This window comes from Chenopodium quinoa, unplaced genomic scaffold, assembly GCF_001683475.1.
Source record: "Chenopodium quinoa cultivar QQ74 unplaced genomic scaffold, ASM168347v1, whole genome shotgun sequence".
Classification (NCBI taxonomy): Eukaryota; Viridiplantae; Streptophyta; class Magnoliopsida; order Caryophyllales; family Amaranthaceae; genus Chenopodium; species Chenopodium quinoa.
The window spans coordinates 980,092-1,052,180 of record NW_018742980.1 but is presented as its reverse complement, the minus strand read 5'-3'; the positions used below and the strand labels follow the sequence as shown (position 1 = coordinate 1,052,180).

The 72,089-nt window shown below is 37.0% G+C and overlaps 3 protein-coding genes, 1 long non-coding RNA gene and 1 pseudogene across 4 annotated transcripts; all 5 read right to left on the bottom strand.

Moving 5' to 3' along the window:
• Positions 1-2,673: 2,673 nt before the first annotated feature.
• Positions 2,674-6,563, bottom strand: LOC110729358 (methylsterol monooxygenase 1-1-like). The gene is made up of 5 exons (XM_021909089.1): positions 6,107-6,563; positions 3,796-4,118; positions 3,508-3,655; positions 3,271-3,300; positions 2,674-3,024 (listed from the first exon to the last, which is right to left on the bottom strand). Exons 1-5 carry the CDS (start codon positions 6,434-6,436, stop codon positions 2,974-2,976), a joined length of 882 nt encoding a protein of 293 aa, XP_021764781.1. The 5' UTR covers positions 6,437-6,563; the 3' UTR covers positions 2,674-2,973.
• Positions 6,564-40,490: 33,927 nt separating this feature from the next.
• On the bottom strand, positions 40,491-43,486 carry LOC110729310 (methylsterol monooxygenase 1-1-like). Its single transcript, XM_021909039.1, has 5 exons — positions 42,710-43,486; positions 41,492-41,817; positions 41,179-41,326; positions 41,032-41,064; positions 40,491-40,747 (listed from the first exon to the last, which is right to left on the bottom strand). Exons 1-5 carry the CDS (start codon positions 43,037-43,039, stop codon positions 40,697-40,699), a joined length of 888 nt encoding a protein of 295 aa, XP_021764731.1. The 5' UTR covers positions 43,040-43,486; the 3' UTR covers positions 40,491-40,696.
• A 1,597-nt stretch (positions 43,487-45,083) lies between these two features.
• On the bottom strand, positions 45,084-50,294 carry LOC110729357. The gene is made up of 4 exons (XM_021909088.1): positions 49,717-50,294; positions 46,131-46,198; positions 45,750-45,929; positions 45,084-45,638 (listed from the first exon to the last, which is right to left on the bottom strand). The coding sequence occupies exons 1-4, from the start codon at positions 50,243-50,245 to the stop codon at positions 45,474-45,476; spliced, it is 942 nt and encodes a 313-aa protein (XP_021764780.1). The 5' UTR covers positions 50,246-50,294; the 3' UTR covers positions 45,084-45,473.
• A 7,617-nt stretch (positions 50,295-57,911) lies between these two features.
• Positions 57,912-60,806, bottom strand: LOC110729355. Its single transcript, XR_002512891.1, has 3 exons — positions 60,735-60,806; positions 59,580-59,742; positions 57,912-59,207 (listed from the first exon to the last, which is right to left on the bottom strand). It is a non-coding gene; the product is annotated as an uncharacterized LOC110729355 (long non-coding RNA).
• A 9,681-nt stretch (positions 60,807-70,487) lies between these two features.
• The window catches only part of LOC110729419, a 23,684-nt pseudogene continuing 22,082 nt past the window's right edge, over positions 70,488-72,089 (bottom strand).

Below are 72,089 nucleotides of genomic sequence, written 5' to 3'. Positions count from 1 at the left end.
CCTTCAAGTCGAGGTTTTACTTCTAATTAGACCCTGGAAGATTTTCTCGTAAATATCAATGTGCATTTTCAAGTTCCTATTAGATTTGTTTTAATTTTCGCAAAAAACAAGCACTTAGAAACTTATCACAATCCACCCCCTCTTTTAGCATTTCATCTCAACTAACATTAGAAGTGAAAAATACTTGTACAATTGTCAATTTAAATAGTTTTATTATTACCTAACAAAAGTAACAAGATTCATTTGTTTTCCCTGTTTCGTGGTGGTGGTGTCGACAACAAATTAATTTTGGTAGAGATGTGCCCAATAAGGCAATAACTAACCTACCATATTAATTGTTTTTAGTCTAGTACAAGCTAAATCAAGTAAGGTTTTTTAGTCTAGTACAAGCTAAATCAAGTTAATTTTTTAGTCTAGTACAAGCTAAATCAAGTGAAGTTAATTATTTTTGGTCCCTTTAATCCTTTATTGTTGTCCTCCTTAGTCAATTGCATCCACTGTTGTACAACAGTCCTTTCTTAATGACAAAAATGACAATCATTGCCGACTTGCCGTAATACATTTAATTTCTTTTTATTTATTTTTTTTTCATTTTTTTTATTGATAAAATCATTAAAATTTTAGGGCTATGCCCTACCCGGTGACTTGTCTATTTAAATTTATATGTCCTTCATTAATATAAGGATGATAAATTCATATTTATGATTACCGCTCACATAATTTTATGGTAGTCATACTTAAATGACTACCATTATACTAAATTTTGTTATTGGCTGATTTTTTTTTTTTGAATATCAAAATTAATTATAAATGTTTTTTTATATTTTAAAATTTTATTTTTTATTTTTTTATAATTAATTTATGAATTATTTTTAAATTTTAGTAATAATAAAAATTGAATTTTGAATATTAATTAGAAAGATTATAAAAAAAATTCAAAAATTATTTCAAGATTAATAAATGAATTTTAAAAATTATATAAATGATTAATAATTAATTTTAATATCAAAAAATCAAAATTAATCAATAAAAATTAATATAATGGTAATCACCCCATCGCCGCCAATTAATAACTAAAATAAAATTCCATACCATTTTCACAAATAAAACATAACCGTCGATAATTAGACTTGAAAATTACTATGAAATGCAGTTTAGACTTTACTACAGTAGTACAATAAAATCTAGACTACTAAGCTTAGACGCTAATGCTAGAGGATGAATTAATCTGCATGTTTATAACAAATGGGGAGAACTATTGAGATACATCCATCAATTTTACAAGAACACAAGGTAAAGGAACCCAGAAGCCCACAAGCCAGAGCTCATACCAAGGTTCCATATTAAAATCAATTGACAATAGAAGAAGTATGCCGATTGAACTATAAACCGAAAGCTATTTGCATTCTTTTTCAATGTGAGACAAAACACAACTCACACCTGTACTTAACAATTACAATTTTGACGAATTCCCTCTTGTTCAAATGTTGATGGAAGGTAATGTGGCTGATGTCAACCTTCAACGGGCAATTGCAGAGATAAAAGAGGCTTAGCAAAAGATACAACTAGTGTACGTAGCATTCACAAGCTAAGGTGACAGACAACGTATACATCCAACACATTTACTTGCTACTTAATTAAAGCAACTTCTACCTCTTTATCTTTTTCTATCATATATTACGGATTATTACTCCCTTCGTTTTTTTATAGGCTAGAGATGAGATTGTGCGGAATTTTAGGAGCTTTAATATAATAAGAAGTTATTGGGATAGATAAGGTTATTATTTTATTGAAAAGTAAAGTGTTGTGAGAAGGAGTGGGGACCATTGAAGAAGTGAGAAATGATAAAGTAAGAAAGAGTGGAGACATTAGTGGGTAAAGAAATATTATTAAATTGTAAGAGATTTTCAAAATTGGAACTCTAGCTTATAAAAAAAGCGGACGAAAATAGTAACTCTAGCTTATAATGAAAGGAGTATAATTTATCAAATAAATACTTCGTACTATTATTTGTTGGTGCTGGCCGATGTAGAGGTGAGCATTCCGTAAATCCAATATTAAAACCAAAACTAACTAAGAACAGGCGGTCGGTTTTGGAATTGGAATTAGATCCGGTGGTTTTAGTTCTAGGTAATAATATTAAGAATTGTATAGCAGATGGTTCCGGTTCTCTAATATTTCAAAAGCTAAACCGAATGACTCTTCTGGCTTAATTGTTTAGAAAGTGAATGAACCCCTATTTGAGACTTCTTATGCTTTATCCCCATGACTTTCACACTTTGTTTTGACGGAAGGAAATAGAGGGAAAGTAAGAGAAAGGAAATGAAGGTATGTATTATCTTTTATTTGGATAACAAATGTGGAAGGAAAAAAAATTTTGGGAGAGAAATGGAGGGATTATATTATAAGAAATTAATCTCTCTAACAATATTGAGATCTGGAAGGAAAACTCATTATTTTCTTCCCTTCCCTCCCCTTGCCCTCCCTCCCTCCCTCCCTTTCCCTTCCTTCCCTTTTCTCTATCCAAACACATCGTTAAGGTGATTACGTTGACTCACTGACTCCTTAAATTAAAGACAAAAATTGAAAATGACTAGCGTCCATCATGGAATTATTACTGAGCCAATCAACCAAATTTAAGTGCTACTGTTAACATGCATCATATCGTAGAAATGTAGAATGTATGGAAACATGGAATAGATCTTGCCATTTACTAGCTTAAGGGATCTAATAAGGTAGCTTAAGGATACTCGAAAAATGGCATCGAACATCATAGACTGATTTATTAAGTTTTTATTAACCCCATATAAGGATGCAATAATATTACAAATAAAAAAATAAAAATTTGTACGAAACTACATCATGTAAAGAAGGGGCAACATTCGACCAGCAGCTAAGCTTTATTTGCTTATAATAACAACGAATGGACATCTTCCTTGAGGTCGATCGATACAATGAGCGCCAAGGATATCCCTAATCGATTTTGAGTCCTTGTTGGCCATTGCTGCTCGAATTTTCTTTCAACTGCATAAAAACAATGTACCAAAATTATAATGCATTCAATGGCATAACTAGGTTGATGAAGTTCAATAAAGTAAGTAATCTGTGTAAATAAACCTATCACACTTAACATTATATCTAAACTACTTTAAAAGACTAATCTCGTTTTGATAACGCTTGGGTGGGGGTGGCTACATGGATGATGGATTCAAGTGACAAATTGCACCAGGGTGTAGAATGGAAAATGTACTCATAAGGTGTACGGAGTACCTTTGCAACCTTCTTTTGGTAACGATAGCCCTGATAAGACATCATATCAAATGTATAGGCATCAGTACGTGTATGTATAATATATCATAGTTCAACTAACAAGAAAATTAATCAATGTAAAATTGATCATAGATGACTAATATAAGGTCATATTTATTTGTAAATTGTAAATCGTAAATCATAAACTGAGAACAAATAAGGTCATAATTAACTAACAATAAAACAAAATGTAATCACCTTATCAGTCCCATAGATGTAATCACAGTAAGTGAAGACCGAAGCAAAATTACTATGGCTTTGTCCTCCGACGTAGTGATGGTAATCATGGTACTCCGCGCCACCATAGAACGGAATGTACTTTGTTGGTGTCCATGGAAAGTCATATCTACATGACAAACCATAAAAGTTTTTAGAAACAATCTCACATAGAACTCCAATATCCAACAATATTGAAACATAAATATATATTCAAAACATAATAAAATAAGTCATATGGTGGTAATATAAGCGTCCGTAGTCCTGTACCCGCTGTGAGTTTCAATAGCCTCTATGTGTCTCAAGACCATCCACAACAAGAACGTAGTGATATGACCTGGAACCATGGCTGGACCAAGAAACGCTGGAAATCCAAGGATCAAGATTTCAGACCAATGTGAATAGGGTGCTGCGAAACCAATAGGGGCGGTATACTCATGGTGCACCTTATGAATGTTCTCATACCCCCATTTCGAATGCAAAAGTCTATGAAGCCAGTAATTTGTGTAGTCCTCAACTACCAAATATACTGTTAATTGCATCAATATTTCCCATTTTGATGGCAATTGTAATCCTGTCCTTATCCCAATGAACTGCCACACGTTTCATCAGCCAATTCAATACAAATAAAGCAAGGTTAGAGTAATCATTACAAGGAAAAGATTGAAATAATCATCATAATATAATAGCGATCAAAAGTACTACCTCAGTTTCATATTAGTTGTAACTTTGGAATATTTTATATTTCACAAATAATACTTCAAAAATAATAACTCAAAGTTGTAACTAATATGAAACGGAGGTACTATATAGATAATTAGAGCATTCGGCATCATGTGAAATTTTGTTACATTTAGATTGAAATGAATAGAATTATTTAATTTTCTTCCTTTAAAACATTTTTTAAAAAACCACCCTCCTTTTTTCTTGAATAATTTCAACCTTTGCTTTTCCTACAGTATGGTACTACGGATGTCAATGGGGCGGGGCGGGGCGGATGTTGGCCTTCTCATCCCCATCCCCATCTAAAATTTTCATCCCCATCCCCATCCCCGCGGCGGGTCTAAAATTCATCCCCATCCCCGCCCCGGCCGGTACAATTCCATAACCATCCCCGCCCCAACCCCAACTTGGATATCCACCCCCACCTAATCCCCACCTAAGACCCGCCTAATCCCCGTCTCCCAAATACGCAATCCTTCATAATTAATAAAGATTGCAAAAGAAAAAAATTATTGTTAATATTACACATTTTTTTGCTTATAATATAAGTGTAGTACAAAGTATTATATTTACTATTTTATTTTATATATTTTCTTTTATAAAATAGTATAAAAGAATAATTTTGTTTTTAAAAATATATGGATGTGGAGATGGGACGGGTACGAAGTGGGGTAGGCAGTGGCGGACCCAGGAATTTCCGACTGATGAGTCACAATCGATAACCAAATATGTAAAAAAAAAAAAATTGACAACATGACAAGCTTAGCTCTCTAATAATTGACAAGATTAAAATCTGTACAAGCATTAGGGTGTATTCACAATTTGACAGACATAATTGACTATATCATTAGGGTGGGTCGACTATATCATAAACAATCGTCCGAATCGCCAATCAAATCAGCACATATGCAAAACCCCATATAAATCTACCAAAGTCAATGGTGTATTGACAATTTGACAGACATAATTAACATCAATAAACACCCTAAATAAACACTGATTACAATTCACATGGTCAAAAAGGTTCAAATTTCATCAAAAACCCAACAACATTAACAAAAGGTTCAAAGTTTACCAAACAAACAACAACAAAATCAACCAAAGAAAATAATTTTTTTTTTTTTTAAAAAAAAAACTTAGAAATTTTTTTTGGGCCCTGGTGAGTCATTTGACTCACCATGCACAAGGGCAGGTTCGCCAATGGGGGTAGGTGGGGATGGAGTGGGTACAACCTAAAATCCACCCCCGCCCCATCACCCATGGGCCATGGCGGGTATGGTTTTTATCTCCTTCCCTGCCCCATCACTCGTCAAATCAAGAGCAATCCCCGCCCCGTTGGGGCAGGAATGGGGCGGGTCTCCTATTCCTATGTACACAGTATACTGACATATTGAGCAATCGAAAAACTACAAAAACTTGATACGTTATACGAGTAATATATTATGTGCATTGACATAAATAAAATACTGACTAATTTGTCTACTAGAATAAAGTAAAAAAATAAGAATATATGGATCACATGGAAAAAGTATAGTCAGAGTACAATAGTACAATGTAAAGAAAGATAGTCGGACTTAAAGTGAACTCGTATTTGGAGTATTTTCATGCCAGGTAAACTTTTATCAGCTCAACTCGACTTCCACCACATCCTTCATCTACAACATTGCGAGCTTAATTATACTTTATTTGTTTGCGCATGCTCTTTTTTTTCTTTAGTTTTGATTGAAAAGTTGATAATTTAGCTAAAATATAACATGGATTTGTTTTTTGTAGTAAACAGCTAATTCAAGACTAACAATTGGTGGCCATATATAATTGAATAGCACAAAAGATAAAAACAAGAGAAATAAAAATGGACCTTGTAAGCAGGGTAGGAGACCAGTTGAAGCGGACCAACAACGAGGAAAAATAACTTGATCACGGCCTTATAGCAAGACATTATTTCAGCGAATGACAACCTGACTTTAGGCTGGATTTTGTACCGCGCAATCTTGGCCGCGCCAAGAAGCTCAACAACGACGAGTGGTAGAGGGATTAGAGTAAAAACGACGTAGAGGAAGATAATGTTATGGCAGTACAAAATGAAATCTGATTTATTAGCTGAGTAGTTAAACCAAAGAGTTTCTGCATAGGTGAGTGTTCCGTTTAAGGCGGTTTCCGCCTCGTTGATCGTCTTGTAAGGCAACATTGTGGAACTTCCCGGCCAGCCGAAGTGCTAAAAATCACTGGTGTGTTGGAGCTTGCGTTGTTAATTTTTCTTTCGGTTTTAATTTCTTTGATTATTGTATTTTTTGTTTGTTTGTACAAGGAAACACGTACTAGCCACAAAGAAATTATCCTTTTAATGATAGGTTGAAAGTTTTATAACTTACTTGTTTAACTAAAAAAAAAGGGAATGATGCTAGGAAGTGCAAACGAACAAATTATACTTTCTCCGTTTTATTAATATTGTAACAATTGACTTTTTACACTATTCATTACTCTTGTTTGACCATATAATATGATTTATACGTTAAGCAAAATATAGTCATGTGGGATCTTGTTGGATTCGTCTCTTTCACAATATCAACTTTTTATAATTTTTACTCTTACACAATTATACATATTTAGCATATAAAATGTGCTTCTCTTCCTTGTTACAATATTAATAGAACGGAGGAAGTAACAATTTAACGATCCACAAAATTTTTAAGACATTAATTCTTTTACTAAGAAATTTCTCCTCTGTCATATAATATAAAATATTCTATATAATATAGTTTTGGCCTATTTCTATTTTTTGTGGTCAAATTTTGAAATTTTTTGACTAATAATTCACATAAAAATATCACAAATTTTTGTATGTGGCTAGCCACACCGTGTGGTCCAATTACTCGTTCAGGGGTTACTCGAGTTACTCGGTCAGGGGTTACTTAAGGGGTTACTCGGTCTAGGGTTACTTGAGGGGTTCGGTCGGGTGTTACTCGATCAGAGGTTACTTGAGGGGTTACTCGGTCAAGGGTTATTTGAGGGGTTACTCGCTCAGGGGTTACTCGATCAAGAGTCACTTGAGGGGTTCGGTCAGGGGTTACTCGAGGGGTTACTTGGTTAGGAGTAACTCGAGTAACCCCGGCCACACGGTGTGGCCAGGCACACAGAAAAATCTCCCTATAAATATATTAAAAAAAATATGGTCATATAAGATATTGTTAGATTCGCCTTAAAATGTGTAATTTTATAATATCAATTAAACTTTTTACAATTTTTGTTAAAATGTAATTAAAGATATTGATGATTATAGGTACATCTTAAAGACAGTGTAAACAAAAATAAAAAATATTATAGTGTGCAATGGAGGGAGTAGTTTTAATACACTGAAATGGAATTTAAGAATAGGGAGGAGCATATCCAATGGTTGTAGTTAGGGACTTGCTTGCAATTTAGAAAATTTCCTAGCTACTAGCTTGACCATTGGAGCTAAAAATGAATTGAAATTTGTTTGGTCAAGTATAAGCTAATTTGCTTGAGAAAAAACATGCTAAGAAGAGAAATTGATATATTAGCAAAATAAAATTTAAGAAGCTAATTTAATGAGGAAATTAAGGCTTATTTAAATCACAACCTTAGCTAGTTGCTAATCATTGGTGCACAAACTAGCTACAAAAGAGATTGGCTTAAAATCTTATGTGGCATAACAAGTTAATTTACTAATTAGCTTACCATTGAAGTTAAGAAGAGAAAAGGAGGTAAAGTGTTTCCGGTGCTTTCTCTTCTTCAATATAGACCTAAACTTCCTGTAAAATTAAAAACAATATGGAACTAAACTTTTCTAAAACTATTAGACTTGGTTGAAGCTACTTGGAACTTATTCTCGTAGGAACAAATTGAAGCTTTGGGAACTTATTGTATCGACCTAATTGGAACCCATTATAATTCTTTTAATCTAAGGGCCGGGTATTCATAATGTAGTTCGATTTGTCACCCAAATTAAATCAAATTAAATTACAAAAGTGTAAGTTTGAATATTTAAACGCACTGCAAAATATGGTTTGCTGTGATGCAGTTTAATCACAGTTTTTATATAATGCAAAGAACAACAATATTAAAAATTTATACAATATATTATGATAATTATAATTTAATGATTAATTTTATTTAACGAAATTATGGTAAATATGAGCAAACTCACTTATAATGCAAATTCTGCTCATTTGAATCATATAGGCAAAATCGGTTTTGAGAATGAATTTTGCTTATTTTTGTGTTAATAATTTGTTGGAAGTTAAGACATTTGGGTTTTTTTCCGGACGTACGTGTGAGGGAATGAGCAAAATCTAGTTATTAGAAAAAGAAAAAGAAAAAGAAAAAGAAAAATAAAAACGGAGAGATAAGGAGAGAGAAAGTGAAATAATTTAATAAGAATTTTGATTATAAAATAATATTAACTCCTAGAAATGAATTAATTTGAATTCATCATTCACTTAATTCTTCAAAATAAACAAATTTGATTTAATTATATAAGAGTTTAGAGGATCAAAGGAGGAGGATAGAGAAAGTGAAGGCGAGGGACGAACAATTGAAGATGACTTTAAAATAAACACAGTATTACGAAATTATTTAAAAGTAAAATCTTATTACCAAACTTATTTTCTTACGAAATTGTTGTTTTTGTACAATTGAGAGAAAAAAATATTTGTAGAATAATTGTAGAAGAGGTTTAAAAGTTCTGCTCGTTTTTATAAATGAACAAAAATTATTTGTCCATTTAATGTAAATGAGCATATACAAAACTCTGTATATGGTTTGTATCTAGCAAAGCACAATTGGTTGTGGAATCAAGATTACCGTTTTTATAAATCTAAATTATAAATATGAATTATAATATGTGATTTGAACCACAAGTCCACAACTGTACGTATTAAAATGTGGTTTGCAAAATTGCAGTGCGGTAGGTTTTAGTGGTTAGACAAGTCCATTTGACAACGTTGTGAATATGAAGTAGATCAATATTACAGTAGTCCATTTACCATTCTAGAAGTAATACCGTGCCCTATTTGACATTGAAAGTAATACCGTGGCCCATTGGACATCAGATTAATATTTGATCCATAATTGTTCCTTTTTTTTTCCATTTTTTTTTATTTTTTATTTTTTATTTATTTATTTATTTATTTATTTATTTATTTTGTTTTTAGAGGAAAGTATTATTGTATCCAATAGTTACCAATTTTATTTATTTATTTATATTTTTTTTAAGGAGTTTTTGACATGAGCTTAAGCACACACATATTTGTGGATGTACGGTAGATCAATGGTTAGACAATAAAGATTTCTAGAGTTGTTCACCATCTGAGTAGGGGGTTGAGAGGAGGTATAAAGACTAAAGAAAATGAAGTAGGACAACGTTTTGTCAATGACTTATTGATCCTAGTGAAAGGGAGCATTAGGAGAGTAAATATGTTGATTGTATGCTCCCTTTTGTTCTTTAATGTTTGTCCCAATTTTCTTTATAAAACATAAATGTCAATATTTATAATTTTATGATCCTATTTTACTTTTAAATAAACACAGTACTACATAGACTTGGCAAATGGGTCATCCAGGTCGGGTATGGGTTGGGTCAATTTCGGGTCGGGTAAGGTCAATTCGGGTTTTGGGTATGACTCTAGTTTATGGTAAAAAATACCCCTTCACGTGGACCAATCCTATATTGACACGTGGCCCAATGAAAGTGTGACACGTGTCCCGATAGGAAAGCGACACGTGGCAAAGCGTAAGAGCACCTGAATGAGAGAAAGCCTCCATACATTAGGAGCCCGATTCCCTAAAACTGTGCATGAAAACGGCGCCCTTTAGGACACGTGACCTACTCTGATCTGATTGCGCCGCCAATCAGCGCCCACCATTCTAGGTCATATCATTGATGATGGGAGGGGTGGATTGAGACATATCATTTATTGCATAGTAATTGCTCCAACTTCTCTCTACTTTCTCTCTCTAAATATTCTCGTTTTTCGATCACTAACTTGATCGTCGGAGGCGAATATTCTGTTTTATGGATAATTCATTGTTTTGCAGGTGCCTGCAGTCGTCTGGTTATATTCACGACCTGTATCACGAGGGATTCCAAAAACCCACGAAACATTTGGCACCGTATGTGGGGATATACGTCTAAATGGCTAAAGATGGTCAGACACCCGGTCCTGATCAGGACGGACATGTAGAGAATATTGAGGTTACTATGAACAACAATGTTCCTCTGATCGCCTCGCTCCATGAGGTCGAGGATCCTCCTGTGACGACCGGCTCTTTGCAGGCTTCTTTGGTAAAGCTCCGAAAGGAGTTTAAGGGTAGGATACCCTCTTCCTCTAGGCAGCCGCCCAGTAAAGAAGGAGAGGGTACCAAAAAGAAGCCCCATGTCAAGGCGGCCAATACCGAAGATCGGGAGCTACCCCGTTCAGGAGGCAGCCGAGGTCCCCAAGGGTGCCTCGGGCGAACTGGTTGAAGGTCCTTGAGAAATAGAAGTCAGCTGGGGGCAGACCAGGCAGCCTCTGTGGCAGCCAAATGAGTCGTCTTAGCGCTTCAAGGATGCTACAGAATATCTACGGCACAAACGGTATGAGCGAGCCCAGTCCTACTACTCGGACACAGCTTCCACCCCCACAATGCCGGATGAAATGTCAAACCATACCCTCTCCAAGCATACGAGCTCGGCTAGGATCAACAAAAGTCAAGCTTATTGTACTTGAACTCCAATTCCTTTATCTCAACCAGCTCAGTTTCAAATGCCCTATGATAGCTTACCCTCTCAACCAACTTACCCTTTCAACCAGACGTAAGACCAGGTAGCTTACCTGGCTGGACCGGCCGCTTAACCTCAGCCTATTGAATAGCAAATGCGCTTGTTGACTCTCGGTGACAAGCCGCCTCCGTTTTCTCAAGAAATTCTCAACTCTCCCTATCCAGCTAAAGTGAAAAGTGTACTTGTGGGTGCCTATGACGGTACGGGCAATCCTAAAGAGCATATCTCCTCGTACAGAAATCTAATGTACTTGCAAACTGTGGATGATTCCACTTGGTGCAAATGCTTCCTGGCCACCCTCAAGGGTGTGGCTCAAGACTAGTTCAACAGTTTGCCGGCCGGATGCATCAATTGTTTCACAACTCTCAACTTGTTGTTTGTTGGAAACTTCTCCTACAATATACCACCCCGGAAGACTAGTCTTAACTTTTCGACCATCGTCCAAGGGAAGAAAGAGGGGTTGTGTTCGTATGTTCAAAGGTTTAACATGGAAGAGCATAAATTCAGAATTTGCCGGATGAAATGGCCTACTCGAAATTTCTTCGAGGATAAGGCATAATGGTTTCAAGTTTGAATTGATCAGAAATAAGATTCGGATATACGCAAGAGTTCTGCGGGAGGCCGAATCAAATATAAAGGCACCTGATTTCTATTCACTTACAAAAGCAGAGGTGCCGACCAAGGGCGCTGGGAAGAAACCATCTTCTCAGCAAGACTCAGCTGGCAAAGAGAAGGAAGGAAATAAAAAATGAAAAGTAGGCTGGGTGGTCGACTGCCAATAGAACAAGACCAAGAAAGCCAAGACGTACGAGCCACAATATGAGTACAACAAAGACAGTTATTCAATCTTGATGGAAATCAAGGATAAGTTCAACTTCGAGAAGCCTCAGCCTTTGAGAGAGTCGGTCCAATACAGAAACAAGAACAAGTATTGTCATTACCACAAGGATGTGGGGAATGATACGAACGAATGCAATAACCTGAAAAGGTTGTTGGACAAACTGGCCGAGAAAGGCATGCTCAACTCGTACGTACTAAATTCTATGTTCACCTACTCTCGGAAGGACAACAAATCCAAGAAAAAGAAGGAGAGAAAAAGATGATGAAGATGGGAATAGCACAGACTCAGGGTTTATGGCCATCATTTCAGGTAGCTTCGCTGCAGGCGGCCCCACCATGAAAGGAATTAAGCAAGATGCTAGGCAATTGGGGAAAATGATGAATGCGGAAGAGGTCAATTAAAGTGGAGCCTTTCCTAGAGGTGCCTGTCTGCAAGGCGGACAAAGGCAAAATTAAAGCCCCCGACAACGATCCTATGATGTTCATACTAAAGGTTGCCAACCTGAAGGTTGGACGAGTGCTGATAGATATTAGCAGCTCGTCCGACATAATCACCTTAGCTTGTTTGAAGAATCTGAAGTTTCCAGAAGATGCTTTGAATGATATCTCTCACCCGTCGGTTGGGTTTGGAGGGAGCATTATCCATCCCATTGGACAGATAGACCTTACCCGTCCAATTTGGGCAAAAGAGAGAGGGAAAGGACATGGTCGTCTGCTTCCTAGTTTTTAAAGAGCTCACTTGCTATAATGTCATCATCGACCGTTCGACCTTGAACTCAGCAAAGGCTGTAATTGTCCCTGAGTTAATGTTGATGAAGTTTAAGCGGTCGGACGTGAAAAATAGGCTCCATTCAGGGAAACCAAGTAATGGAAAAAGAATGTAATAAGATGTCCATGAACCCTACTTCACTTGGACATAGCAAAGCGTCCAAGCAAAACTTGAATGGAGGGTCACTCCAAGCACAAGTCGGCAAAAAGCACAAGTCAATCAAGAAAGAGCTGGCATAGCAGTTAATGACCATCGGTCGACCGAAAGAGTTTTGGTCGCAGGCGGCCGGCAATCATACGGACATAGTGCTGGACTCGGACCAGCCTAATCGGACAGTCAAGGTTGGCATTATGGCCATAGACTTGCTTGGAGATGACCTGGTAAATTTGTTAAGAGAATTCAGAGATGTGTTTGCATACGAAGTTCATGAAATGCCGGGTATAAGCCCAGACTTGGTTGTGCATAACCTGGCAGTGAATCCAGCCGTGAAGCCTGTCCGGCAGAAAAAGAGGAACCATGGTGCAGAAAGGAATCAAGTGGCCGCAACCGAAGTAAAGAAGTTGCTAGACGCGGGTTTCATTCGGCAATGTTATTATCCTGATTGGGTGGCCAATGTAGTTTTGGTCAAGCAACCGAATGGAAGTTGGCGGATGTATGTTGACTACACTGACCTCAAAAAGGCATGTCCCAAAGATTGCTTTCCCTTGCCTAAAATTGACCGTCTGGTTAATTCAACGACCGGGCATGCCTTGATGAGTTTCATGGACGCCTATTCTAGATTTCACCAAATCCCTTTGTGGGAAGAAGATCAAGAGAAAAAACATTTGTGACTAAGCAAGGGTTGGACTGTTACAAAGTCATGCCATTCGGCCTGAAGAATACCCCTGCCATGTTTTAGCTACTTGTTAATATAGTCTTCAGAGATCAGATCGGCTGGAACATGGAGGCTTATATTGATGATATGATTGTTAAATAAGAGAAGCCGACCGATCATTTAAGTGACGTCTGAGAAACATTTACCGTACTCAGGCGGCATAAGATGATGTTAAATCCAAAGAAGTGTGTCTTTGGTGTTGAGTCCGGCAAATTTCTCGGATTCTTGATTAATGGCATTGAAGCTAACCCTGAGAAGATCCAAGCGGTCTTAGACATGAAATTTCCCAGAACCATAAAAGAAGTTTAGAGATTGTCGGTTGCCTAGCCGCCCTTAGACTACTTCTGTCAAGATTAGAGGATAAGTGTCGCTATTTTTTCCAAACAATCAATAAAAAAGCAATGTTTGAGTGGACTGAAGAGGCTTAGGATGCCTTTACCCAGCTGAAGAATCATTTCTATACCCTTTCTCGGCTTCTCAATCCGCTCAAAGATGAGAAGCTACACATGTATCTTGCAAAATCTAATCAATCCTTAAGTCTCATCCTGCTTGCTAAAAAGGACGACCATCTGATCCCTGTATATTTCATCAACCATGTGTTGCACAATGCCGAGCTTAGGTCTCCGCCCATTGAGAAGTTCGGCTTGACATTATTCATGGCATCAAAAAAGTAAGGCTATACTTTCTTGCTCATTCAATTGTGGTCTACACGGACCAACAGTTTAAGAAGTTGTTCACAACATTGGAGGCCAATGGTCGAATGCTTAAATGGGATTTAAAATTGAGAGGGTTTGATATTTCATTCGAACCTAGGAAAGCAATCAAGGGTCAAGCCTTTGCGGATTTTTGGCCGAAATGACACGACCGGACCAGCAGCCGGCTGGGATCAGATATGGAAAGTGTTTATTGATGGAAGTGCAACAGCGACTGGCTGTGATGCTGGTATTATTTGTCTATCTCCGGAGGGAGATAAGTTTGAGTTCGCCTTGAGATTTTAGTTTAAAGCCTCCAACTACGAGACCGAGTATGAAGCCCTCCTGGTCGGCCTTAAAATGTGTAAGGCGGTCAGGGAAACAAAAATTGAAGCTAGTTTGGATTCTCAGCTGATAATCAGCCAGGTGATTGGTGACTACGAGGCTAGAGAGCCGACAATGATGAAGTATCTTTAGATGGTGAAGGAAAAGGCCAAGGGCCTAGAGCATTTCACGCTACAACAAGTCCCTCGGCCTAAGAATAATCAGGCAGACGCCCTTGATGAGTGTCATTTATGGCACTTATATGGTAGCATTTTAGGACATTTTTCTTCTATTTTATAGATTTTCCCTTTAAATCATGCCTCGTTATCGTTCATCTATGCTTTAGTTTCTTCGTTTCCCTTATTTTGTGCTTTCTTGTGATTTAAAAGTATTCTCGTATTTTCTACTCTACTCGCTTTACTTTCTTTTATTTTAGGTCTTGTTCAGGGCTTGGGATTTATTTTGGAAGATTCTCCAAGTCTTTTGGATGCTCGGGATAAGACCTCATATCATTTGGTTGCCTAAAGTTCAAGCTAAGAAGCAAGCTCCTACTCATGGCATTAACGCTCTCGTGCTGCATCACTCTCATCACATGTCTTGGTCATGAACACACAAAAATGAAGATTTGAAGGCTGCCCTCCTCGTGAGCATCACATAAGAGCGTTAGTGAGGAGCATGCTTATGAGCGCAAGAGGCCAAGTGCTCGTGCATGCTAGGTCGATTATAGGGTGCGTGAGCGCAGCAGGGAGCCAAGAGGGGCACACACCCTATGGTGCGTGCGTGCACACCCACTTGTGCGCATGCACCACAGGTTGGCCGAGCTCCATTGGCTAGCCTCCTATAAATACCTTAGTTCTTTCTATTTTTGGGGCATGACATTTTTTCTAGTACATTTTGACATTTTCCAAATTTAGTAGAGAGAGAAACACTTGGATACTTGATTTGTACTTCAAATTACTTCAATCAAGCTTGAATTTCCCCTTAATCAATGATAATTATTGAGATTTCTTTCCTTTAATTCTTCTCTTTTGGTTTGATTTTAGTATTAATCTTGATAATTGTTCGATTGGCTTAATCACTTGAATTTTTCTTTGATTAGTTGAATGTGATGATGATTATGATTAGCTTCTTTTGTTTCTTCAATTCATGATGATTAGTGAGTAGATTTCTTAGCTAGGGTGTTGGGGAAGCATGTTTGATTGATAGTTTGATGCTAATTTGGGGATTTTGATCAATAGATTGTTGTAATATAATTAAATTAATTGATGAAGTTGTGCATGTGTTTAGCATAATAGGATTGATCAACCTAAAGTTCTAAACTTGATTGCATTGATGATCTTGATGACATGACCACTTGATTTGTGATTGTTAATTTTGAACTTGTTTGAGTCGTGATTCTACTAATTTGTCATCCACAGTGGAAACCTAGCTTGACAATTAGTCTAGATAGCCTTTTGAACTCGTTGAATGCAATTGTCATTAGTCTTTGCAATGCATATTGCTTCGATTCACCCCCAATTTGGCACTACTATCGTGATTGCATGTGGAACCTAATCCCTAGCATCTTTATTATTGATTTTTCCTCTATTATTTGCTTTGTTTGATTAGTTTACTTGATCACACACTCATACACTCCCTTTAAGGTAGCTTAACACATAGACTATAGTAATAGACCCTCCATTCCTCGTGGATCGATCCTTGACTTGCCCCTTTACTATTGTTTAGGTTAGTCGAGTGTTACAAATTTGTTGATAAGGTTTTGAACATATAACGACATGTTTAAATCTTCTATCAGCCTGTCCAAGCTAGCCTCATCGGCATCATGTGATACTCCGAGATCTGTGTTCTGGGAATTTAAGGAGAAGCTGAGCATTGATGCCGAGTCCATTCAAACCATAGACCAAAGCTCCACATGGATGGATGGAACTATTTCATATCTCAAAGATGGAATTCTTCCGGATGATCCGAAGGAGAGTTGGGTGCAGTGATAAAGAAAAAGGCGACATGGTTTGAGATGAAAGTAGAGGACTTGTTCAAAAAATCATTGGTAAAACCATACTTGAAGTGTGTTACGCCCTAGCGGGGGCATGAAGTTCTAGATGACCTCCATCAAGGGCATTGCGAATCGCACATTGGCGGACAAGACATAGCAGAAAAGGTGACCCACTTGGGGTATTACTAGCCGAACATGAATTCGGACGCCATGGAAATGGTGAAAAAATGTGACAAGTGCCAGAGATTTGCAACCCTTATACATAGTCCGACAAATAGTTTGTAAGCCATAAGTAGTCCACTCCCTTTTGCCAAATGGGGCATGGGCATCTTAGGGCCGTATACTCCTGCATCAAGGCAGCGGCGATATGTGTTAGTAGCAGCTGACTACTTCACAAAATAGGTAGAGGCCGAGGCCGACGCGAGGCCGTCCGAGGAATTATGTGGAAAGATGTATCCGCCTTCATCTGGAAGAACATACTCATACGCTTTGGTGTTCCACAATAAATGGTGTTCGATAATGGGCCACAATTCGAGACCGACCATTTTAGAGATTGGCTTAGTGACTAGGGCATAGCACACTGCTTTGCTTCGATCGGCCGGCCGGCCAAAAGCCAATGACCTTGTTGAAGCCTATAACAAGTTGCATCAAGCAGAAGCTTGAGAAAGCAGGTGGCCTATGGGCTGATAAGTTGGTTAACGTTCTATGGTCCATTCGAACAACGGTCAAAGGTTTAACAAGGGAGACCCATTCTTTCTAGTCTATGGTGCTGAGGCCGTGCTCCCAATTGAAATGTACGAGCCCACTCTGCGGGTGATGTTATATGATGAATCGTACAATTGGGAGGCCATGAAGACTGCCCTAGACTTCTTTCTGGAAGCTAAGGGCAATGCGGCACTTAGACACGAAATATATCATCTAAGAATGACAAGGGCATATAATCGAAAGGTGTCAAAGCGGCCACTTAAGATGGGAGATTTTGTTTTGAGAAAAATGAAAGCAGTGGGCCGAGCTAAAGAAGATGACAAGTTAACCCCTAATTGGCAAGGGCCCTATCAAATCAAATAAGAAGTACAAGGTGATACTTACCGTCTCAAAGCCTTAGATGGTTATCCTATTCCTCGTACGTGGAATACAGACAATCTCAAAAAATATTATGTGTAAAGTTTTTGTATTTAGCCAAAAAGTTGTAGATACAACTAGGTCTAACGATCGAGCTATGTAATTAAATCTGACGACCAAACAATGTAATTTTGACAAAATTAATGAAAAAGTCAAACATTGTTATTGAAATTTTTTGCTTATATGTTACGTCCGTCTAAAAAATTATGAGAAGAAATGCCGCCCAAAATGATGTTGCTAGCAATATAGCAACTTGGCCTCTAAATGGGGAAAGGCTAAAAAGCCGGGAGAAAATCCTAACAGGATATTCCCTAGCTAGGCAACTCGACCGCAACAGACGTCTTGCAACCCAATCCATCCGGCCTAACAACTGGACGGACGGACAAAAATAGGTGAACCGAAAGTTGTCTAAGGCATTTTCAGTCCAAAGGAAAGGGCATACCTAAGCTATTAAGCCATATAAATACTTAGAAATTATCAGGTTGAGATCATATTTGAAATTTCACGAGTACGTTTAAAAGATAGTATCAAAGAACGACTCGACACGGATTAAATGTAAAGCCAATTAAACGACCGCATATAGAAATTCATTCGGCATTTGCCCAGTCAGTGGGAAATCATTGTTATGATTTGATTAACTTACTAGCCGTCATACCCAAGGTATAAAATCTTCTAAGTTAATTAAACAAACCTCTTTAACTATGGACTAGACAAAATGCCGAATAAAGGGGCATACCCCCAGCACATGAACATTCGTACGCAAAAACGCATAATAAAGGCGCCATGAAAAATAACAAAAATATGCTAAGTATGAATGAAGAAAAAAAGAGAAAACTTAAAGTCGCTCAAACATGCGTCAAACTTAAAAAATTTGTATTACAAAACTGCTCAAACAGGCGGCAAAGATGGAAATTGTTCAAAGTAAATAATAAAAGGCTTGAAGCATAAACAACTGCACTGGAAGACACCAAGCCCCTCATTCAGCCGGCCCCTTGTTGTTATTGCCCTTTGTAAACATCTACTTTTGGTCCCCTATCCCAGCCGGAAGTGTTATGACGATAAATAATTCCATCTTTGTGCTGGATTGGAGTGAAGAATGCTTATGGACTATTGATTAAGGCCTAAACACATAAACCAACTAGCTTGACCCAAAATGAAATGAACCAAAACTTGTTAATACTAAGCCTGAACGGCAATTAGGCCTAATCTCGAAGATTAAACCTAATTTTGACGAATTTAGAAGTGCCTAGGTTAAAATCTAGAGCTGCCGCAGGAAAAACCGCGTGCACTCAAGGAGTCGCGCTGGCCTGGTGCGCTCAATGACAAGGTTGCGTGTGACACCCAGCCTAACCACCAGTGATGCGCTTGCGGAAGATTCGGAATTTCATAAAAATATTGAATCGAATCTTACCATAAAGTCACGCGCAAGACCATAGGTTGCGCTGCCTAAAGCAGTGCGGCAACCACTTGCACGCGGCAACCGCACGCAACCTGTTGAGTTGCGTGTGCCACCTGCTGTGGTAGAATGTCCGAAACCCTAAACTCACCCATTCCCTATAAATAGAGGTTCAATACGAGCTTTGAACACACAGAAATTAACTTCAAAAGTCAGCAGAAACTTTGTGAACTTATGCAATAATCATCCCTCTAGTCCTAAACACTCATCCTTTAATTATTTGTTCTTTCGGTGGAGGTTCCTAAACAAGAAGGAGTTCATAAGTGTTCTAAACGAAGATCTAGAATGGAAAAGTGGTAAATTCCCGAGCACTTAGATAAATCACCTTTCTTTTCTTGCTTAAACACCTTTTAATCAATTAATTAGTGTTGTTTGATCACCTTAAATAAACTTTAATTAATTAATTTCACGTAGTATTCTTGCGTTAATCAAGACTAGAATTTGAATAAATAATTGATTGTTTTACCACTTAAGTCAAGGCGAATCTTGTTTTATTTATTGTTATTTTAACGAATTTGAATTAAATAAGAATAACGACATTCGTTGCGATGTAGAATTTATGTGATTAATGTTTGTAAGAAAATCAACTAACTTAGTTTTAGGTATCACGTTGCATATATTGTTTGGTGATAAAATTGTGAAAAAGGAAGAGCTAGTAGAGGCCGCACTTGGGCTAGAATAGCGATTCCTCCCTAAAAGGAACGTTATTTTGATACCCTCGCTCCCGAACTCATTTCTGGTACAAGTAGACCAATTTAGGCGTATGGTAAACCTATGATTCATGCTAAATATCCCTTGAACTCTACTTGGGAGAAAGACATGAACGAGGTTTATGAGTTTTCCTAAAACCCATTGGCAATTCCTTATTAGTTTCTTACAAAAAAGCGTAATGATAGAATCAATTCTAATTCAAGGTCCCCCAAATAGTAAGGAATTCAAATCCCAACATCCTCAAAAGTGTAAAGTCTTAGGCTTTTAAAGGGCCATGGGCATAGAGGAAGTAGGATCCCCAACAACGGGCTACCCTCCTCACAGTGGCGACTCCACTGGGGACTTAGAGGTAACAAGATTAGCTTTTGGTTATGGTTCAAGGTTTCCAACTTAGGTTACCTATGAGTTGTGACGAAGGCTAACTGTCTAGTTAGAGAGCGAGACTTTAACGCATAATATCTTCCTTTTTCTCAAAAGTAAAAACCAAATAAGTAACATTGCATCATGCATAATCATAGCACACTTTAACCATTGGGGATTGGCTCATTGACTAGGGGTCGCTAACACTAGGCTTCTATCCCGAAATCAATATCAATCATCTCACCCATATCGCAAAAAACTGTTGGGAGAATCATGACATGGGTTAACACGTTGAGTGATTGATTTGTGCATCGTTCTTAAGATATGGTACCTTTGGACACCCAAGCCTTGACCATAGAATGACATTGTATACTTTGACAGTTCCTTTTATGTGCTTATGTGACTACATGAATATGTGCTTATATGTTTCGTGTCTAATCTAATTTATTCCAACTTGTTACCAGGAGATATTAAAAAATTCGAAAAAATGTGGTTCGACAAAAAATAAAAAATAAAAATTCAAAATGTCAAACCTGCCAGGTGGCGTGTCCAGAAGTTGTGTGCAGCTCTTCCACGTAACTCTGGTTCTTGCGCGCGCCCATTGTTCAATGTTAATTTTGACTCATTACGAGCAATGTTATACAGAGAGAATGATATTACCGCTTCAAGGTTAATCGTTAAGTAGGTGCTAATAATATCTTTTTGGCTAACAAGGTTGTCTAACTTAGTTGCCTTTACTTTGTTCGTCTTTTCTTTGAAAAAAAATCCAAAAACATGTGTTCTATCGTTCTTTTATTTTTGCGTTTAGAAAAAAAAAGCGTTATCTTTTATTTTCACCCAAAAAAAAAAAGAAGAAGAAAACGCATGTGGCAGGCGCTACTCTAGAAGTTTCACTCTCCACCTTAGTGCAAGACGGAAAATTGCGTGCGATGCTATTTTCGATTATGATGATTTGTTAACGTACATTTTAATTGAACTAATGACATTAATTCTTATAAAGTTCGTCATTAGGAGTTCGCATCCTTTAATAGGACGTCATCAATATTCCCATTCTTAAACGTGCCTATTTTCGTGGCCGTCATCTTTTAGTTGTAGCTAACTACCTTAATTTAAGAGTATAATTTATTAACCTCTTCTATGGTTTAAAAAGAAAATCCCGAGAACCTTATTTGGGATGATTGCCTCATTAAAAAAAAAAAGAAAAAAAAAGAGCGAAACAAAAATTCAAGAAACCGTTCTAATAAAAAAGAGTTTGACACAAAAAGAAAAAAAGAAAATTATTATTATTCTCAGCAAAAAAAAAAAAAAAAAAAAAAAAAAAAAGAGAGAGAGAGAGAGAGAATAATGAATGATAAATCCGAGAAAATGATTTAATTATTTCTTGGGTTTTACGTTTAGAGGCAACCATTCTATTTAAACCAATATTAATTATCCTTTAAAGATGAGCATTATGAGAATCTTAAAAAAAATGAATAAATAAAGATCTCTACTGTAATCTAAATGATCAACAAATACCACATTATAGTATATTGATCATTTTAAGGAGCGTATCCAGGTTGATTAATATTTCTAAAAATTTGATGAACACATCAATCTAACTTCCCCTTTCTTTCTCTTCTACCTTTTTCGAAAACAATTCACTTAAAGTAAAATCCTTAGATGATTACCTTGTTAAAGTCAACACAAATCATGACAGTCCATTAATGATTGCTCGTGAATTTTTTGACATTCTTCATTAACAAACTTGCTTAAAGTGAATTCATATTAGAAGGATCAAAAAACAAACATTTTTTACTTTTGTTCATTGTTTGAATGCTTGGCAGAAAAGGCTTTAAGTGAACGTGCTCAATTTCTCGTGATACACATTACTAGATCATATTCCACATGCGCATCCTAGTCCAATCATGGGTGACAAAGCAGCATTTGGAGAAACTTAGAGAGGAACTCCAAAACGTAAAGGCCCTACGAGAAGAAGAAGCCCAAATGAAAGCTCATAGAAAAGTAGAAAAGGCTAAAATAAAAGCTGAGAAAGAAAAAGAAAAAATTCTGCAAGAAAAATCAAGAGCCGAAAGACTAGAGGCCTTGGATAAACTTGTCCTTCGAGCTAGCTCAGGGACTAAGTTCTTCAATTATTAGCTTGCACCACAACCTAGTGGCAAGACTCTCCAAGAAAATTTCTTGACTACGGATTTACCAACCTTTAAGGTTACGGACAATCCTAGGACTCACTTAATGAGCTTTCTTGGAATGATGGCATTGAAGTGGTCAAGCATAGCTTATATGCATGTACTTTCCCTCTTTCATTGGATCCAACTGCTAGATCATGGTTTTATAACCTCGATGCAAAACAAACTTCCACTTGGGAGGACGTTGTAAAGGCGTTTCTAGCCCAATATGGAGATAACATCGAGCTCACTACTACTTTGCGTGATCTTGAGTTACTCAAGCAAGGGGAAGAAGAAGGCTTCATTGACTTATTTTCTAGGTGGCGATCAAAGGTTGCTCTTTTTTCACAAAGACCTCCGGATCATGAACTTGTCCCAAAGTTTATAGACAATATGTTCCACCATACAAGTGTCATTTACAATACCTTGGTTTAGACACATTTTGTAAAGTCTATACTGTGGGAACATTAATTGAAAGGGACTTGTTAAATGAAACCATGAATCATATAGATGGACTAGATTTTTTAGAGAGGATCTCACCTATGTTGGAAACGGACAAAGCTCGAAGACACAATCCCAAGAAGTTGTCAACAATTCAAGATGTAGCACCCTAGGTCTTGTTTTGTTTCTTTCCTTTTGTTTTCTCTATGATAGACTAAGAGATTCCTGCTGTCGAATCTATTTATTATGTACTCTCATTAATTATTGAATAAAAATTATATTTTCAAGTACGTCTATCTATTTCTCTTTTCAATCACTTTGTTGTTATTAGCTCGAATTAAATGAAATACACATACAAACAGACAATATCAAAAAAGTCATACATGCTCAACACTTTAACAATCTTGATGAGCTTTGGCTTACAAGATTTATCGAATGAAAAGAGGCCCATCTTTTGGCCTACTGAGAAGGGATATGATGATTACACCAACACAAGAGGCAACTTTAAACTCCATGAAGATGATCCCATGTTTTTAACCTTAAAATATATCCATCTTTTTGGTAGCCCTTTTGAGCTTCATCAATTGAGCCTTACTTATTCAACCTACATTATTCAAAACCTTGGGATGAGAATTGTGCAAAGAGATACAAATGAAAAATTGGGGGAACGAAACATAAGCGGGGGACACAAAGTTAGTCTAAACCCAAAAAAGAAAGAACCAATGCAAAAGAAAGAAAAATCGTTCTAAACCCAAAACCAAACTTGTCAAAAAAAAGAAAAAAAAAAGAGGACAAGGAAGAAGGCACCTAATGTAGAAATTGTTGTACAAAGTAGGAAGGTTTAATTTGAGTAACATCAAAAAGAAGGGATTAAGGTAATATACTTGAGCCTGTCCATTCTTCGTAACCCCAAGCCTAGCCACGTTACAACCATGGAAAGGCCCTCCTTGTGGTAGACCATAACCATGTACCACGAAAGTCATCATTCTACAGAAATATGACCCACCTTAGGCCTTTGCACATATGGACCTACTATTGAGTAGTTATGCCCATACAAAAAGTGCATAAAGTGTTGAGCAATGAGTATAAAATCAAATAATTTGGATGATTTTATAGCCATTGGCTTGATTACATCATTTTTATAGAGCAATCGAATCAAATTAAATTCGATGTTTTCCATATCTTTTGCGAAAAAAAATAAGGTGACTACCAGTTCCAAAAAAAATCATCTTATTTTCTTTTATTAATAGGGTTATTTATTACCAAGGTGATTCAAGTTCTATATACGTTGCCTAGAAAAAAGACGAGTGAACACATTAATTGATTTGATATATTGACAGGCTCGATGTCAACATTAGATGTCTCCTACACTTCTTGAGCATTAACCATCTCATTTAGAGCAACTTATATGGCCGCCAGCGTAGGATATATTCATCCTCTCTAAGCGAGGAACATTGATTGAACATGATCGCTATATGAAAAAATAATCGTTATCGCTATTACACGTATACCTCACTGCCAAGTCATCACAATGATTCAACTATTAAGTCAATAATCCTTGCTTTTCGAAAACATGTCTAATTCTTTTTCTTTATTCTTCTATGGGAAAGTTGGATTCCCCTTCCTTTTTTATGCAAATCCGTCTTTTTGTTCATTTCTTTTTTGGGGGGTAAGTCGGGATAATCCCTCCCATTGGCAACTAAAAACTCCAAAAATGATAAAAATTTTGCTCTTTGCCTCAATGGGGGCTCAATAAACCCAGGACATCCCCACTTCTCTCTATTTACAGATTTGAACACACTAATTATGTTACAAAATCAATGTCATGCAAAGCTTATTACGAACCATCTTAATAACTTTAAATGACAAAGGGAAGAACATTACTTCCTACTTGATCAAACAATTCATGATAAACATATGCAAAATCCCACAAATTGGAAATACAAATTTTGGGGCTTCAAATAAACATGAGAAACATCCCCTAGTATATGTATACATGAATTCCAAAAGCCACCTAAGTCTATACTTGGGAACTGCAAAAATATAGTTCAATTCTAACTTATGTTTTGTATTATGACCATATTTTGGAAAGTGATTCTAATGATTTTATAAATTATTCTAACACTACATCAAACCTAAGTTTGATAAGTATTCATTTTCAAACCATGGTGCCTGTTTAATTGGAAAGAACTTCACTTTCAATTAACAAAAATATGACAATGATAACAAACACTAAAAAAGGAGAGATAACAAGATTAGACATACAAGAGTTTGCTCACATTTTCATATCATTTTTGAAATTAGTTGCAAATTACAACTTACTTTCATCAATTTTGGACAAAAAAGTCACACTCAATTACAAGCTAGACTTTTCTTTCCATATTGGGTCTTGTTTCGAAAATAACATGTTTATGTTTTTTACGTACTAGAAATAGTAACTTTACTTTATTGGACCCTCTCAAAATTTTAAATTCTAGTTCCAAATAATGTGTTTCCTACTCTCTCAAAAAATAGTTTTCAAACTTCCCTTTCTGAATTTTTGTTTCATTTTCTCATAATAAATAAATTTTTAGATTTTCCATAACCTTTTGGACAATAAATGCGTATCCATAAATATTTCTAAAAGGAATTAACTAAGATTCGACTTCTTCTTATCTCAAACTTTTTCTCGCCTAGTCATCGTGCGAATATTGTCTTAAGGATGGTTAACAAACCACCTACAAGATCAAAATCAAAGATTGATAAGAACAAAGAAAATATATATTTGAGACATTGTTCTAAGTTAACTCTGAGAACAATCTTACCTCAATGATCTCTACAACATTTGGAGTTTAGGTAAAATTTACTAAACCTTAACAACAATTGTTTTTGGTTTATAAACAAGCAAAGAACTAACTTGCTTTCTTAAACAGGACTTTAGCTAAAATGCGTAAGTCATGTTACAATCCTAAATGTTCCCAAGACACAAAACATGGGATACATAGGCCCATCGTGATAGCCTAAACAATTACCCTAATTTTAGGGCTCCAACACTTGAAGAATAGCAAAAATGCGCATAATCCAACACATGGGGGCTCCAATATCCACAATAAACAAAATGAGATATTCATGGAATTCGAGCTACTTTCGAGAATCGCCTAAACTGTAACTAGTTTACGTAGATCTCGAGCCTCATAATTTTCAAATGCATCACAATGATGCAATAATCATTATGTTCATTTGAAAACTAAGTATGAAACTGAACTTGGCCATAGAACAAGCTACAAACATGAACATATCACATATATGAGCCATTTTCAAGTTCAACTTCGATAACTAATCTTAGTGCATAATTGTTATTTCAATACTTCAATTTACTCTAGAGATTATAGAGTATGACTAGTATAGAGTGAAAGAAACAAAATCATGAGTATCAAAATAGAATTCAAACGCATACAACATGGCTGCTCATACGAAATTTCAATACTCAATCGTTCATCATGAAAATTGTATCAAGACGCTTCAATAACACACTACTAGAAAACAGTCAATCAACGACGGAAAAAATCCGTCGGAAAACCCTGAAATTCCGTCGGAAATCATTGTCGGAAGACCTTTTGTAGGTATTTTGCGATATTCCGTCGGAAATTCCGTTGGAATAGACCGTTCCGACGGAAATTCCGAAGGATTTTGTTCTGTCGGCGCTTTTGTTGACTTTCAGTGTAAATCCGTCGCAAGTTTCAGTCGGTGGGGGAAATGTTCCGACGGAATTTCCTGTCGGAGGCGGGATATTCCGACGGAAAAATCCGTCTGAAAAATTAAAAAAAAAAAAAAACAGCCCCCACCCCACCTGCCTAGACCACCCCCACCCCCGCCCACACCCAGCGCCACCAGACTACCCCCTTATCCACCACACCAACACTGCCTACCCCACCCCCTGCCCCCTTGAATACCCCCCTACCTACCCACACCAACGCTGCCCCCTACCCCCCTGCCCCTAACCCATACCACCAACCCACACCACCCCACAACCACCTTAAACCACCCCCCCCAAAACCCGAAACCACCAGATCTACCACCTTAAACCACCAACCACCCACCATTACACCCCCAAAAATTAAAAAAAAAAACAAAGAAAAAAGTCAGAAAAACCGAACCACCCACCATCACACCCACAAACTGAACCACCCCACCACCAGCCACCACCACCCCACGAAACCAAAACCCTAACCCTCCTGGAAAAACGAAAAAAAAATTACTGAATTCGAAAAAAAAAAAACAAAAATTACAAACACAAAAACATACCTTAAAACTTGAATTGAGTTCAAGTTTGGTTTATTAAGGCCAAATTTGACCATGAAAAGTCTAGGTCTACACTTTTCATGGTCAAATTTGACCACAAAAACCATTAAATCTTAGGGGAAGGAGAAGGGGCGAGGAAGGAGAAAGGGGAAGGAGAAAAGGGGCGAGGAAGGAGAAAGGGGAAGGAGGAAGGGGCGAGGGGAAGGAGAAAAGGGGCGAGGAAGGAGAAGGAGGAAGAGGAGATCAGAGAAGAAGAGGAAGAGAAGAGGAAGGAGGAGAGAGAAAGGGAGAAGATGAAGGTTCCGAATTTCTGGAATTTGGGTATTAGGGTTGAAAATTTTCTGGAATTTTTTTTTTATATAGTAGGACATTCCGACGAATTTTTTCGTCAGAAATTTCCGACGGATTTAAATTCCCTAGGAAAACTAACTTTCCGACGGAATATTCCGTCGGAAGCCTATTGTTTCGAGGGAATTAACTTCCGTCGCAAGAATTCCGATGGATTTTCCGTCGCAACGAACTATTTCTGACATAATGTTCCGACACATCCTAATTCCGTTGGAAAGTTCGGAATTTCCGACGGAATTTACGTCCGCCGGAACGATTCCCTCGGAAAACGGCCTATTTCTAGTAGTGAATATAAGACAAGAAATTTCATGAGTTAAGACGTAAATAAAAGATTTCTAAGTTCAAAATTAAGGGGTCTTTGTTTTAAATTCTCTATTGCTGCACGAATGAAAAAATTGAAAACAATGAAATTTTGCAAAGAGGATAATATCTAGTTTCTCAAGCTTCAATCAGTAACAACATTTGAGCTCAAAGGAAAGAATTCAAAAGTAGCGAGAATAGAGGAAAAAGTTTAACAATATTTCATTTTCCCTCTTACTTGTTCTAATAAATGACCAATATTACTAGACTTAGCAAATTGCGTTTGTTAAAACTATGAATGGTCGATAACGATTTAAAAACACTCGTTTAATCGTTTCAAAGATCCTAGTTGTTATCATAATAAGACTAAACACGGGATTTCTAGACCCATTTTGAGCAACATGAAAGGGTCCAATTCTTAAAAACAAACAAGTTATCGAAGCCACCCAATATTGGAGGCTACAACGCTCGGAAATATAAAATAGGGGCTCGAAAGCCCAAAATATAGCCAAATTACACCAGTTCGATGATGTCTTCAAAAATTTCCTTAACTAACTAGTTTTATCCAAATATTGAAATCATAGTTTTATAAGTGAATAATATTAACTATCGATTATTGTTATCATTAATAAAACCAATTTTGCAACTTAAGCATGAGTCGCAAGAACAATTTCTTGCAATTATCAAAGTTCAGACTTTCAATCCTAAATTTAATGCATAATTGTCGTTCCAACACTTCAATTTACATTAAAATTGACGAGTATAGTCCATATGAGCAAAGAGAAAAAGAAATAGGTTTAAGCACGAATTCGGAAATAAAATGAAGAAAAAACATATCTGCTTGTGTATCCTCATACATGACACAATACTTGACCACTTCACATGAAATTTGTTGCAATTTATTCCTCAAACATGTCACAACGACATAGAACAAACAAATTCATGAAAACAAGTCGAATCAAATGCCTCTAATTTAAAAATTAGGGTTCTTCTTTCGATTTTCCCCATTTTGGTGACCAAATTCAAAGTTTGGCACAATAAACAAGGAGCAAGATTTACTTTCAACGATAGCGAAAATGGAGCTCTAAAGAAAGAGATCGAAAATGGCGAATGACGAAGAAGAGCACGAGCCGCGGATCATGTTTCTTCAGAATTGTTCGTTGTTTAAGTTCTGCGCGCAACTCACAAAGTTACGCGAGACAATTGCACGCAACTTCTAATATTGCGCGACACCTCAGCGCAACCCTCAAAGTTGCGCTCGGATACTGATCAGTCAAAATGACCATTTTCCCGGTTTTTGTTTTGTCTTCCTAACCAAACGTTTTAGCTCGTTGAATTCGCGCCTCACAGGCTTTCTCGCGAAGTTTTTAAAACCTTCAAAAACCTTTTATTGCTTTTCATCCAGCATTTTATTTTCTTCTTTGATAGTCTTTTGCATCATCCTACATGTACACCGTGCTTTGTGCCTGCCTTAAGCGTACGTTTTGGTTGTTTTTCATGAAGCGTCTTAAAATATCCATAATGGTGCTTTACGTAAGAGCTCCCATAAACAGTTTGGCATTTTCCTATACTTCCCTTTTAGAAATGTCACGTTTTTCGTATTTTTACCATCCATAACAAAAATACAGTGTATCGTACAACGTAAAATTGTATGGTGTATCGTACAACGTAAAATTGTATGGCATATGTGCTGCGTAAATTTGCACTAGCAACGTGATCTGCCTCCCGTAAAAAAGGGTAAAACTTCTGTTTCTTCATTAGGTGTTAGCTTAAACGAGTCGACGAGCGCGCCGAACCATCGGGGGTCAGACGCCCCCCATTGGAAACAAATACGGTTAGCTAGGAAGCACTCTGGCTTTACCGGACAGTTAAAGTGTCCGTCCACCCCCGTATAAAGAGTGGCCCTTGTTGAAGCCGCACCCATTTAGACACGTGCCCCTAGTCCTAAGACGCGTGTTTTCATCTTGTGGACAAAACTGCTGAGAGAGTTGCCGATTTTCTTCTCTCTCACTAGATTTGGATATGTACCTCCAGTCCTGAGACATGTATTTCTATCTTGTGGACATCGAGCATTTGTTTTGACAGCGTATGTCAATCTTTTATTCAAGTGCTAGGCTACAAATGCCGTAACACCCCCATTTATCATCTTTTACTTTGTTAAAATCATGGACTAAAGTTTCAATGATATATCGAGGGACTTTAGAGCGCCGATGACATATTGAGAGGGTATCATCCTCTTTACTCTTTTAATTTTCAACCCAGTACCTTCTCCTAACATGACATCACCCAGGAAAGCCTTTACTTGTAAAAGCGTTCTATGCTAGTAAAAGGTCAATCTAGATTCTTTAGCGCACTAAAACTGGAAAAAAAAACCTTTTTTGGTCTTAGCAGCTACTTGTCTTGAACACTTAGCGAATCGAGAATAGTTTCGACATTCTCAACACTATTGAAAGATTCCTTATCCCTAAGGAATTTCACAGAATGAGTCTCAGATTCATTTCCTTGGCTACTTTTATCATCGTCTATTCTAGAGTCGATCAAAGTGGGGGCTAACTGTAGACATCTACTATTGGTCCCTTGTCCCAACCGAAAGTGCTATGACGATAAATAATTCCATCTTTGTGCTAGATTGGAGTGAAGAATGCTTATGGATTATTGATTAAGGCCTAAACACATAAACCAACTAGCTTGACCCAAAATGAAATAAACCAAATCTTGTTAATACTAAGCCCGATCAGTATTTAGGCCAAATCCCGAAGATTAAACCTAATTTTGACATATTTACAAGCGCCTAGGTTAAAATCTAGGGCTGCCGCAGGAAAAACTTCGCGCAACTCAAGGAGTCGCGCTGGCCTAGTGCGCTCAATGACAAGGTTGCGCGTGACACCCAGCCCAACCACCAGTGATGCGCTTGCGGAAGATTCGAAATTTCATAAAAATACTGAATCAAATCTTACTATAAAGCCACGCGTTAGACCATAGGTTACGCTGCCTAAAGCATCGCGGCTTAATCACTTGCGTGCGGCAACCGTGCACAACCTGTTTAGTTGCGCGCACCACCTGTTGTGGCAGAATGTCCGAAACCCTAAACTCACCCATTCCCTATAAATAGAGGTTCAATACAAGCTTTGAACACACAGAAATTAACCTAAAAAGTTAGCAAAAACTTTGTGAATTTATGCAATAATCATTCCTCTCGTCCTAAACACTCATCGTTTAATTGTTTGTTCTTACGGTGGAGGTTCCTAAACAAGAAGGAGCTCATAAGTGTTCTATACAAAGATCTAGAATGGAAAAGTGGTAAATTCCCGAGCACTTAGATAAATCACCTTTCTTTTCTTGCTTAAACACCTTTTAATCAATTAATTAGTGTTGTTTGATCACCTTAAATTAACTTTAATTAATTAATTTCACATAGTATTCTTACGTTAATCAAGACTAGAATTTGAAAAATTAATTGATTGTTTTATCACTTAAGTCAATGCGAATCTTGTTTTATTTATTGTTGTTTTCATGAATTTGAATTAAATAAGAATAACGACATTCATTGCAATGTAGACTTTATGTGATTAGTGTTTGTAATTAAAATCAACTAACTTAGTTTTAGGTATTACGTTGCATATATTGTTTGGTTATGAAATTGTGAAAAAGGAAGAGCTAGTAGAGGCCGCACTTAGGCTAGAATAGCGATTACTCCTAAAAAGTAATGTTATTTTAGTACCCTCGCTCCAAACTCATTTCTGGTACAAGTAGACAAATTTGGGCATGGGTAAACCTATGATTCATGCTAAATATCCCTTGAACTCTACTTGGGAGAAAGGCATGAACGAGGTTTATGAGTTTTCCTAAAACTCAATGGCGACTCCTTATTAGTTTCTTACAAAAAAGCGTAATGATAGAATCAATTCTAATTCAAGGTTCCCCAAACAGTCAAGAATTCAAATCCTAACACCCTCAAAAGTGTATAGTCCTAGGATTTTAAAGAGCCGTGGCCATAGAGGAAGTGGGATCCCCAATGACGGGCTACCCTCCTCACACCCTTGGCTGCCTCATCTTCCTTAGCCGGCTCTTCCTCCTCATCATCATCTTCATCATCTTCCTTATCATAACTTTGAACGGGGGAGGGGGTGGCGACGAACGGGGAGATAGGCTCCCCAACAGCAGTGGCTTCGTCTTTAAAGGAGACATAGTCCAGGCGGCTAACGAAGCGCTCCAGATAGTAATAGACCTCACTGATATTGAACATCATAGAGAAGGCCTCTTCAAATCGGTTCTTGAGCTTCCTCAGCTCACTGCCGACTCATCATTTCGAACCATTTCTTGAGGAGTGGTCTTCTTGGAATCCTCCACCTCCTTCTTGAGACGTTTGACATCTTGATTGAGTTCATCCGTCCTCTTCAAGACAGCCTCCAGGGCTTGGCGGCCAGTTTCGAACTCTGCCTTTTTTTAAAGCCTCAAAGCCCTCCTTCCATCGGGAGGCGTTGACGACCGCCTCATCCCTCTCCTTTTGGAGAGCCCCACGAGCGATTCGTTCAAGCTTAAGGGCATTGCCCATCTTCACTATGTCCTCATTTTGCTTGGCCAACTTCTCGCTTAGCGCATTAATGGCGGCCTTATGCCGGATCTCCTACATGGCCAGTGTTCCGGTTTTCTCGCCCTAGACTTTCTTTATAGTGTCCCAGGCCAACTTGATATTTTCCTGTTCTTTGCAACGCCAGTCCAAGAAGGGGGTGAGCCTAAGGATGAGCTGCGGACGGACGGAAACAAGCCAATAAAAGAAGAAAACAAGTGAAATAATAGACTAAGTACCAAAGTTTGGGAAAATCCTGATTACCTAAGCGCAGTTGTTTATCATTGGGTCGAGGAACCCCTCGTGGATTCCTCAAAATTTGTCCAGCACGTCGGCGGGGACGGCCCTAGCCATGGCCTCCCGTATAGCCTTTCGGTCGGCCTCGGTCAGTGACTAGCCAGGTGCCTGTACGTCCGTCTCCTCGGCGACGTCTGCAAAAAAAGGATAAGTTAGAAAATAGAAATAAGGAAAAAATATCAAAGCTAGGTGAAGTATCAGACTTGGTACCTTCCGAGAAAGATGGGGGCGCTTGTTGACGCCTCTCTGAAGAACGAGAGGGTTTGGATTGTTCCTCGGTCTCCCAAGGTTGCGGCTGCAACCCATCGTCCTCCTGGGAAGCTTGCGGTCGCTTCCAAATCTCCTATAAGAACTCGACATGCAGAGTCAAGATGTTTTCTCTGGCCGTTTGGTGAAGGGACGACTCTCCCTCTTCGCCCTCGCGAGCGGTTCTCTTGTGGGCCACATCAATTTGCTGTGGCTCCAATGGCTTAGAGGCCCCGCTAGGTGTTAGCCAGGGTTGGTCTCCTTTAGGCTGCTCTATTGTAGCCTGCGACCTTGGGTTGGCTGCCTGCTCCCTTGAGGAAGTTTTGGACGAAGTAGTCTTGCGAGTTTTGGACGACCCCCCATCCTTTGAAGCGGATGCCGACCGCTTCCTCGCTAGCTTCAGAGTAGCTTTCTGAAAAAGAAAGAAGACAAGAAGTAAGACTTGTTGTCCGAGCAAAATGGGAAAGGACAACCTTCCCAACATACCAGCTCGGCAAAGTTGGGAAAGACCAGTTCGTCCGACTGACAGTAGGAAGGATGCCCTTCCTTACATAGCAGGTCGGACGCAAAAAAAAAAATAAAAAAAAATAAAAAATAAAAAATAAAAAATAAAAAAATTATAAAATAAAAAGAAGGGAAAAATATGAATACCTCCTTAGCCGCCTCATAGCTTTGTCGAAGGAGTCGGTAGCGTTCAAGCTGGAACTCGGACATATATGTCTCGCCCTTCTGCTCTAGGTCTAGATTTGACATGGTTTCATCTGAAAAGAAAAAGAACAAAGTGTTAGAATATATTTCAAACAAAAATAATTCTGATGGTTAAGTCACGAAGTTCCACCTTGGGGGTAGTTTTTCCACAAGCCACACGCCGACATGAATACTGGATCCCTGATCCAATCAGTTAGTGGGATCCAGTAGGACGGCACGGCCACCAGTCGCGGCTCAACATTAAACTTGTTCATTCGCAGGTTAAATTCCTTGTTGCTGGTCTTGATGCGATAAAAACGATGCTTCCAGTCGCGTCATTTGGACGGCTTGTGCAAAACTACTAAGTAGTCGAGACGAGTGTTAAGGATAAACCGACCGTCCTTCTAGGCATTCATATGCACCATTGAGCGCATCTCACTAAAAAAGCAGGAAGCTGGGGGTGAAGCCATTTCTTAGGCATGTCACCAAATAACCAAAAATATTGGCCCAGTTGTCGGCACCAACTGAAACAACGCAATGTTCTACTCGCCCAGCAGCTCCTGGACAAATGGATGAAGGGGAAAGCGAAGGCCCACCTCAAAGACGGCTCAATACATTGAAGCTCTGGCTTTGAGCCCCTTCATCATCTGAGGCAGCTACCGAATTAGAGCGCCTCGGTGGCAGGATATGGTAGCCTCTCCCAAGCATGAGAAATTCCTTGAACTTCTCAAATTTTTCATGAAGGAAGGCGAGGGCTACATCGCCAACCGAGTAGAAAAATGGGTCATTGAGGTTGACCGCATCAACTTCCTCGTCCGCTGGTCCAGCGTCCAGGTTCTCTGCCGCTAATGGTTCGAGGTTCCTAGCCGAACCAAAGTCAAAGGGTTGCACTCTGTCCAATTCAGCAGCTCTGGCCGAGCTGCCTTCTTCTGAGCCCTGGCCCCGCTCAACAATCACAGTGCTCTCTAGCACTAAGGGTCTCTTACCCTTATCTTTTCTCCTCCCATCGGCGTCCGCCCGATTTCCAGAAGGAGGAGTGCTGCGAGGAGGCAGGTCGGACGCGTTAGTAGCGTCTGCCTGAATGTTTGTTGAAGGCCTCTCAGAGATACGCAACCTAGTCATCCTAGCTGAGCTAGTGTTTTGTGATGGGGATTGTTGGGGATTTTGGCCGGACACTCCTCTTCGGCCAGACCTAGCGTCCGCCTGAATTGAGGAAGGAGGCCTATTAGAAGAAAGCAGTTCGGACGGCATCAAGACCGAGCTGGTATATCGTGAAGGGTGTTGTTCCAGATTTTGGTCGGACGCCCCAACATTAGCTTCCCTGATCTCCCTGGTTGAAGACTAGGAAGGGGAATTTTGTTGAATGTTCTGCTTGGAAAAGGTGGCAGTGACTTCCACCATAGAACATGCGCTACCACTAAATGTAGCATCCGTATCATCTACGTCTGTATCATTTGGATTAACAGGAACTAAAGGGTCGACTGGGCAGGGACAAAGAAGAAAAGGTGGGGGTGAGTTTGTACACACTAGAAATGGACCTACTCGAAAGTGAAGATGAGTCGTCTCCATCCACTCTAGACTCCTCAATCCTAGGCGAATGGCAGACCTCATGAGGAGAGACGGACGAATTTGAGTAATGTGCTAGTTCGTGTTAAAAAATAAAAACAAGTATATGAAAAATGAAGAATTAAAAAGAAGTAGACGCTTTTGAAGATCTTGATAAGTTGCCCGGCAAACTCAAAAACTCAAGCGGAAAACGCAAATACTCGGGTGAGCTCTGAAAGATTACGGAAGAAAAGCACTTTCTCTCTCTAAAAGCTCTGATTTCTCTCTAGAAAACACAAAATGCAAAGTGTTTTATGAAGTCAAACAAGTCCTATTTATAGGCAAATTCATGAGGGCAAAATGGTAAAATTACCTTTCCACCTAGAAGATCAAACGGCTCTTTTTGAAAATGTAACCTAGAAGTCTAAACGGTTAAAAAACCACTCCGTCAATATAAACGAAGAAGATGAACGGTTACCCAAACGGCACGTCAAAGTAAACGGCCAGATTAACACATCTAAACCGTTGGTCTGGAAAATGTAGAGGACAAGTGTTCTACCTGATATTAGGCGGCACCACATGTTCGTCTGATTTCAAGACTTAAGTCCAAACTGAAATAGAGCGGACAGTTCAAGGCAATTAGCCCAAAGAAATGCTTCCCAACTTCAGGCATACGGTGCAGTCCGCCCCATCCAAGGAACTGCTCAAACAGACCGGTACTCAAATGTACCCGGACGAATGAAAATTAGAAGAGGTGGCCCGTGTGGTACGAGCCACCCCTTCAAAGGGGCAAATAACTAGGGTAAAAATACTATACCCCTTCACATAGACCAATCCTATAGTGACACGTGGCCCAATGAAAGGGCGACACGTGTCCCAATAAGAAGGCGACACGTGGCAAAGCGTAAGAGCACGTGAATGAGAGAAAGCCTCCTTACATCAGGAGGCTCAATTCCCTAAAAATGTGCATGAAAAGGCGCCCTTTAGGACACGTGTCCTACTCTGATTGCACCGCCAATCAGCGCCCACCATTCCAGGTCATCAAACCCTAGATGGCACACATTCCCACCCATTGCATAGTAAATTGCTCTAACTTCTCTCTACTTTCTCTCTCCAAATATTCTCGTTTTCCGATCACTAACTTGATCGTCGAATGCGAATATTACGTCAAATGGAATATTCGTTGTTTTGCAAGTGTCTGCGGTCGTCTGGTTATATTCACTACCTGTATCTCGAGGAATTCCAAATAACCCGAAACAACTTGGGTCAGGTATCGAGTCAATTTCGAGTCGGGTATATTCGGGTCGGGTCATTTTCGGGTCTAGTATGATCGGGTCATGTTCGAGTCAGGTCAAAATCGGGTTGGGTCATGTTAGGTTGTTCCATTTGTGGATCAAGCTTAAATTAATAATTTTTTATGTTGTTATTGTTGTAATAAGAACTATTAATTCGTTTAATGAGCTTGGCTATGGTTGGAGATGAACAATTTGAGTCATTTTTGGCACCAGACATTTTGGGACATTTTGGATTTCGGATTTATTCGGGTCAAACATTTTGGGTCAATTCGGGTTGGGTCAACTTTGAGTCGGATCAGTTCGGGTGTCGGGTCAAGATCGGATCAACTCCATTTTCAGGTCGAGTATGGGTCGGATCGGGTTGATTTTGAGTTTCAGGTCGTTTTTTTGGGTCGATTACGGGTGACAGGTTGGGTCACGATCTGAGTCTGGATTACCAGGTCTAGTACTACGTAGATCTTAACGTTTAGAACTTCTTTGTAGATATGTTCATTTTTGGCATAGTACCCAAAACCTTACTAATTTAATATGCTAACAGTACAACTGTACAAGCTAGAGTATAGTTGGTTTCTTTTGAGGCTTTTTTTTTTTTCTTTTTCCAGAATCTATTGCGTCCTCAATTGTAGAACATCAATTATGCTTTATTATTGTGATGGTCCTTCTGTTGACAATCAGGCCCTCGACTACTTTAGTTTCTTGATCAAATACACCATTTCAAGAAAGACTTTACATTATAAAAATATATATATATATAAAAATAAAAAATAAAAAAAAAAGTCCAAAACCAATCAATTATGTTTTAGAGCATGTTTGGTAAGATTTTTTTGGGTTGGAAGCGGGTTCAATTAAATCATTTCCATTACCAAGTGTTTGGTTAAAAGGTTTTAGTAATAATTACCCTTACCTAAGGGTAATGGTTTCCACTCATTTATTTAAAAACAAAGGTGACAATTATCCTTTCTCTCCTCAAACAAGAATAAAGAGAGATAGCTTTAAGTGATTCATTTTTATGATTAAACCAAACAAATGAAAAGGAAAGCGTTAAATGATTCATTTCTTCCCTCTTGTTTGTTTCCTTTTCACTCCATTTTCATTATTCATACCAAACGACCCCTAAGTGCTTATGTAAATTTGTTTTAGCCCCTATATAGTGAAGAAGAATAAATGAGGGAGAGGGGTTAGCAAAGAGGAAGAAGAGGAAAACTAAGGAGAAATTTTAAATAAAGTTCAATTTGTATAGGATATTGAATCATCTAGCGTAAAAAATTAAAAAAAAAATTAAAAAAAAATTGAATAAAAAATAAAAAAAAAAGGTCAGGGCCCTGAGAGCATCAACATTAATTAAGGATATATATGCTTTTAGCTAACTTTATGGGTGGCTAAATAGATCCTTATTGATGCTCAATTAGCTAAAAGGATCCTTTTAAGAAAAGGAAATGGTAAACTCCTCTTTCTTAGAGCATAAACAATGGGGAGGATGAATATATACTTTCCTATTTTCTTTCTTTTTTTCTTTAATTGACACATCATATTCTCTTTCTACCACATCACTTCCCACTATCTCCATCTTTTTCCACTTTTATTTTATTTTTAATTTTTTCAACATCAATGAGGATCCTTTACATATACTCCACCATATATATTCTCTCTCCTATTAATATAATAACTTATTCATGTAGTGGCTTTAAAAAAAACAAAAACTAAAAATAATATATCTTTTTGCACAAGAGCCAAAGAAGAGGTTCCTATCCATTAAGAGGAAACAACCATTTCTTCTTCTTAAGAGGATCCTCTCCCCTTCTTGCACATCATTGAGGATCCTTTTAGCTAAAAAAAAAAAAAGTGAGCTAAAAGGATACAAATCCTCATTGATGTTGATGCTCTTAAGAGGAAACAAATCCTCGGCCTCCGTGCCAAAGGTTTGATTATTTTTATGTTTTCTATTAAAAAATAAATATTTTTATGAATAATTAAGTATATTAATAGGTCCTTCACAAAAAAAAAATTATATTAATAGGAAAGAGAATATATGATAGGATATATGTAAATAGGATAGAGAAAATGGGAAAGGATCTTTATTGTTGTTGGAAAAATTAAAGAAAGAGGATGTAGAAAAAGATGGAGATAGTGGGAAGTAGAGGTGTCAAAATATGACCCCCGGCCTGAAACAACCGACCTAAACCGACAATGACCTGTATTCGACCCGTACTTGAAGAATAGGTGAAAACGGTGACATGTAACCTAAACCAAAACATACCCGACATCAACTGATAACCGAATAGACCTGATTCTTTATAACCTAAACCCGAACCTGTAATCAACTTGATATTAACTGAAAAATGATTTGACTCGACTTGATTATGCTCCGAACCCGATTAGTACTCGACTTGTTTAGATCTTGAAAACGATTATAACCTGGCACAACTTGTTACCGATCTAAATGGATATTGACTGATAACCGATTTAACTCGATTGACAATGATCTGAATTCAAAATAACACTTAACTTGATTAAATTTTAAAATAATAAACACCTAACATAACCTATTATTTACTAGAATCATAGTGATTAGTTTAGTGCCCCATCATCCGATTTTCTCCGACTCGTTAAACCAACTTATATATACCCCCTGTTGATATTGTTTTGACTCAAAACTGATGTGGACCAACTTTTAATTAAAAGCTAATTTGAAAATGTTATCAAATTTATCATAAATAGAAATAGCGGAATATTATATTTTTTATTTGACCTACTTACTTCTATTTTGTATTATACCCAATTCTAAGAATGACTAGACCTGACTAAAAGTTGACCTGGGTCTAAGAATGACCCGACCAGAAGTTCATCCGACCGAAATTTACTTGCTTCAAACTTGTCTGTATCTCAACTTGACACAAATCGAACCCAAAACATTACCCGACCCAAAATTGACTCGAATCGAACCCGAACTGCAATCGAAAAGATATAAAGCCTATCATAATCCAAATCGAACTTAATCCAACCCAACCTGATCCCAACTTGTAATTCAGAAAAAACCGACGTGTTTCGACTTGAATTTAACCTGAAACCTGGCATGACCTAACCTGAAGCCGAGTTGAATACCCGATTTGACACCTCTAGTGAGAGGTGAGGTGGAAGAAAGAGAATGTGATGTGTCAAATGGAGAAAAGGGAAGAGAAAATGGGAGAAAAAAATATGTATCCTTCCCATTGTTCTTGCTCTGAAACATGACATTTTCGCTAAAAAATAGAATCAAGGTATAGTTTTTTATATTCACAATCTCTTTTTGACAATTTTTCCTTCAATCAACATTGTAATTTTATATAGCTATTTCCTTCGTTTCAAAATAGTTTTGATGTACACTTATTTGAATAGATGATTTCTTTAAAGGAAATTCTCTTTTGTAACACTATTTTTTATTTTTTTTCTTTGGTAAATTATAAAAAAAAGAAAAAAAAAATTATTATCTTTGGTTATCATAAATTATTATATTAATTTATTTATGACATTAATAATTAATTTTTATAAATTTTTAACTATAGATAGGTTTTTATTTAACATTAAAATTATTTTAGAAATAATTTTTTTAACAAAAAAATACCCCCTCCCCCTACCAGCCAGCCACCCCCTCCCCCGCCCCCTCACTCCCCACTAGCGCCCAACCCAACCCCCCTCCCCTGACCGGCAACCCAGCCCCAGACCCCCTCCCCGTATGGTAGGCAACCCACCCCCATAGTCCCATACCTCCTCCCGGCCTGCACAAGCCAAGTACCCTTCAAGATCAACCCTAACCCACGACCTAATTTTGTGAGTCATTTATACTCCCTCTGTCCTAGAATATTTGATACAGTCAACTTTGCACACATGTCAATGCACTAGTTTGACTTTATTTTTATATAATTAAATATTAATGAATCATATTAAAAATTATATTATATTATAAAACTTTATATTAATACCTATCTAACAACATATTTATGATAAAGTATATGTTTTTATTATGTTAGTAAAAATTTATGGTCAAAGATAATACATAAATAGTGAAAAAAGTCCTACGTTTCAAATATTTTGGGACGGAGGGAGTAATGTGTAAGGATTCTTGAACGAAAATAGACACAGGTCATATATTCATAGATTGATCCCATTCATTTATAGTTCTATTATCTAATAAAAGGATATTAAATAAACGTTTACACTACATGTAAAGAAGGGGTAACAGTTGATCAGATCAGCACATATAGCGGCAAGCTTTATGCATTTATATACTTGTAAAGTTGTAAGTAACAACTCTGATGGATTATGGATAGAACTGTCTATAGATATGTGGATACAAAGTGTGACAAGGATATCCCTACTCGAATTTAAGCCCTTGTTGCCCATTGGTACTCGAATTTTCGTTCAACTGCATGAATCCATTCACCAGAATTAATTATGCATTTAGTGTCATAACTAGGTTACAAAGTAATATGTGATGTTAGTCATGTTACTAAAACACACTATTAAAAATAAAAAAAAATAAAAAAAAAATTAATTTTTCGATAAATCATGAATAAAAAAAACTAATTCTATTATGATAATGATAAATTTTAGACTGATCGAGCTTTTAACTAGATGGGATGGACTACATGGATTCGGGAGACAATTTACACCCGGGTGTAGAATGAAAAATGTACTCAAAAGGTGTACCTTTGCAAGGAACTTCTTCTGGTAACGGTAGCCCTGATAAGAAATCAGTCAAAGGCATCATGATTCAAGAATCAACGCGTAATGAGTATAAAATAAGGTTCAATTAAGAGCACAACTAATTAATCACTGAAAACAGAATGTAATCACCTTATCAGTCCCATAGATGTAATCACAATAAGTGAAGAACGTAGCAAAATTGCTTCGGCTCTGTCCTCCAACAAAATGATGGTAATCATGGAACTCGGCACCACCATAGAATGGAATGTACTTTGTTGGCTTCCATGGAAAGTCATATCTACAACACAACGGACTCGTAATAAATGCTAAAAAAGTATTCGGAAGCAAAATCAAGGCATACTAAAGGCATTAAAGTGAACCGTGCAAAAGTCAAAGTGAGAAAATTTTAGTAAATAAAACAATGGTGGCACAACATATTGAATAGTGTAACAAGCTCCAGTACCCGCTGTGAGCGTCAATAGCCTCGACCTGTCTCAGGACCATCCACAACCAAAATGTAATGAGATGACCCGGAGCCATGGCCAGACCAAGAAACGACGGAGACCCAAGGATCAAGATTTCGGACCAATGTGAATTAGCGGCTGCAAAACCGATAGGGGCGGTATACTCATGATGCACCTTATGAATGTTGTCATACCCCCATTTGGAGAAATGTAAAAGTCTATGAAGCCAGTAATTTGTGTAGTCCTCAACTAAAATGTATACTGTTAATTGTATCAATATTTCACATCCTGATGGCAATGGCAATCCTGTCCTTATCCCTATTAACTGCCAAACATTATAACTTCAATTAATTCAATGCAATAATTTTAGTGTACTCAATAACTAGCAAAATAAAATATCCGTTGTCTTGTAGATAATAGATATGACTTTCCACGGATGCCGACAAAGCTTATTACGGAACGTTGATGCAATTTTGGTTAATGGTGACTCTTTTTGAAAAATATGGCCTTGTTTAATAAAAAGTTTTTAGCTTATTAAAGTCTATAAGATGCTTTCCTCAAAAAAAAAATAAAAAAAAATAAAAAAATAAAAAATAAAAAATAAAAAAAAAACTATAAGAAGATTGACCAAATGCAAAAGCTAATGGTAATTAGCTTATTGAAATAGTTTTTTGAGTCTAAAAAGTTCTTTTTGAAAAACCTCAAAAATGAGCTTTTTAAAATTAGGTTATTGAACATTTAGCTTTTTAATTATTATATACACTAAAAATACCTAATAATTAACAGCTATATACCAAACACTTTTACACTACCTACTATTTACAACCAATTAGTCAAATTAGCTAATAAAATCAGTTAATTATAACCAATTATATCAATCAACTACCAGCTAATTACCACATAGGGTCATATAAATTTATTTGGTAATCCTAATTATTAATAATAATAACAATAACAATAACAATAATAATAATAATAATAATAATAATAATAATACCTCCGTTTTTAATTATGTGTAACAAAGGGGTATTATTTGTAAGACATAAAACAATTCTTTTTTGCACATAATAAGATTCGGAGTTAATAATAATAATAATAATAATAATAATAATAATAATAATAATAATAATAGTTAAATAAATTCCTCAAATTAAAGTTATAAATTCAAGACTTGTAATTGATGTGAATAAAAAAAATACACTATAATTAAAATTGACCTTGTAAGCAGGGTAGGAAATCAGTTGAAAAGGGACTGCAACGATGAAAAATAACTTCATAACGGCCTTATAGCAAGACATTATCTCAGCAAACGATAACCTGACTTTAGGCTGAATTTTGTAACGTTTGATGTTGGCCACGCCAAGAAGCTCGACAACGACGAGTGGTAGAGGGATTACAGTAAAAATGGAGTAGAGGAAGATAATGTTGTGACAGTGTAATATGTAATCTGATTTATTAGCTGAGTAGTTAAACCAGAGAGTTTCTGCATAGCTGAGTGTTCGATTTAAGGCCGTCTCCGCCTCGTCGACTGTCTTGTAAGGCAACATTGTGAAACTTCCTGGCTGAGAATAGCTAGAACACACGGAAGTGCTGGTGCTTGATCGATTATCTTTTTTTAGAAAGATACAACTATTTATGAAGTTACCCTAAAAGGCTAGGATGATACTACACTCCATAACCCACATATGCTGAGATAAAATGCAATTAAAAGTTGTGTGGACACTTGTTAATTTGTGAGTTGTGACTTTTAATGTCTTGACACTTTGTTTTTTTCTACTGACAACTCAATAATTTTAGAAAAACTCTACTACGTATGTGGTTACCTTTAAGGCCTTGTTTGGTTGTATTTTAATAATGGGTGAAATATATTTTCATGGGAAGTGTATTTAATAGTGGTTATTTGGTTAGAAAAAAGTTAGGAAGCGGAAATTTCTAAGGAATCTGAAATTCCTACAAAACATGGGAATTAATTTCCCACACCCTACCTTGGTCACTCAAACTTCCCACATGTATTTTGGATGAAATTACATTATTGTCCTCAAAATTTTGGAAAAGTAGTTCAACTTATAATTATACATGGGTATTACATAAGTTAACCAAACAAAACATAGGAAACTAATTCATGGGAAATACGATTTCCTATATGTCAACCAAACACAATTTTAGTATTTCCTAGCAATAAAATTTCCTATGTATTGTAACTTTCTATAGGCATTTAATTCCCATATGCAACCAAATGAGGCCTAATATTATTGCATTTTTCACTCTCTCTCCGTTTCGTAATAATCACAACAGTAGGGTTAACATAAAGTTTTAAGGAAATTATAGGATTGGGACCAAAAGAAGAATCTTTTAATATAAAGTATAGTTAGTGGGAATATATTTAATTATTAGTAAGAGAGAGAAATATTAAAAAAAAAAAAATAGTGTAAGTGAGGTTGGTAGGAGAGAGAAATAATAAAATAGTTGTAAGCCCTTATGTAAAATGGTGTAATTATTGTGAAACGAATGAAAAAAGGAAAGTATTGCAATTATTATAATACAAAGGGAGTATATATTGTGAAAGTTTTTTTGGCTCTATTATAAAGTGACTCTACTTTTATACGAAGTATATATCTTTAATGTATCCTTTTATTTATTTTGACTTGGAGTATATGACATGCCTACATTAAAGCTATTTTTAGTTCACCTTATTTTTATTTATTTGATCTAATTTGAACTTTTTTTTCCTAATCTAATCAGATCCAATTACCTAATTTGTCCAAAATTTATCGTTATATGTACACTAATTTATAAGAAAACATATGCTCAAATGGGGTTTGATTAGATTTATATGTGTATTTTCCAAATATATAATTTTCATAAGTTTTTTCGTTACGAAAATAAAAGTATATGTTTAGCTATAAAAAAAATTCACTGATTAAATGATAATGTATGTTGATAATTTAATATTTTTAATCTGAAATAAATAATGTCTTGAAACAAAGCAAATTAAACATAGTCCTAATATTTCCTCCAAAAAAAAATAAAAAATAAATAAAATAAGAAGTCCTAACTTCTAATAGATCAGCTATCAATAAATGGCTACATAGTCACTGACCACAATGGGAAGGTATTTTAGCCATGTTTAGCTCAATGCCAAAAAAAATAATAATAAAAAAAAATAAAAAAAAAAAAAAAATAAAGAGAGAGGAGAGAAACTCGATGTCCACATGAAAAATGTTTTTCGTAACGGGAAACTTCAAAACAATTATCTACTTAGTTCGCCATTAATGACTTCACAACAATTACAGCTATCTGATTAACTATTTGAGAGAGAGGGGGGGGGGGGGGGGCGGGGGGGAGACTTGATCTGATTAACTATCTTTTTCGCCATTGATGATTCACAACAGTTATCTAGTTAGCATGTCAAACTGTATCATGCAAATTATTATCTCTAGGATTGCTAAAGAGGAGAAAAATAAAAATTATATCATGCAACTTACTAAGCCAGCATTAAAGCAATAATAGGATCTTGTTAAAAAAAAAATGAGCAAACTAGGGACAAATGAAAACAAAATACAAAAAAAAAAAAAATGTAGGCAAAATAAATTGAGAGAAAAGAGAGCACAAATTATTATGCATTTTTTTTATCTTTTTGGTGGTATGTTAGGAAAAGGCGCCCTACGAACTAAAGGTCAATGGAGCTGGACTAATGGGAGGAAAGGACAAATCCCCACCCCTATAACATCCATAGTGAAAATTTGATTAGCAGATACAATCTTACCACTAAACCAAGCACTATTACGTAATATATGTAGCAGTGATAGTAGCAGTAGCAGCAAGAGTAGTAGTAGTAGGGGTATTGTGCATATATAAGGGTGAGAAAAAAAAAAAAAAAAAAAAAAAAAAAAAAAAAAAAGGGTGAGAACAAGATCAAGACATCTCATCTTAATGATCAGCCAAACCCATGATGGAAGAGGCAAATATCCAAAGTCATGGTCATGCACAATCAGTGTCGCGAACAATTTCCATGGATGGCAGGATGATAGCAGCCACCGGCTTGTCCACATAGCCACCACCTTCGTCAATTATCAGCCTCAAGCCTTCAATATGAAGCTTTCCATGGTGACCACTTACCAAAATGGTTGGCATAACTTTTAATTCCTGATAAAAATTGACATGGTAATATCACACTACATATACAACAAGAACATGGGAGGGAAGGGGAGGGGAGGGGAGGGGAGGTGAAGAGGGAAAGTGAGCATTCAATGATACCTCTGGCATATCCCAAATGCTTTTCCTTCCACTTAGACATTCAACCTTTGGTATGGCTGTGTCCCTAGCTTTCAGACGCTTCAGTTGCTCATTGACAGAATTTCCTTGTTGAAGTCCACCATGCACCGCTATCAGCCTACATTTCTTGAGCCCCTCTGTGGTCTCCAAACAAACATTGTCCTGCAGAATACTTAAATTTAGATAATTAAAATTTCTGCTGAAATAAAAAGTCACACATAGACCATAGTGAGCATATTCAATCCTGGAAGGGTTGGAAGATAAATGATTATCTGATTTCCCTTAATAGCTAAAGTAAAGAAAATCCCTCTAAAGTGTTTTTTCAAGTTCCAAATATGGACATGCAGAATATTCAGGCCTAACCTCTTCGTGAACCCAAACCAAATCAGCAAGAAATTTCTTGTGGTAATCCGGTACAGCTTTCATCAAATCTGCTTAGAGAGACCACAGACAAAACCACAGCAATTAGATCACAGCAATCACATGTGAATGAGGACCTCAGACCAGCACAATTGAAGCCACAAAATATACATCATTTCAGCCAGAGAGGCTGCCCAATAAAAAAATGGTACTAGAGTGAAAACTGAATACCGATCCTACTGTAAATCTTGTAAAATGCAGTTAAAATAAACACCAATTATTCAGAGTTTTTAATAAGTTTCAATTTAAACAATAATTACTATGATACTAACTCACTAAAACATTTACAAAATCCAAAATTAATCTTCAAATAAGACACTCTATAGAAGCGCACACACACACACAAAAACAGTTTTGTACAAGTATTATCTTTATTTAACACAACAATTGTTTTAGAACTAGAATTTACTAAACTTTTCAATAGTTTACAATTCAACTTCAAAGGAATTTTAAAGTTAAAGTATCATCCAGTGTAAATTGAAGCAACGTAGGTGTTTTGTGAAACGTATATTATATTGAAATTTTGTATACAGATTAATGAAAAATCGTCCCACCTCAAGAAAAGTTATAGCTGTATAAATAGCAAGTGATATACAGTGCAGTACTGAGTTCTTTTTTTGGAATCGATCATGCAATCAGATCCTGAAGACACCCAACGAGCTATGATGCAATCTTACTCTGATAAAAACTGGGCAATAAAGAATCATCCTTGAGAAAATAATCCACCCTAATGAGGAGAAAAAGATCAAGTCACAGCACAAAGCTCAACCAACTTAACGCTACAGAATCACCCTGGTATGCCAGGTGGGAACCCTCTATTCAAAATCAAGGTTCACTCGCTTAGGTTGGGAGTCCTTAACCAAACATGCTGACACATACTCAAACATAACCTATGAGTTTCTTTGTACTTTCTCAATCACCCATAGCTCAAATTACTACTCTCTTAAGAGCAATCAATCAATCAATCAAAGCCTTAATCCCATAAGTGGGGACGGCTACATGAACCAAAAGTGATCATTCCGTAGTCATCCACACAAATCTTCCTCCTCCATCCCTTACGGTCAAATACCTCATTCTCATGCACATCCATATGCTTTATATCCTTCCTAACTCCTTCCAACCAAGTCATTTTCGGTCTCCATCTACCCCGTTTAACATCACCATGATCCCACTTTGCATGCCCAAACCAACGCAAGCGATTTTCTCTTAGTTTGTATGCAATCCCTGCAACACTCACTTTCATGCGAATAACTTCATATCCAATTCTATCTCTTACAGTGTTCCCGCATATCCATCTTAACATGCGCATTTCCGTAACCTCCATCTTTTTAATGTGCTCCTTCTTAGAAGCCCAACATTCTATACCATAAAGCAACACTGGTCTTATGGCAATCATACAGAATTTCCCTTCAATTGTAAGGGAATGCTCCGATCACATAACACTCCCATGCCCGCTCTCCATTTAAGCCACCCCGACTGAATCCTATGGGCCACGTCTTGATCAATGTCCCCATATTTCTGGATGATCGACCCAAGATATTTAAAACACTCACTCATGGTCAATTCCTTTCCGTCCAAATTCACTACTCACCTACGAGCATTTCTTTCAATTGTTTTGGGCAACACGTAACTCTAAGTGTCAGACAAGTAAACCGAATTCTAGGTTTACCCACCGATGGAGGTTTAGCTGGACCTTGAAGTAAACTACCCGGTTACTATGATGGTGTGTTTTGGAGAGACCCCCCAGCCTACCTCAATACAACCAAGTTGTTCAAAAACTACTTGTCTAATCCACCCCGCCTTCCGCATCATTTGTAGACACCTTGATTGGACACTCTTTGCTATGGACTATGTTGCCCAGACTTGAACTTGGGTGACATGTCCAACATGGTATCAGTTCTTCAGACACTCCAGATTTTATAAAATTTTATATAAGCCCACTATTCATTTGGGTGTCATATTGTGTCGAAGTTTCGAAGCATCTGACACACGACACGACAAAGAGCAAGGTGTCGGAGTTATGTAGGATATGAATAACACAGGACGGATTTTTTGGTGAGATGTAGATGGGCTATGCCAACTAGGTGCAGTTCCACGATAACATGGCCACCAAGTTTGACAAGATGAGGAGCCGGTTCACCTCCATGAAGTCTGAGTTCTATGGCCTTGGGGTTATGATGAGGCAATATTTTAAGGGTGGTTGAGGTATGATACCTCTTATGGCCATTAGGGCATTGTTTTCCTTTCCGCTTTGCATGTTTTTATTGTTATACCTTCACATTAAGGACAATGTGAATTCGGAGAGGGAATGATTTTGTCATTTATATAGTAGTCATTTATAGCTTTTGTTGGTTGTTAGCGTGCTCTATAGGACTAACGCCATGATGATGACTATAAATTGAACACATTGAAAACCCATTCTCTAAGTGGCTAGGAACTAAACTTGTTTGTGGCTAGAATGGTCTCCCTGCTCGACCAATGTGAGTAGCTTGTGTGGCCTTGTGAGGTTCAACAATCCCTTCTTTTTTTTTTGTGAGAAAATGCAATTAGACTTGTTACCCTTTTGTCCTCAGCTAGATATTTTTTTGATGCTATAAATAACAGCAAGTAGGAACTTCATGACTCTACCAACCTACGCTAATTAATGTTGATCAAACAATCAAAGAAAACATTCTCAATCATTTTGTTCAAATTCAATGCCAGCATAGAAAGCTCCTCATCATTCCAGGCCATACACCCAACAAAAACAGATCTGCATCAGGTTTAATACCAAAGAGCCGCCAACAATATCAAAAGGCTTCATGAAAGAGGTGCAATTTTGCCCTTTTCAGGCTATACCTATTTGACCAAGTTCAACTACAGCTAGTTTGTAAGTCGAGTTTTCTTGCCTTCAAAATCATTGAATTGGATGAGAAGCAAGGATAGTACAATTGTTCAAACTAGCAAACTAGCAACAACACCCTCGAATTAAATTTTCATCCAGCAAGGTTTAGGAGGAGGTTTATATCCAGGCTTGCCCCTTACTAATACAAACTAATAAAAGACTTACACAAAACATATCAAGTGTTGCCTCCTTAATCCTTATTGCAAACAACAGGGTGCCATGGGGTTGCTTCAAATCACACGCCCATAGAGTTACAAGTAAAACTCTCTCCTAAACCCGAAATCGATTTCGATCAACTTACACAAGCATAAACCCACAACATTTAAACAAAAATCACAAGAATTTAATACAAATTAGACATATAGACGCATTACTTGGGACGCTTTAAATCAAACAATCATACAGTTCCAAGTCAAATCCTCTCCTGATCCTGAACCTGAATTTGATTTCAATCAACTTACAGAACAGCAAAACCCCACATAAATTTCTTCAATTAAAACCACAAAATTCACTAACAATACAAAATCAACCCACAAGGTGATTCAACAATACAAAATCATTCAACAAACCAATATAATTCAAGCAAAAACATAAAAATCATTCAACAAACCAAACTAATTCAAGTAAAGGACATAAAAATCATACCAGCAGAGCCATGAGAAACTCCATAAGATTGAAAAGTAGGAGCAGCATCATAAATAGAACCCTGATACTCAACTCCTTTAGCAGTATTAAACTTAACTTTGATAGAACCAGCCCATCTTCTTCCTTGCAAATGCATATTCTCAAACCCATCACCAACGTACCACCCTTCTCTCTCCTCGCTCTGCGCATACTCCTTCCACCCATCCCGAAACTCAGACCCGTCAGGCGGCGGCGGAAGAACTCCGACGAATGCCGCAAAGGCGAAATCATGGTTGCCAGCAAGAAAAACATGCTTTTGATTTGGGTATTTTGAGGGAAGAGAGATTAAGAAATCAATGACCCTTTTGGTATCTGGGCCTCTATCACAGTAATCTCCCAAGAAAATGATAATGGCGTTGTTGAATTGAGATGGGTTTGTTTGGGATTGGAGATTGGACCATAGATTTTGGAGCTTTGTGTAATATCCATGGATGTCGCCTATGCAGATTACCAATCTTTCTGCTTCTGAGTTGAGGTTTGAGCCGCTCATTTTTCCATCGGCCAAATAGTTTGTTTGGTTTGAATAAGTACTCCCTCTCAGTTTTATTAAGTATTGAAAAATTTGCAAATTACAATATTTAAAGTTTATATTTTGTAAATTGCAACAATTTAAAAAAAATTGCAAATAACAGCCCAAAAATCTAAGAACTTGTTAATTGCCACTCAATTCTGTTAAGGTTTTAGGGGTCATTTTAACTCGATCCAAATTGATCTCGCAATTGTCAAAAAAAACTAACGTGAATGTTTCGTTTTGTGTATCAAAAGATGTATCATTTTGTGTGCAATTATTCTTTTTGTCACAAAATTTGCTCGGGGAAGGTTTTATGAGTTATTTTAGCCCTTAAGGTTCCAAACTGAGCTCGAAATTGACAAAAAATACAAAAAAAAAAAAAAAAAGGTAAACACCTCGTTTAGGGATTAGTTTGGATGTAAAATAGGATTGGGTGGCAATTAACAAGTTAGTAGTACTTTTGGGCTGCAATTTACAATTTTCTTTTAAATGGCTGCAATTGGCAAAATATATACTTTAAATTGCTGCAATTGGCAAATTTTCCTTAAGTATGGTCTGATTGCTCAAAAGTCTATACCCAGTATATAATAGTATAAGTAGTGTGTGCCCCGAGCGATGCTCCGATTCAAAATTATAATTATCATATTGCAAAATTTAAATTTCTATGTACATGGTGCATCATAAATATAATTAAACAATAGAATAACTAATGGAAAAAAAATACTACCTCTGTTTTTTTACTACTTGACTCATTGCAAATAGGCACACAAGGTAAGAAAGAGTAGACCAGAAAGCTAAAAAACCAAACTACCCCTGCCCACTAACTATTCCCCTCCACTGACTTTTCAGTCTTACCACCACCATCCCTTACGCCACCACCACAGTCCCACACACCACCACCACAGCCACCGTACCCTCTCACTCCACCACCACATCCCTCTACGCCACCACCACAACCACCAAACCCTCTTCAAACTTGACAAAAACCACATCTGCACCATCGTACATACCACCACAAAAATAAAGGAATGAGAGGAGAGCGAAAATATTGAACAACAACCATTGTTTACATGAGCAATTTTTAAGAAATTAAAAGCTTGGTTATCAAATTAGGCTATGGTGGTTTTGGACCTGGAACTTTTGGCCAGATTCGACCACCATGGCCAATTGGTTTTATGGGCTTTGTGTACTTTAACAATGTCGATGAAGATGTAATTAAGGCGTGAGGGTCTTGAGGGGAGGAGGGAGGAGTCTAATGGCGGTGAAAAGGAGAAATTAAGGTGGTAATTGATGGTGGTGTGTCATGATTGTTTAGGTCAAAATTTGACTACTGGGTAAGACTAGGTTTAATTAGACAATAGCTAGATTAATTGATATGCAAATGATGATGCAGGTTCAACGGATGAGAATGAATGACCTACAAGAAATGAGCAAAGGGGAAAGGGAGAAAGAGAGACAAGATGATGACGCAGAAAACCTCAGGAATAAGGGTAAACACTGCGGGTGTCTATGAGTCCACCAACCCATTAGGTTGAGAATTTAGTACAAGTACACTGTAGGTTTGGAATAGATTTGTCACATTGTTAATTATTGCTAATTCCTATAAAATGTAAAGCTTAGAGATTGTATGATGATCGTTTTCAATGATTCTTACCCTCTTTATAATATAAAATCCTCCTAAAGCTCTTCAACGGCTCTTTTCCTGACTCCGTGGAATTCGGGTTAGTTGCTAGGCTCTGCTCCGAGTTTCATGCACATTCTCCATGCATTACCCATTGTGGTTTGACTTGTTTCGTGCTAACAGTAGCTAGTTGTAGCTTACTGGCTCCGATTCTCATGGCACTCCTCTTGACTTATTCAAACTTGGATCTTCTTAGAATATTCCTTTAGGAGACCTTTATTTATCATTCTTTGACTTCTGAAAACCGGATCATTGATTTCGCGACAACCTATAACCTGCAACCTAGCAACCTGCAGAAATATGAAACTGTAGCGATAATTTAGGCACAACAGTTTTCCCCCAGCTTGTCTCATAGATGTACCTGGTGCGTTTGTGAGGCAAGCTTAATCACTGATCAAAAAAGATAAACTTTGAAATTAACTAAAAGATAAAAATCCCCAAAGATAATTCTCTATCTTAGATCTGTTAGAAAATATAGAAATTTAAAAAAGATAACTTCTATCCGTTAGACCTCAATAAATGCTCATATTATGTAAACGTCTAGAGTCTTCTCAAGTCAGAATTTTCAAATCGATTTCAAAGTAGAAAAATCTAGGGTTTGCTTCTTTGAGCGAAAATTGAGGGAAACAAATCCACTTCTGCAAAATGCGATCTAAGCTGGGATTTTGCAATGGTGAACTCAAATCTCGCGAACTCGTTGTATCTTGGTATGCTACTATTCTCTTTGTGCTTTAATTTCATTGTTTTCATTGCGTTTCTTTACAATTTTTAGTTTAATTATGGTTAAAATTAAGCATGTGGCTAAGAAAAAATGTCATAGACATTCGACTAGAAACCTAAGAGAAGGAAAAACTAAGATGGGGAAAGCTGATGAGGACAAACCTAGCAAGATAATGGAGGAAGAATTGAAGGAGTTGAAAAAGGTTGTTGGGTTCCCAGATGGTGCTATGCTTTTCGCACCTAAATTAGATGAAAGGCCGCAATGTTGTGACCAGGATCACATCATCTTTTATGAATTTCCTTTCAAGAATGGTTTCAAATTTCCCTTTTCTCCATTAGCTAAACAGATCTTGAAAACTTTTAATCTGAGACTGGGTCAATTGATGCCTACTGTTTGGAGGGTTGTTGGTATGATAGATAAAATTATAGCCCATTGGAAAGAGGCCAGAATGCTTTGTCTTCTAAGAGTTATGTGGAAGACACCACGAGGAAGCTGAAGAGGGCTAACAGTGCCAAGAAGGACATGCAGTCTCGTAAAAGATGCAGCTGACAAGAAGATGACAGAGCTTACAACAGCCTTGGAACAGCAGAAGAAGGAGTTTGTGGAAGGCATGAAAAAGAAGGATGAGGAAGTGAAGCTTCTTTCTGATAGGGTAGTGTTTCCGGAAGAGGAAGCTAAGGATATTGAAGCTGATGTAACTTTGAAGCTCAAAGCTCATTTGGCTAATGGGTTCCTGCTCAAGAGATATGAGGATGAGAAAGGAAATTAAAGAGGAAGCTGCAGCAGATGGTGGATGGCTATCTGCTTGTTGACAACATTGAGGACCTGGTATCTGAGGAACATAAGGGTGATGATGTTAATGCTGAAAAGTCTATTGCTGAATCTTTGCCAGGTCACAACGATGAGCACCCAGTTGTAGGTGATGGTAGTGTTTCCATTGAAAAAGATGGACCTGAGGCTTAGCTCTTTGTTGCTTATGTTTTCTTTGGTATTAGAACATTGATTTTGTCTTTTAAACTTATGTTTTACTTTGCTCATGGGAGCAAAGTTTTTTATCTGTTAGCTTTTCTTGTGACATTGAACGTTTGATGCTAGGTTCTTTTGAATAAATTAGACTTTGGCTTTACCTTTGTTGCACGATGCTTTTGTTTTTTCTCTGAATGTCTTTGATACTTGGCGCTTTGGCCCTTAGTTCGTTAGTAACTTTGACAAGTTATAGTTGTACCTGCATCACAAGGGTTAGAGGTAAAATAAATAAATCAACAAAGTTTGAAATTACTTAGTTGATTCTTCGTCTTTGTTTCCTTGTATACCTGATTATACCCGGAATTCAGGTTGTATCTGGGATTCAGGTTATCTCTTTGAATCTGCAAAAACAGTAGGTTAGAGATCACCGTTAGCATTGCCGCCAATGGCCCTCGGATTCTTGAGTTAGTATTGATCTTATGGAGGTAAAACCAAACTGGAAAACAATGAATAATGATAATAAATTTTTTTTTGAACATAGGGAATTAACTTAGAAATAACGTGGATATAACCTAGAAATAGCTTAGAAATAACTCAGAAATGGTAAGGTTTTAAATGCGTTGCGTTCCATCTTCTAGGTACCAGCTTACTTTCTGGTGTGACTAACCTATAGGCTCCTTTACCAACTACCTTGTCAATCTGGTATGGACCTTCCCAAGTTGCCCCCAGCATACCTGCGTTGAGCTCTCTGGGGTTTTGGAATACATTTCTTAGTACCCAGTCTTCAATTTTGAACATTTTTGCCTTTAAATTCTTGTTGAAGCTTCTTGCCACCATCTATTGATATGCAGCCATCCCTATGTATGCCAAGTCTCTTCGCTCTTCGATTGTATCTAGGTCATGAGACAGCTTCTCGTTGTTTTTCTCTAGGGTTAGCAGGCCATATCTGGCTATTAAAGTGGTGACTTCTGCAGATAGCACAGCTTCTCACCTGTATACTAGGGAAAAGGGGGTTTAACCTGTAGCTGTCCTTGGTGTAGTTCTGTTGGCCCATAAGATTTTGAGTAGTTCTTTTGCCCACTTGCCTTTCTTTGCCTTCAACTTCTTCTTCAAAGAACCAATGATTACTTTGCTACTAGATTCAGCTTGTCTATTCGCTTATGGGTATCTAGGTGTTGATGTAATGAGGGTAATGTTCCACTTTTCATAGAAATGTCTGGTTGGGGCGCTTATGAATTAAGATCCATTGTCGCAGACAATTTCAGATGGTACACCGAATCTACAAATTATATTGGTCTAGATGAAGCTGATCACTTCTTTGTCTTTCACCTGCTGAATTGAATCTGCTTCTATCCACTTAGAAAAATAATTTGTTAGAGCCAACATATAGACCTTTTGACCTGGGGCAAGTGGTATTTTGCCAACTATATATGTCCATGCCCCATCTCATAAAAGGCTATGGAGTCAAAGTAGAATGCAAAGGTTCAGAGGGTCTATGAATGATACCCGAGTGATGTTGGCAGCTGTCACACTTACTTACATACCTGTGTGCATCATTGCGCAGTGTTGGCCAGTAGTAACCATAGGTTAGTATTCTGTTAGGTAAATTTATTCCACCTGAATGGGCTCCGTATTCACCATCGTGAAAATCCTTAAGTATTTGCTTTTATCTGCCTTCTTTAATGCGTCGTTGCAGTACGTTCTTGGTTGATTTTTTAAACAGAATACCTTGGATGGTCACGTATTTGGATGCTTTAAATCTAAGTGCTCTTGATTCAGCCTTATTTTAGGGTAGGATATTGTGTTCTAGGTAATTGAAGATAGGTTGAATCCAACTAGTTTGATTTGATGTGGAGGCAATGGTGTTAGGTTCAGCAGGCTCATCTTTGACAAGTTCGGGCTGGACAGATTTGGGAGTGCTAGGATTGCTAGGTTCGGACTCGGTAGGGCTTGGGTTGACAGGTTTTCGCGTATGCGCTTCTGTGTTAATCGAAGGTATTAGCAGGTGGACCAAAGGGATGAAAGAGAATTTGGATTTTTTCAAGGCTGATCTCAGGTTAGCTAGGGATTCTGCTTGTGTATTCTAGTCTCTGGGTATTTGTTTAATAGAGAAAGTAGCGAACTTGGCTGCTATAGATTTGGCTAGGTCTAGGTACAGAATCATCTTAGAATCTTTAGTAGCAAATTTGCCATTCATCTAACTTACAACCAGGAGAGAATCACAAAACAACTGCAATTTGGAGGCTCCAAGATCCTTTGCTAGGTGCATTCCTGCAATCAAAGCTTCGTACTCTACTTCATTGTTAGTAGCTTTAAATTCAGAACAAATAGATTGTACCATCATGTCCCCCTGTGGCGACTTCAGCACTACACTTAGACCAGCACCTCGAAAATTGGATGATCCATCTACGTACATATTCTAAGTACTTAGGCTTGTAACTTGAATAACCAGCTTCACTTGTTGCTCAGCTTGTTGCTCTAGTTTAGGGCTGAAGTCAGCCACAAAGTCAGCTAAGGCTTGTGACTTTACTGCTGCTCTAGGCACGTACTTAATGTCAAATCCACTAAGTTCGATTGCCCATTTGCTCATTCTACCTGTCAGTTCTAGTTTGCGTAGCACAACCTTGATGGGATAGTTAGTTTTCACCATTATTGGATGAGTTTCAAAATACTGACGCAATTTTTTCGAAGCTACTATTAGTGCTAACACCAGTTTTTCAAGTGATGAGTATCTGGTTTCAGCACTAAGGAAAGTTTTACTAACATAATAGACAGGTAGCTCCTGACTTTTAGCTTCTCTTGCTAAGACAACACTTACAGCTTGGGTGCTAACAGCAAGATAAAGCTGCAAAGACTCTCCTTCACCAGGTTTGGACAATATTGGAGGTGACATTAAATAGACTATTAGGTCCTAAAAGGCCTTCTCGTGATCATCAGTCCAATAAAAATCTTTAGTTTTCTTTAAAACATTATAAAACAAGTGACATTTATCTGATGACCTCGAGATGAACCTATTTAATGCAGCTACTCTTCCTGTCAATTTCTGAACATTTCTAGGTGATTGAAGATTGATAATAGCGTGTACCTGGTCTGGCTAGCTTCGATTCCTCTTTGCGTTACAACATAGCTCAGGAACTTACCCGCACATACTCCAAACGAGCATTTGGACGGATTCAGCTTCATTTCATATTTCCTCACCACTTCGAAGGCCTGGTTCAAGTGATCCACATGATCAACTGCTTTCTTGGACTTCACCAGCATATCATCAATGTAGACTTCCATGGTGTCCCCCAGCTGGTCTTTAAAAATCTTGTTGACCAATCTTTGATAAGTGGAACCAACATTCTTCAACCCGAACGTCATCACCTTGTAATAGTAGATTCCTTTATCCGTTATGAAATCGGTCTTCTCTTGATCGTTAGGATGCATTAGGATCTGGTTGTAGCCTGAATATGCGTCCATGAATGTAAGCAGCTTATGTCCAGCTGTAGCATCTACCATTGAGTCGATGTGAGGCAGGGGGAACGGGTCCTTGGGGCATGCTTTATTCAGATCTGTGAAGTCAATGCAGACTCTCCAGGTTCCATTCTTCTTGCAGATGACGAACACGTTAGCTAGCCAATCTAGGTACTTGACTTCCCTTATCTTCCCTGTACCTAACAACTTCTGCACTTCTTCAATTATGATCTGGTTCCGCTCTGGTGCAAGTTTTCTTCTTTTTTTCTTCACTGCTTCATGTTAGGATCTACATTGAGCTTGTGCGTGATGATTTTTGGGCTGATTCCCTTCATGTATCTGTGAGACCAAGAAAAACATCTGAATTCTCATTCAAACACTTGATGATGGTTTCTCTCTACACTAGTAGAAAAAACTAAATGAGCACCGGTTCAATACCAGCTTTTCGAACCGATTTTAAACCGGTTTAGATTTGAAGGGTGCGAATAAGTGAAATTATAACCGGTGCGAATAACCAAAATTAACCGGTGCGAATAATGCCTTCAAAAATTAAAAAAAAAGTTATTCGCACCGCTTCAAACCGGTGCGAATAATGCCTTAAAAACTAATGCCTAATTTTTTTTTCATTTAAATTGACATATAAACACTAACACATATATAAACTTATATTTCTTTTATTAATACAAAGCTGTAATATTACAATTTTCATTTTTTTTTAAAAAAAACTAGGTTATAGAACATAGTTAAATATTGTAAATCGACCCAACTGTAAGATTATTACAACAATAGCGTGAATATTACAACAGTTGTGTAGAGCAGATTAGCAGCAGCAAGAGCAGAATAGCCTTGACCTTTATCCCAACAAACCAAAGCAAAGTCAGATGAAGCAAATTAAAATAAACAAGAACTGCAATTGCAGCTGCAGTAGCAATAGTAGACTTGCAAGGCGGCAGCTGCAGTAGCAGCCTTGGCAAGAAAGCAGCTACAGTAGCAGCCTTGGCAAGGCAGCAGCTGCAGTAGCAAGCCATGCAGCTCGTGCTCGCAAAACAAAAACACGACTTGTCAAGGCATCTTGTACAAAAGCATTATGTATTCAACTTTAAATTAGCAACATACAAGGAGCTGATTCCGATCCAGAGTATAACAATCATTCACATTAGTTATATCATCATGCATTTCTTCATTTAAAATAGCAACATACATATAAATATCATTCCCATCTTCTATTCTTATCTACAAGCCTATAAAACTATTAACATAAGCAAAGACGACCAAGGTTCTAATAATCTAATTAAATGTCAAGGATGAATCTTCAGTGATTTGCAAACAACGATAGAGACATTAGAGCTTTCAAACCAAAATATTTATTGTACCCAAACCAAAATAAATGTCTTCTGACCTAAAATACAATATTTGCAGCTAAAATTTCAAAAAGGGTCAATTGAATGATTATTACCCTCAGAGGCAGAGATGGTAAAGTCGGCATTTCTCTACCTTATTCTGGATTCACAATGAACCGCAATAGAAAACAAACAAACAAAAACACAAATTACTAATCAATCTAAAATTAAGTCACATGCAAGACAAAATATCTTATAGAATTATTAGAACTTGAGCTTAAACAAATGAAAAAAATAAATGCCAAACTCACTATAAAGAAGAAAAGAAATAGTAGAGCTAATGAACCCTCCAAGAATGGTGAATAACTCAATTGTATAGCTTGATGTTTAGATGCTATCACTACAATGCTCACACTTGCTGTAGTGACGACATGCACTTGACAAATCAAGAGTTGGTGTAGAGCAAAGTTTGATCAAGACATAAATGTCAGTGATCTTAGAAGAACTTAAGAAGCTGTAAGACTTCAAAAATGCAAATAAAAGCTCCCTGTGTGGTTACAAAAACATTTCCAGCCCCATGAAGATGATCAAGTATGATTTACAGAAAATAACCTGCCCTCCGTAATGCTTTAAGTACATCCCCTAATAAAGCTTACTTGTGCTTCCTAGCAGCAACTGCAATGTATAATCCATCGGATAGCTCAATTGATAAATCCAAATCTCCTCTGTGAGAAAATAGATGAGACACAAAAGACCCAAATGGTTCCACAGTAGCACCTAAAAGAAGGAATTTAGCCCATATCAATAAAACTAAAAAAAACCCAATATTTCTAACTACATATGTACATAAGAATGATAAAGAATAGCTTATGCAAACATGATTTAAAGCATTATTATCAACCACCATTTTCTGAGCAGCTCATTCAAAATTTCAAATACCTAATCGCCCAAACAAAACCAGAGAACTTTACCATTGTTACAGCACACGGATCTTAAAGTCCAAAAAAGTAAGCAAGGATCATGAAAGTAAGGAGAGTACGGAAGAAAGGGAGAGGCAGAACAACTTCGAGCATAAGAAAACATTGTATTAGCTTAACATATAAGTATAGAAGCAGAACGGTTATAACCCTTCTAAATTCCAAGACTTACCTCTCAAACATTCGATTGTGCTGATAGCAACCCGTAACTCCTCAATTATCTGCATTCTTGTTTTCAAATCCTCTCTCAAGGGTTCATGACATGAAGGATCTTATTAAGAGTAAGCTCCAACATACTTTGTGAGCCCATTTCAAAGTATTAAAAGATGTTCAACCTATAGGTGATACATTAGGCTATTTAAAAATTCATGCATTTTAACCTTTAAGCATGTCAAACATGAGAATATAATGCAATGGATCGAGTCAAACCACAACAAAAACCAATTCGGGTCTACGAACGAAGGCACAAGCATAAGGCAAGGAGACAAGAGCAGCAGCAACCAAGCTTGTAGCAGGAAAATGACAAAAGTCTTTAATGATCCACTAAGAAGTGTGGCATCTGATTTTTTCAGTTAGGAAAGCCACCTTGGCAGTACATGACAAAGTTTTTAATTACTAGGGAACTTTTGTATGAGGGAAAGGCTTGGTATATAAGGGGTAGCAATGCTAAAGTAGCAAGTATGTCATTAGAGAAAATAGTTGTAGAGTAGTAGTAGTTGTAGCCTTCTTCAAGAGTCAAGCTTTAAGCTTAGACCATAGTTTTCTTTTAGCCATTATTTACAAATATCAATAGAAAATATCCAAGCTTTCCTCTATGATCTGTTTACTGTTACATTCAAGCAAGCCCGATTACTTAGTCAATAGCATATAATCATTACACTCTCATTACAAGAAACACATAACTGTAGCATGCTTCCTTTATCAAATCTCTCGATTCCTAATGCATTCAATAATTACAAAATGAGAAAATTCAAGTTTCTCTCAGATCAAAAATGGTAATTGCAGAATTTTTTTAATGCAATTTCAGATACTCCTAGATCTGATTCCAGCTACTAAAACCCAATCAAACCTATAATCTGAAATAAGTGAAAACACCTAGATATCTAAATTACAATAAAAACCAAAAAAGGGTTTCTGGGAATCAAAAAATTACCATTATCTTCTAACAAGAGGGACAAAATCGAACTCAAAATCAAACATCACATACAAACTCAAACCCAAACACAACAACCTAATCACAAAATCCAAAGTCATAACCCTAAAACTCAACGAAATCGAAATCAAAACCCAAACTATACAAAAGAAACATAAAAAGGGAGAGAAAAACCTGGTGAGGAGCAATGTCGCCATTAAAGAGCATCGTTCTCCTGGCTTTTTAGGGTTTGCTTTAACATCTCCATTAGCGACTCACAGGCCAAAGTCGTATCACCTAATCAAAAGTAATTCCTAAAACCACTAACTAAAATAGATAGGGAAGTAGGGTCGAATCCACAGGTAAACAAGTCTTTCTATTCCTAATCAATTAATATAATCTAAGTTATCAAGTAACCAAATTGTTTCTAATGAGAATTAAACTAATGGAAAATAATTAAACTAAGGGAATAATCAATAAGGGAGGAAATCAATAATAAAATGCCTAGGGTAAAAGTTCACCAATAAATAATATTACAGGGTAAAACACAACAATCAATTACCAATGCATCAGTTAATCAGATCATAAAGGGCTTTTGCTACGTATTACAATCACAAAATTAATCTACCGGTATTAAATCGCATCTCTCGAATCTTGACTTAACCATTTATAAATTAACCTGCCTATTAAAACTAAGCCTAAACATTAATTCTCATCTCTCGAATCTCGAATCAATATTGCATAACTCATACAATTAAACCTGCGCAAATCTAATTGCATAGCATTAAATTAATCAATAGGAAATCAACCAAAACATTGACAATAAACAATAATAAATTACCCCGTCATATTAATTACGAATCCCCACAACCCTAGAAATGAAACTACTCGCACATATTTAAATCTAAACTAAGCAAGGCAATTAAAGAAAGCATAATTAAATCAAAGCAATTAAATTACTGAAAGTAAAGAGGAAAGAAATCGTTACCAAAGTAGACGGAAGTAAAGAATTGCATAAACTGAAAGTGTCGAGAGGGATCAAGAGTATTAACTAAAAGCTTAAATCTAAAAACTAAGAAATTAAACTAATGAGAAAAATAAAGAGAGAGAAAGAGAGAAAAGAAGGTCCCAAACTCGCTTAACAAAAGCGTATTTATAATAAACTAAGAAAACCTAAGCTAAAACGAAGATTAAAAGTGTTAAACGAACTCAAAAACACGCGCCCGATCAGGCGCTATCTCGCCCTGCCGGGCGCGCCTTCGGGCGAGAGCTCGCCCTGCTGGGCGCGCCTTCGGGCGAGCAGCTACTCTCTTCCTTCTTCCTCGCCTTGCCGGGCGCACCTTCGGGCGAGGGCTTGCCCTGCCGGGCGAGCTCCCGGGAAAACTTGGACTTCTTTAATTGGGTCGTTTCTTAGCCCAATTCACATTTCCTCTTTGGATTCTGAATACATGATCCATTGCCCTGGACTCTTCTTCTTTTTCGAGCCATTAATCACCAATTTGATGACTCCAATCGGTCCTGGGCTTCGGAATGTGGTCATATGAATGCGACCTTACTCCAACGCTCGTAGTGGCTCCAATAAATCTGGGAAAATGCTCCAAATCCGCAATTTCTTATAAAATAATACCATATCTACGAAAACACTAGAAAACGCATATTAGTAACAAAAGTAGCTCCGTAGAGCTGAAATAAACACAATTATGACCATTGGGACGGGGGAATAAATATATATATATAAAATAGACTTATCAGCGACATCACTATACTAAACACCTGTCACCGCCATCGAAGTGTCGGTTTTCAAGGTGGGTAGCTAGCGTGGAAAGAGGATCTGTAATAGAGGAGGGTTACGCTGGTGGTGGCTGCGTTTTTTTTTCGAACCCTTTTTTAATAACCGGTGTGAATTTCTCAGAGCTCATTTATAATTTTCTACTAGTGCTGATCTGTAGGTAACATGACTCTGATCTTGACTATCTAATCTGGCTTGGATTAGTCCAGCACCACTTCATCTAATTGCAGCTCGTCTGGTTGCTCAGGTGCTGGACTCTGCTGTAATTGCTAGATTGAAGGCCCATGAGGTTTCATGGAAATCTGGTAGCATTCTCTGGCTTGCTTTATATCTCCTTTAACTACTAATACTCCCCATGGACTTGAAAACTTCAGCAACTGATAATAGGTTAATGGGATGGCCTTCATTTTATGGATCCACGGGGTTCCAACTATCACATTATAGGCAGTATTGCAATTAACTCAATTGTATTTATAGTTTCACCACTAAACCCAACCATCACTGTAGATCTTTTGGTGATATCTGATTCCTTATTTTCTGCTTGATCTAAGGCATTATATTAGCTTCCATTGTCAACTAGCACCTTTTTCATTAGGCAATGGCCAATGTGGAGGGAGATAACCAGACAATCATGATGCTTTGGCTCATTGAATATGCTTTCATCGATCATTGTGTTCATCTAGTCCAATGCCTTTTCTTCTCTACCGGAATAGGTGTAAAGGATGCTGGAAGCTGACGTGCCGACACTTGCTATCCACTTTACATTAGAATAGGTCATACCACTTATGCTTGATCCTCCTGCTATGGCACTAATAACTACGCGGGGTGGAGGTGAAGCTGGTGGACCAGGTAAGGTTTCTATCTAACTTCATGCGCCTTTCATTTCTTCACTAAGAGATCTTTCAGGTAACCTTTCTTGAGCAACCAGGCCAGCTCTCTCTTTAATCCATTGCATTCATCGGTCCTGTGCCCATGGTGCCCATGATACTCACACCATCCGGCCTTATCCTTCTGGTGATCCGGCTTGTCACTCTTTCTAGGCTACATGATAGGTTGTCCGATATCCTTTAGAGCATTGACTACTCCTACTACATCCACATTAAATCCGTACGACTAGATGTCAGGATGATCTTCTGGTTCTGGCCTGTTAGAGCCTTCACCTGCCTTTGAATCTAACACACTACGTATATTATTACGCCTTAGATTATCTTGCTAGTTGTTCTGCCTGGGTCCAGAATACTGGTTCCAGAATACCCAGTCGGTCTTCTTGCAACTAGGCTCCTTGCTTGCTCGTTCTCTTCTACACGAACCTCAGCCATTGCCTTGGTTCTAACTTCTTCAAAAGAGGTGCAAGGATACCTAATCAAATCATAATACAACCTGGATTGATAATTGAGACCTGTGCGGAATGCTTCTGTGGCAGATGAATGATCGCAGTTCTTGATGTTGACCATCTCTCTATCGAACCTGTCCTAGTACTCTCTGGTTGTTTCATTCTGCTTCATGACGACTCGGTACAGGTCACTACTCTGCTTCTCCAATTCTTTGCTGGTTGCAAACTGCTGATAGAACATATTCACCAAGTTCGGGAAGCTGTTGATAGATCCAAGCTTAAGGTTAATCAGCCATTGTCCATTGGAGTGTAGGTTCAGATAAAGTAGCGCCAAAGGACTTGCACATAGTGGGATCAAACTATTAGAAAATAGGTCATTTTCGACGGAAAAATTCCGTCGAAAAATGCGTTTCCGTCGGAAATGGTCATCGGAAACGTGTTTGTAGGAAAAACGACCTTTTTCGACGGAATTTCCGTCGGAACCAATTTTCCGACGGTATTTCGGGAGTCGGACGAGATTCTCTGGCCTAGAAAGTCCGTCGGAATTTTCCGACGAACTGTTTTTTGCCAGAAATTTTCGACAAAAATTCCGTCGGAAAATCCACCCAAAAAAATTAAAAAAAAAAAAAAACCCTGCACTGTCACCACATACCTAGATCCACCACCACAACATCCCAGATTCGCCACCACCCACCTCGCTATCGAAATCTGCCACCCCCACCACACAACACCAACCACCTCGTCACTCCCACAACCCAGAACTACCACCCCCACTCACAATGCCACAACCCAGATCCACCACTTACAACCCCTGCCCACCACCACCACTCACTACGCCACCCCCAAAATTGAAACCTTAACCCAATTTTAACAAAACCACCTGAAATCCAACAAAACCATCTACCGAAATCCAACAAACCACCAGAAATTAAAAAAAAAACAACCTACTACGACCATATTATTCATACCAACCACCATAAAAATTCCAAATAAATAAAACAAGAAACTCAACAAACCAAATTTAAAGATTCAAAATTGAAAAAAAAGGAGACACATACCTTAGTTCCACCACATAAAACCCCCAATTTGGGTTTATAAGGTCAAATTTGACGATCTAGAGTTTTCATGGCTGAATTTGACCTAAAAACCTTCAACAAACTGGGTAATCTCTGACTCCGTCCTCTTTATCTCTCTTCTCTGTTGCCAAATTTATATCTCTTCTCCAACTCCAATACGAACAAATACTCCGTAATCTCCTTAATTACATGGAACAAAAAAAGAGAATCATCATTATTATCTATGCCTGCAATTTTGTTGCAGTAATCAGTTTGAGGACGGAGAAGAGAGAGAAGAGCATCTAGAGAGTAGAGAGTGAAGAGATCCGAGAAAGAGAATCGACAGAAGAAAAGAGAGAAAGGAGAGAGAAGAGAAATCAGAGAGAGAAGAGGGAAAATAAGGGGAGAAGGGCGTAAGGGTTGGCTAAAAAGAATTAGGGTTAGGTTTTTCTTTTTTTTTCTTATTTTAATTTCATTCCGTCGGAAATTAGTTAAAAACCGTAGGAAAATTCCAAAAGATTAAAATTCCGTCAAAAAATTCCGACGGACTTTAATTCCGTCGGAAATTATTTTTTCCAACGGAAAATTCTGTAGGAAACTATGTTTTCCAATGGAAAATTCTATAGGAAATTTTTTACGGACGTAAATTCCGTCGGAAATTACGTACTTTCCGATGGATTTTAATTCTATCGGAAATTTCTGACGGAATTTTTAAAATCATCGAAAATTTCTGATGGACTTTAAGTCAATCGGAAATTTTACATTTTCCGACAGAATTATGTGTCCGTCGGAAGTGTTCTGTCAGAAGTCAAGCTATTTCTTTTAGTGTCAATAAGTTCCCACGGAATTGATAGCCTCTTTTGCTTGTATTGGGCCATATGGTCTTGAGGATTGGTGGTCCCATCATAAATCTTGGGGAATGCCATAATATTCAGCTTCGTGGGAATCCGAACTCGTGCAATTTTTTCCAATAAGGGGGACTCAACAAATCCATTAGGGGATTCATAAGACACATGTTTCGGCGCACCTAGTAGCCAGGTCAAGAGCTTCATCATTTTTTCGGTTCTAGGCCTCGATGATGGCTACTTTCTTGGCCATTGGGTCAGTGTTTCCACCTGACTCTTTCTCAGGCTTCTTATACCTATCTTCCTCTCCATCAGATTTTTCGGATGAGATTAGGGAGAATTAGGGGATATCTTTAGTCCTAACCCTTCTTTTCTTATTGCTCTTAACAGATTAAAGCTCCATGTTCAACTTTTCCAAAGTCTCCTGGTGGGATTGGGATTCACTTTGGAGCTTCTAGCTATGCTCTGGGGCAGCTTTCAGCTCTTCTCTAGTTACACGCAGCTACTTAAGGATCTCAGCCATAGTAGGATCTTGCTCATGGATCTTAACCAATGGAAATGAAAATAATAAATCGAATGAGATGAGGAGGGTGATCTAATAATGTCCCCATAGACGACACCAAACTGTTTAGGTTAAAATTTAACTGCTAGATAAGACCAGGTTCGATTAGATAAAAACTAGATTAATTGATATGCAAATGATGATGCAGGTTCAAGGGATGAGAATGAATGATCTACAAGAAATGAGCAAAGGGGAAAGGGAGAAAGAGAGACAAGATGATGACGTAGAAAACCCTAGAAATAAGGGTAAAAACTGCGGGTGGCTATGAGTCCACTAATCCACTAGGTTGAGAATTTAGTACAAGTACACTGTAGGTTTGGATTAGATTTGTCACGTTGCTAATAATTGCTAATTTCTATAAAATGTAAAGCTTAGAGATTGTATGATGATCGTTTTCAATGATTCTTGCCCTCTTTATAATAGAAAATCCTCCTAAAGCTCTTCAACGACTCCTTCCCTGACTCTATGGAATTTGGGGTTAGTTGCTAGGCTCTGCTCCGAGTTTCATGCCACATCCTCCATGCATTATCCATTATGGTATGACTTGTTCCGTGCTAACAGCTAGTTGTAGCTTACTGGCTCCGATTCTCATGGGACTTCTCTTGACTTATTCAAACTTGGATCTTCTTAGAATATTCTTTGGGGAGACCTTCATTTATCATTCTTTGACTTCTGAAAACTGGATCATTGATTTTACGGCAACCTGTAACCTGCAACCTAGCAACCTGCAGACATATGTACCTGTAGTGATAATTTAGGCACAACAATGATTATGGTGGCTACCATGGTGAAATGCGAGGACAGAGGAAGAAGTGGGTTGTGAGTTTTGACTGAGAACTTAGGTAAGAGGGAATGAGGGGTTGGTAAAATGGGTATATTATTTATTTTTTGTTTAAAAGTTGAGGGTAGATAGGGAAAAGTGTAGTGTAAAATTTGCCAAAAAGGAAACAGGTCAAGTAAAAAGAAACTTCCTAAAAAGGAATACAAGTCAAGCAATAAAGAACGGAGGAAGTATATAAATAAACACTGCAATCAAAGTTAGAAATATAATTAAAAGCGTTAAATATAAAAATACAACTAAAAGTTGGCTAAGATGGTTAGAATTTCTACTTAATTATTGTTGGTCATGAATTTAAACACTTTAAAATTCATTTTGATAAGCATTAAAAAATGTTGATTGTGGATGATGTGGCATGTTTCTAGTGTTTGAGAAAGGTGTCACGTGGTACATATACTTTCTAAGAACTTCTTTTAATATATTAGTATAGATACTCCCTCCGGTATTTTTTTTTTCTTAAAAAAAAAAAACTACACTTGCCTTATTCAGCTGTTTCTTTTTTAAATGACACACTTCTTCTTTAGGATATTCCTTACTTCATAATACACCCTTCGTCCCGGAATAACTGAACGTTAGACTTTTTTTTTACTATTCATATATTAACTTGGACTATGTTTTTTTACTAACATAATAAAAACATATTTTATCACAAATAAGTTGTTAGATAGGTATTAATATAAAGTTTCATAGTATAATTTTTATTATAATTTTCATTAATATTTACTCCCTTTGTTTCGTAATAATCGCAACACTTTCCTTTTTCATTCGTTTCAAAATAATTGCAACACTTCTTTATTTGGTAAGAGCCCACTTGTATTTTATTATTTCTCTCTCCTACCAACCCCACATACACTACTTTTTTATTATTGTAAAAATGTCATACTGGTGCATCGGCATATGTGCAAAATTTGACTGTCTTAATTATTCTGGGACAGAGGGAATATAACTTTACCTACGAATGTTCCCCCACTCACTCTTACTTATCATTTCTCACTCCTTCAATGGTCCCCACTTCCTTCACATACCTTTACTTTTCAATAAAATAATGACCTTACTATCTTTTCTTACAATTTTTATTATCCTACTTACCCCCACTAACATCTTATTTTATTAAAATCAATAAAATCTCCTAAAACTCCGAGCATTCACAACTCTATTATTTAAAAAAACTATTAGGGGAGTAACTCAAACCAATAACACCCTATGTCACACTCTCTTTTAATTTTTTTTTTTAATATTTTTATAAAACATTTATATAAAAAAAAATTGGTATTAAAGCTAATTCAAAATATGTAATCAATATTATTTCTTTCATATTTCCTCTAATTTTATTTCTTTTACATATATAATCAATTGTCACGACCCCTTTCTCTCCCTTTCAAAATCTTTATTTGTTGAATAAGAGTAGCATATGACCAAAATAAAAGAGAGAAAGAGATAAAAACACAAAATTTTATTACCAAAATAGCATTCACACTGCACGGGGTAAAGAACTAGTTTATAGTGAAAATATAATTTAATCACCAGGATAAACTTCTATTCTAGGGTAACGTTCTAATTTTATACGCGTAAAGTAAGGTCATTTTCGAACATACTATAGAATAAGAGAAAACGGAGGAAACTTTATGGTTGAAATCGAAGCAATTTTATTGGCTTCAATGGAGAAATCATTAGCTTCAATGGGGAAATTGAAACTCACTAGGTGGTTGGGTTAACCATACCCTAAATTTCTTTAAATTTTCTTAGGGTTTTCATTGAGGCTGCTTCGATCTCTATTGACGTGAATGATGAACTTGACGATGGTTACCTTTTACTTTTAGATTTTTTTTAATTAAAAATATTTATCTAATGATCTGGCCCGAAAACTTATGCAGTTAGCTTCACAAATGCCCGAAATTTGCTCAAAATAATAGGAGGATTATAAATTCATGAAAGTTTGAAAACAGAGGGTTTGTTTGGTGTGAAGATGGAAATTATAGTATTGCACAAAATATGGAAATTAAATTATCAATTATTTCCCTTGGTAACTCAAAATTCTCATAATTTTCAAATATTTTCATAGCAAGCAAACAAGTTTATCCAATATGTGAGAAATTAATTCCAATGAAATACAAATGCCTATGGGGATTTGATTCCCATGTGGCCATGCATGTCAAATAGTGAAATAACCAATAATAGTTTAGAAATCCTGCAATACTTTCTCTGTTTTTAAGTGTTAAACTTAGACAAACGTATAATTTTGTAAGAGTGAAGGTGAGAAATGTTGGTATTTACTCCTACTTTGGACTCCAATATCCATCTTCCGGGAGTGCCTGAATCATACGCACCCATCTTTTTTTTAATTGAATGGCAATAAATCTGTAGGGTAGGATACCTATCAAATATCAATATATATAGTAGTAGTCATCTTTAGCTACACTTGCACAGTTACACGTGCATATAATATATTATAATTTTTATGTATTTTTATTCTCGTATACATTTTTTTTTATTTATATTTCTAATGGTTATGGTACATACATATTAACTTAAAGGCTACGTATAATTAAGGGGAAATTCCCTGTTTCTCATAGTGAGAAACGAAATTTGTTTCTCATGGGGGTATTTTCGTGAATAAATCAAAAACTTTTTTATTATTGTGGGCTCCACAATTGAATAAAGTTGAATAAAATTGTTGGTTTATTTACAAAAATGTCATGTGAGAAACAAATTTTGTTTCTCACTATGAGAAACTGGGGCTCCCTCTTAATTAAGCGTTAATGACATTTTCAAAATTTTACATGTTTTAGATTATGATAAAATTGCATGTCGATTAATATTATTTACGCTTTGACCATTCCTCTTTTTATTCTTATTATTATATGTGCAGTACTAAGGTTTGCATACATCATTTTTCCTTTTAAGATATCAACTAGTTTTAGCATTTTTGAACTCTGTTTCTGCTTCAATTTCAATCTCCACCTTTTAATTTGCATTTTTGACATGATTTACATTCATTTTATTTTTATTTATTTTTTTATTTTAAATAATAGGGATGCCACAAAGTTTCATACGTAACTGGCCACACCATGTGGCCGGGGTTACTTGATTAGGGGTTACTCGGTCGGTCACGGGTTACTCGGTCAGGAGTTACCCGGTCAGTGTTTTTGTATGTGTCAGCCGACCATATACATAGAAAACGCACTGTATGGATGTAAATGTACAAAAAAATAAAAAAAGGTTGAGAATAGTTTCATAGGACTAATAAAATAAAATAAAAAATTACGCAAACACACTAAAAGACGTGTGAGTTTATTTGTTTTTACAATAAAGACAGAAATTTATTATATAGAATATAAGTTACTATACAAGTATCTTTAAATAGCATTAAGGAATAACATTACATAAACTGTTTAAAAAAAAAAAATCCTACTCATATAATATAGATATAGGAAACCTTTTTAAAACTTCATCCTAGCTACCTTCTTCTTCTACTTTATTATAAAACTATGTTATGTTATTTTTCTTGCAACAAACCATTTATGATTCATCTTTTCTGAAAGTTTAAGAATTTGACACCACAAGTGAAAACCAATAAGAAGAAAACAACCCATAAAAGATGTGCCACAACAACAATAGGCAAAAAGTTGAAGTCATAACCTAAGAAATCATTTAGTAAAATATTCAAAGGCACTCTATTAGTTTCGAGAATTTCAATAGGAGAGCTCTTATCACCAATTTGAGAAGTGACCATTCCATACATTGTCCAGGAAACTGGAGAAGCCCAATAGCACCACCTCCACCATATTGGTATTTGCTGTAAATTGAAATAATTAAATAAGATAACAATACAAAAAATAAAATAGCAATTTTTGTATGCATAAACAAATTGATTTTCATTTGAAAACAAAGAAAATAATAAATTCATTCTTTCATGATTCCATGTTATTTTAAGAACTACTAATTACTAGTGTACATATTATTTAGTCTTGTTGTATACAGTAATTATTTAGTATCACCTATTTTCTTTTTGACGGTCTCATTTAGTATCTGTGTAGGTAAATTAAGTTATAAAATAGTAATTTTTTTATGCATACTTTAATTGATTTTCATTTTTAAACAAAGATAAAATAAAAAATAAATTTTTTAAACATGTTCCATGTTATTTTGAGAACTAATTACTAGTGACACATCATTATTTAGTCTTGTTATATACTTTGTAATTGTTTAGTACGTACCACCGATATTCTTTTTGACTGTCTCATTTAGTATTTGATTATGTAAATTAAGTTATACAAAGTATATAATATACGGAGTGTATACAGATTGAAGACCGTGCAAAAATCAAACGAAGGGGGCACATACAATGTTAATATGGTGTAAAATTTAACGTGGAAGGGGGCACATACCGGTCTAGGAAGGAAAAATCCAGCAAAAATATTCCAGAAGGTAGCGAAGAATGTCATGAAAATGGAAGCAAATTCATGGCGCGGTGTTAGCGAGACAAGCATGAGTCCAAGCAATGTGTGGTATGTGAAGCACATGAATATAAAGTAGTAGAAGTAGAAGAATTTCATAGTCGTCCACTCGAATCCGATCATGGAGTATAGGATAAGAGCATAGATACAATTTACAATTGCAAGGTAGATTGTCTCAATAGCCAACTACAGAAAAAAAACATAGAGAAAAATTATCAGATTAGGGCATTTTTTTATGATGAAATTAATGAAAAATACTACAGTAATTTTCAGCTATATTACCTGAGCTAACGCAAATGGTAAAGATGAATACATTTTTGCTGCTCTTTCACGATAAAATACAGTTCTTTCACTCGCAAAAACTGCTTGGACATTTAAAGCATTACTTGCTGCCAGGAAAACTATAGCTGAATAGATTATTCCAAGAAGATTCTTCAAGTCTTGCAATTTGGAACTGTTTGAAAAAATTTCAATTTGTAATTAAGATCCTTACTTTTGTTCATGAATAAATCTTAGTACTGTAGAGCTTCATAATCTAGGTATCAAGCCTTAACTTAACACAATTTGGTGCTTAATTTTAAGCTATGGTCAAAGTTCGAAAGCTTTAAAATTGTTTATTAATTTTACATAAACATTTAAGAAAAGAAAAAAAATTATTTGGTAATCTTAGT

What these genes read in the sequence shown, in the direction of transcription:
- LOC110729358 (XM_021909089.1), bottom strand. Translation starts at nt 6,436, where the DNA reads ATGTTGCCTTACAAGACGATCAACGAGGCGGAAACCGCCTTAAACGGA. An exon ending in ACATCTATGGGACTGATAAG is followed by an intron (nt 3,301 to 3,507) that starts GTGATTACATTT and finishes ATGTCTTATCAG; the next exon opens with GGCTATCGTTACCAAAAGAA. An exon ending in ACCAAAAGAAGGTTGCAAAG is followed by an intron (nt 3,025 to 3,270) that starts GTACTCCGTACA and finishes GTTTTTATGCAG; the next exon opens with TTGAAAGAAAATTCGAGCAG.
- LOC110729310 (XM_021909039.1), bottom strand. Translation starts at nt 43,039, where the DNA reads ATGTTGCCTTACAAGACAGTCGACGAGGCGGAGACGGCCTTAAATCGA. An exon ending in TTTCCTACCCTGCTTACAAG is followed by an intron (nt 41,818 to 42,709) that starts GTCAATTTTAAT and finishes AATGTTTGGCAG; the next exon opens with TTAATAGGGATAAGGACAGG. An exon ending in GCTATTGACGCTCACAGCGG is followed by an intron (nt 41,327 to 41,491) that starts GTACTGGAGCTT and finishes GTTGTGTTGTAG; the next exon opens with ATATGACTTTCCATGGAAGC.
- LOC110729357 (XM_021909088.1), bottom strand. Translation starts at nt 50,245, where the DNA reads ATGAGCGGCTCAAACCTCAACTCAGAAGCAGAAAGATTGGTAATCTGC. An exon ending in AGTTTCTCATGGCTCTGCTG is followed by an intron (nt 46,199 to 49,716) that starts GTATGATTTTTA and finishes CTCTCTAAGCAG; the next exon opens with ATTTGATGAAAGCTGTACCG. An exon ending in GCATTTGGGATATGCCAGAG is followed by an intron (nt 45,639 to 45,749) that starts GTATCATTGAAT and finishes AATTTTTATCAG; the next exon opens with GAATTAAAAGTTATGCCAAC.